At 50.2% G+C, this 69,693-nt stretch overlaps 3 protein-coding genes across 4 annotated transcripts; 2 read left to right on the top strand and 1 right to left on the bottom strand.

The window, feature by feature from the left end:
* The first annotated feature begins 9,721 nt into the window (after positions 1-9,721).
* LOC117087675 (cardiotrophin-2) lies at positions 9,722-16,383 on the top strand. Its single transcript, XM_033218164.1, has 3 exons — positions 9,722-9,737; positions 12,491-12,627; positions 15,820-16,383. The coding sequence occupies exons 1-3, from the start codon at positions 9,722-9,724 to the stop codon at positions 16,276-16,278; spliced, it is 612 nt and encodes a 203-aa protein (XP_033074055.1). The 3' UTR covers positions 16,279-16,383.
* Positions 16,384-17,059: 676 nt separating this feature from the next.
* CTF1 (cardiotrophin 1) lies at positions 17,060-25,649 on the bottom strand. 2 transcript variants are annotated; one of them, XM_033218162.1, is made up of 3 exons: positions 25,549-25,649; positions 21,379-21,497; positions 17,060-18,539 (listed from the first exon to the last, which is right to left on the bottom strand). In XM_033218162.1, exons 1-3 carry the CDS (start codon positions 25,595-25,597, stop codon positions 18,078-18,080), a joined length of 630 nt encoding a protein of 209 aa, XP_033074053.1. In that variant the 5' UTR covers positions 25,598-25,649; the 3' UTR covers positions 17,060-18,077. The 2 variants fall into 2 exon arrangements, with proteins under 2 accessions (XP_033074053.1, XP_033074054.1); XM_033218163.1 differs by lacking the exon at positions 25,549-25,649 and adding an exon at positions 24,834-24,909.
* Positions 25,650-27,184: 1,535 nt separating this feature from the next.
* BCL7C (BAF chromatin remodeling complex subunit BCL7C) lies at positions 27,185-34,957 on the top strand. The gene is made up of 6 exons (XM_033218161.1): positions 27,185-27,651; positions 28,214-28,292; positions 28,558-28,666; positions 28,759-28,920; positions 33,806-33,891; positions 34,762-34,957. The coding sequence occupies exons 1-6, from the start codon at positions 27,560-27,562 to the stop codon at positions 34,885-34,887; spliced, it is 654 nt and encodes a 217-aa protein (XP_033074052.1). The 5' UTR covers positions 27,185-27,559; the 3' UTR covers positions 34,888-34,957.
* The last annotated feature ends 34,736 nt before the right edge of the window (positions 34,958-69,693 follow it).

Below are 69,693 nucleotides of genomic sequence, written 5' to 3'. Positions count from 1 at the left end.
CGCTTGGGTTGGAGTGTAGTAGCAGGACCAGTTTGCTGCAGCCTCGACCTCCTGGGCTTAAGCGAGCCTCCTGCCTCAGCCTTGTGAATACCTGGGACTTCAGGCACGCGCCACCACACCCAGCTAATTTTTAAACTATATATTTTTTTTGTTCAGACGAAATCTTGATATGTTGCCCAGGCTGGTCTTGAACTCCTGGCCACAAGTGTTCCTCCCGCCTTGGCCTCCCTAAGTGTTGGGATTATAGGGTGAGCCAGCAGCCATAACCCCCTTCTCAATCTTCCTCCTCCCCTGGAAAACCTGCTCACTTCTGACCCCAAGACAGCCCTCTCCCCTTCCCTCTTTCTCCTGTGTTTGGCAGACCAGCCCCAGCAAGGACTTGATGGTTGTGGTTTTTCTATCAGGGATGTCAATGACTGGCCAGTGTCCTGTGAAGTCTCAACTTGGCAGAGACGCCCAAGGCTGGATGGGAGGCTCCTTTGCATCTCAGGCTGTATCAGTCAGGAAATCCCTCGCCCTCCCTAGAGGATTGGCTGTCCCCTCTATCCTCACTGCTTGAATTTGGTGTTGCATGATTGATTTCTACCCTGTTCCCTCTGCTTGAGGGCTATCCTCCCCACGCCCATCTCACTTCTCCACCCAGTTCACTATTCATCCTTCAGGTCTCTATTTATGTATTTATTATTTATTGTTCTACTCTCTCACCTTTCTAAAAGGTCTCTATTTAAATGCCACTGTCAATCCCAGCACTTTGGGAGGCCTAGGTGGGCGGATCATGAGGTCAGGAGTTTGAGATCAGGAATGGCCAGTATGGTGAAACCCTGTCTCTCCTAAAAGTACAAAAATTAGCCGGGCATGGTGGCATGTGCCTGTAATCCCAACTACTTAAGAGGCTGAGGCAGGAGAATTGCTTGAACCTGGGAGGCGGAGGTTGCAGTGAGCTGAGATTGTGCCACTGCACTCCATCATGGGCGACAGAGCAAGATTCTGTCTCAAATAAATAAATAAATAAATAAATAAGTAAGTAAGTCACTGTCCTGGCCAGTTGCAGTGGCTCACACCTATAATCCCAACACTTCGGGAGGCCAAGGTGAGAGGATAACTTGAGACTAGGAGTTGAAGACCAGCCAAGGCAACATAGCGAGGCCCCATCTTTACAAAAATACAAAAATTAGCTGGACGTGTATAGTCCCAGCAACTTGGGAGGCTGAGGGGCAAGGATTGCTTGAGGCCAGGAGATTGAGCCTGCAGTGAGCTATCGACAGCGAGACTCCATCTCAAAAAAAAAAAAAAAACAAATCTTATGAGGTTGAATTCCATTTTAGAGAAGAGGAAACTGGGACCCTCAACTGTGCAGAACGGATGAGTGGTACCGCCAGAATTCAAACCCCAGACTCCGGAACTCATGCTCAGAACTACTACAACATTCACAAATGGAGCAAATCCAGTCTTGTGTGCATGTAGTTTGGCATAGCAACAATACTATATTTCTCAGGCAAAATGGATTTCCAGCTTCTCTTGAAAAATCCTGAAATCTAGTTCAGGACCGTGGATAGTATTTAAAAAAGGAAAATGAAAATGAAGAAAAGGCCGGGCATGGTGGCTCACACCTGTAATCCCAACACTTTGGGAGGCCAAGGTGGGTGGATCACTTGAGGCCAGGAGTTCAAGACCAGCCTGGCCAACATGGTGAAACCCCGTCTCTACTAAAAATACAAAAATTAGCCGAGCGTGGTGGCGTGCACCTGTAGTCCCAGCTACTCAGGAGGCTGAGGCGCGAGAATTGCTTGAACCTGGGAGGCAGAGACTGCAGTGAGTCGAGACAATGCCACTACACTCCAGCCTGGACAACAGAGCGAGACTTGGTCTTGACTTGGTCTCAAAAAAGAAAAAGGGGGGGCGGGTGCGGTGGCTCACACCTGTAATCCTAGCACTTTGGGAGGCCAAGGTGGGCAGATTACCTGGGGTCGGGAGTTTGAGACCAGCCTGACCAACATGGAGAAACCCCGTCTCTACTAAAAATACAAAATTAGTCAGGCATGGTGGCGCATGCCTGTAATTCCAGCTACTCGGGAAGCTGAGGCAGGAGAATCACTTGAACTGGGAAGGCAGAGGTTGCAGTGAGCCAAAATCACGCCACTGCGCTCTGGCCTGGGCAACAAGAGTGAAACTCCGTCTCAATAAAACAAAAAAGAAGAAGAAAAAGAAGGCTTTTATAGCTTCTGCCTAGAAGTGACACATGTCAATTCAGCTCATATTTTATTGACCAGTCAAACAGCTAACCCTGGCCAGGCAAGGTGGCTCACGCACATAATCCCAACACTTTGGGAGGCCGAGTTGGGCAAACCCAGGAGCCCAAGGCCAGCGTGGGCAACTTGGCAAGGCTCTGTCTCTGTAAAAGAATACAAAAATTAGCCGGGGTTGTGGCACACATCTGTAGTCCTAGCTACTCGGGAGGCTGAGGTGGGAGGATCACTTGAGCCCACGAGGTCCGGGCTGCAGTGAACCATGATCGAGCCACTGCACTCCAGCCTGGGCGACAGAGCGAGACCCTGTCTAAAAATAATACAGAGATAGCCGTAACTAATTAAAGGGGTTAGAGAAGCCGACTCTTGCCACATGCTTGGAAGGAGAAGAACTGGAAAACTTGTGGACAGCCTTTATCACAAGCACAGCTTCCTGTGGTTCCCAGGGGAAGTTAGTGCCGCCGGATGGAGGCTTTTTATGGGATACCACCCACTGCAAGGCACCCAATAATTGAACTCTTGTTACGTGGGATGGCAACATCCATATAGAACAGAGGAGTCTGATTGACACTGACCAAGGTGGGCGAGTGAATGGAAAATGCCTCTGTGAGAAGCTCAGGGTCAGCCTTGGGATCAACAATCACTAAAAGCCAAGCTCCCCAAGTTGCAATGGATCTGGTTACTGAAAACCCCAGAAGTGAAGTGTCCAGCTGTGTTTATGGCTTCAGGTGGCCGAGGAACATGTTAGCAGACCTCACTGGCCAGTGATCCTGGGGGAATGGATGGCATTGATGGCTGGGTTTGGGTTTATTTTCTTTTTTTAGACAGGGTCTTGCTCTCTTGCCTAGGCTGGTGTGAAGTGGTGCAGTCATAGTTCAATGCAGCCTCAACCTCCTGGGCTCAAGTGATCTTCAGCCTCTGGAAGTGCTGGGATTATAGGCATGAGCCACCACAGGAGGCCAATAGCTGGGTTTCTGCTGGCAAAATTTAGAAAAAAATTCAATCAGGTAGGGTGGTGCCTGCCTGTAGTACCAGCTACTCCGGAGGCTGGGGTGGGAGATTGAGCCTGGAAGGTCAAAGCTGCAGTGAGCCACGACTGAGCCACTGCATTCCAGCCTAGGGAACAGAAAGAGACCTCATCTCTAAACATAAAATATATAAATAAATAAATATTGAATGGTAGTTGGCTACCATTGAAAATATTTAAATATCCATTTAAGATTAAATACTTTAAAAAGTCAGAGGTACAGAATGGAATATACTATACATGTTATGAATACTAGTAAATTAAAAGTAGAATATAATGAAGAAAATCTGGGTGTAGGGAAAAATGAAGAATGAATCTGGGTAGAAAAATGATAATGAAGAAAAATCTGGGTGTAGGGAAAGAGTGAAGAAAATGTTAAAAATTAATAGCGACTGGGCTGGGCATGGTGGCTCACACCTGTAATCTCAGCACTTTGGGAGCTCAAGGCAGGCGGGTCACTTAAGCCCAGGAGTTCCAGACTAGCCTGGCCAAGATGGTGAAACCTGGTCTCTACTAAAAATGTAGAAATTAGCCGGGCGTGTTCTCTCATGCCTGTAATCCCCACTACTCGGGAGGTTGAGGCATGAGAATCTCTTGAACCTGGGAGGCAGAGCTTGCAGCGAGCTGAGATCACGCCACTGCACTCCAGCCTGAGCGACAGTGAGACTCCTTCTGAAAAAAAAAAATGAACAAAGGCAGGACTTGAACGGAAGCCCACTGCCTCCTAAATTGCTGGGATTCCCAAGAATTCAGCTTCTAGTGTGACCAAAACAAAGATAGAGACAAGTCGGCCTGCAGGGTGGGACACAATGGGGGTAGAGGGGGGCGAGCTGCTGACCTCTGACTTCTGTCTAGACAGATGCCTTGGACAACAGAGCTGGGCCTGGGGTGAGGCTAATTCCTCCAGATGTGAAGAAACACCTTAGAGGGGCCGGGCGCGGTGGCTCACACCTGTAACCCCAACACTTTGGGAGGCCGAGGCAGCTGGATCACCTGAGGTTAGGAGTCTGTGACCAGCCTGGCCAACATGGTGAAACCCTCTACTAAAAATACAAAAATTAGCCGGGCGTGGTGGTGGGCGCCTGTAATCCCAGCTACTCGGGAGGCTGAGGCAGGAGAATCACTTGAACCTGGGAGGTGGAGGTTGCATTGAGCCAAACTGTGCCACTGCACTGCAGCCTGGGAAACAGAGCGAGACTCTGTCTCAAAAAACTAAACTAAACTAAATAAATAATGAGCTTATCCCTCATGGTTTTCAAATCTTTCTTTTTAAACTTGGAAGAATCTTACAGGAAATATTATTTATAGTGAAGAAACATTTATCTCAAGATCCACAGTTCTTTCAGTTAAACTTCTATTTCTATTTCTTCTGTTAAATTCAAATAAAGTTAAATGTAATTTTAAAAATATGGTATCTAGTATTAATTGATTGTCATAAAATCTTTTTCTGTTTATCTGATCAGATTTTGGAATGATGCTCACTAAATGTTAACACAGTCATAGTTATTTCCGGGTGGTGAAATAGGCAGGTTTGTTGGTTTCGTCTTTATTCGTTTATGATCTGCTTCAAGTTTTCAAATGAACAGGTATTTTAACAATAATGATAAAGTTATTAATCTTTTTCTTTTTTTTTTTTTCTTTTTTGAGACAGAGCGTCCCTCTGTCGCCCAGGCTGGAGTACAGTGGTGCCATCTTGGCTCACTGCAACCTCTGCCTCCCAGGTTCAAGCAATTCTTGTGCCTTAGCTTCCTGAGTAGCTGGGATTACAGGTGTGTGCCACCAGGCCTGGCTAATTTTTTGTATTTTTAGTAGAGACGGGATTTTGCCATGTTGGTCAAGCTGGTCTTGAACTCCTGGCCTCAAGCAGTCTGCCCGCCTCAGCCTCCCAAAGTGCTGGGATTACAGGCATGAGCCACTGCACCCAGCCCTTACCTTTGTTCATCACTAGCTTGGACAAGTTCCTTAGCTTCTCTGAGCCTCAGTTTGCTCCCTTATCTGGAAACTGGGATAATAATTCCCACTCACAGGTTCTCACTGATTCCACCCATCAAGTGCCCTGACGCCTACTATGAGGCCCCTCCTGGACCTGTCAAGGGTTGCCCCAGTAACACATAATGCCCCCAACCAATGGCAAAGGCTCAATGTCCCACAAGCCTGTGCCTGGAGCCCAGCCCTATGCCCTGGCTACACATGTGCTCCCAAGAGATCTGGGACCTTTGCTCAAGCATGACCCAGTGTTGTCCAGAAAACCACAGTGGGGCCCATTCAGAACAGAGGCAAGCGTGCTGGGCACAGTGGCTCACACCTGTAATCTCAGCACTTTGGGAGGCTAAGGCGAGGGGATCGCTTGAGGCCAGGAGTTCAAGACCAGCCTGGGCAACATAACGAGACTCCTGTCTCTACAAAAAATACAAAAATTAGCCAGGCAAAGTGGTGTGCACCTGTAGTTCCAGCTACGCAGGAGGCTGAGATGGGAGGATTGCTTGAGCCTGGGAGGTCAAGGTTTCAGTGAGATGTGATCACACCACTGTACTCCAGCCTGGGTGACAGAGTGAGATCCTGTATTAAAAAAAAAAAAAAAAAAAAAAAGGCCGGATACGGTGGCTCACACGTGTAATCCCAGCACTTTGAGAGGCTGAGGCAGGTGGATCACAAGGTCAGGAGTTCAAAACCAGCCTGGCCAACATGGTGAAACCCCATGGTGAAACACCCAGCCTGGGTGACAGAGTAAGACTCTGTCTCAAAAAAAAAAAAAAAAAGAAGATGAACAAAGGCAGGTCTTGAACCAAAGCCCACTGCCTCCTAAACTGCTGGGATTCCCAAGGTATCAGCTTCTGGTATGACCAAAACAGAGATGGAGACAAGTTGGCCTGCAGGGTGGGGCACAATGGGGGTAGAGGGGGCAAAGCTGCTGACCTCTGACCTCTGCCGAGACAGATGCCTTGGACAACAGAGCTGGGCCTGGGGTAAAGATAATTCCTCCAGACGTGAAGAACACCTTGAGGGGGCTGGGCACGGTGGCTCACGCTTGTAATCCCAGCACTTTTGGAGGCCAAGGCAGGAGGACCACTTGAGGTCAGGAGTTTGTGACCGGCCTGGCCAACATGGCGAAACCCCGTCTCTACAAAAAAATACAAAAATTAGCCAGGTATGGTGGCATGTGCCTGTAATCCCAGCTACTCGGGAGGCTGAGGCAGGAGAATCGCTTGAACCCAGGAGGCGGAGGTTGCAGTGAGCTGAAATCATGCCACTGCACTCTAGCCTGGGTGACAGAGCAAGATTCCATCTCAAAAAAAAAAAGGTTGGCTCAAGTTTGTAATCCCAGCACTTTGGGAGGCCGAGGCGGGCAGATCATGAGGTCAGGAGATTGAGACCATCCTGGCTAACACGGTGAAACCCTGTCTCTATTAAAAATACAAAAAATTAGCCAGACGTGGTGGCGGGCACCTGTATTCCCAGCTACTCAGGAGGCTGAGGCAGGAGAATGGTGTGAACCCAGGAGTTTGCAGTGAGCCAAGACCGCCCCACTGCACTCCCGCCTGGGCAACAGAACAAGACTCCGTCTCAAAAATAAAAACAAAAAACAAAAAAACACCTGGGGTGGGGGGCAGAGACAGAGAAAGGGAGGGAAGCCCCAGAGAGAGGCGAGTGGTGGTGGGCTCTGGCAGGATTAGCCTACCCTCCCAGTTGAGGCCTGCCCCATGTACACCGTTCACCTGTGAATAGTACCAGATCAAGTATCCGCCTCACTCTCCCCTCCTCTCCCTCCTCTTCCACCTGCTCCACTACCATGGCACAGCCCACGCCTCGGTGCACCCACTCAATGGGCCTCCTATAATCCCTTGACATCACCAACTGCCTGGCACAGGCCCTGCCGGCCAGCCCTGGCAGCCCCCAACCTTGGAGAGCTTGTTTAAGACCCCTCACCTCAGAATCCATCTTTTCCTTCAACCTCCTCCCTCCTTCAGCTCACAGTTCAGTTCTGGAACCCCACAGCCAGCCCCAAGCTGGGCACAGGAATCTAGCCTCTGTTGTGTGACTCCAGGTAAGTAGCTGCCCCTTTCTGGGCCTCAGGCTCCTTAACTAAGTCTTCCCAATATCCAGCTCATCACATCAACCTGTCTGGGCTTCTTCTCAGCAAGATGTCACTTTAGGAAACCTTGCTGTTTGTTAATTCACATGTTTCGTGCTGGTCTCCCCCACTGGACTGTGTGCCCATGAGGCAGGGACCTTACCTGCCTTACTATTCACCCTGGTGCTGGCACACAGTAGGTGCTCTGTTAATACCTACTGGGGTCAGGTGCAGTGGCTCACACCTGTAATTCTAACATTTTGAAAGGCCAAGGTGGGAGGATCACTTGAGCCTGGGAGGTGGAGGCTACAGTGAGTTATGATGGTGCCACTGCACTCCAGCCTGGGGAACAGAGCAAGACCCTGTCTCTCTCTCTCTCTCTCTCTTTTATTTATTTATTTATTTATTTATTTTTTTGAGATGTAGTCTCGCTCTGTCACCCAGGCTGGAGTACAGTGGTGCGATCTCAGCTCACTGCAATCTCTGCCTCCCAGGTTCAAGCAATTCTCCTGCCTCAGCCTCCCTAGTAGCTGGGATTACAGGTCTGTGCCACCACACTCGGCTAATATTTTTGTATTTTTAGTAGAGACAGGGTTTCACCATGTCGGCCAGGCTGGTCTCAAACTCCTGACCTCAAGTGATCCACCCGCTTCAGCCTCCCAAATTTCTGAGATTACAGGTGTGAGCCACCACGCCCGGCCGACCCTGTCTCTTAGAAAAACACCTGTTGGCCAGGCACAGTGACTCATGTCTGTAATCCTAGCACTTTGGGAGCCTGAGGCGGGCGGATCATGAGGTCAGGAGTTCGAGACCAGCCTGACCAACATGGCAAAACCCCATCTCTACTAAAAATATACAAGTTAGCTGGGCATGGTGGCACTTGCCTGTAATCCCAGCTACTCAGGAGGCTGAGGCAGGAGAATCGCTTGAACCTGGGAGGCGAAGCAGAGGTTGCAGTGAGCTGAGATCATGCCACTGCACTCCAGCCTGGGCGACAGAGTGAGACTCTGTCTCAAAAATAAAAAAATAGAAAAATAAAAATAAAACACCTCTTGAGTGACCGTGTGGGCCCCTCTGCCTCCAGGTCACCACCTGACCAGGAAAACTAGGGTGGAGCAGGATTACAGCCTGCTAGGGTGGGAGTCTGACCGATCACTGCCTGACTCAGGGGGTGGGCAGGGGATGAGAACTGAACATTGGCTCCACGATGGAGAGATTGTGGAAGCACTGGAGAAAGACCAGAACCCAGCGTCTGCCTCTCTGACCCTGCCCCTCTGCTGCAAGGCTTCCCCAAGGGACAGGGTCTCAGGTGTGTGTGTGTGTAAGTCCAAATGTGTTGTGCCTGGGCAAAGGGATGAGATCTCCTAGTGTATCAGAGGCTGAGATGTGGCCAGGTCCCATGATCCCTGGTCCCCACCTCTGCGTGCATCTGTGGGCATGAGGTGTGTGCCCCACGTCCGCTCTGTGCAGGTGCCTCTGGCTGGGCCCCCAGGGATGCAGTATGGGCTCTCCTGTGTGCACGCATGTGTCTGGCACTGTGTGTGTGATGTGTGTAGGCCTGGCATGATCCCACATATAAGTGGCCATGCCTACTAAAGTGTCAGTTCCACGAGGGCAGGGATTTTTGTTTGTCTTGTTCCATGCTCCGTCCCCAGCACTTAAAACAGGGACTGGTATATAAACAGGGCCCATAAGCCCTGAATGAATGAGCGCATGAAAGTGTATGCCCATGCCTGTGTGTGCCCACATGCCAATGCGTGTGTAGACGTGTGGCTGTTCCTGTGCCTAAGGGTGCACCTGGGTGTGGATGATGATGTTGCTCACACACCACCCCGCTGTCCTTTTTCCAAACTCCTTGGGAGCCCGGGTTGAGCGCCTGGGTCCCTGTGGGGCGGAGCAGGGGGAGGCCTCCTCTGGGAAACTGGATCCCAGGACGTGCAGAACAGCAGGGAGTGGGGTGGCCCCTTTGTCCCTGGATAATCCTCATCACGCCCTTGCCCCCTCCCCCCTAGCCACCAGGGTTTAGGGTCGAGTTTGGGACCTGGAGGGGCCTGGGGGTCCCATCTGTGTCCCCTTTCCTACCCGTTTCCTGCCTCTGGGGCTTCTGTGGCCTAGTCCCAGGCCTCACCGTGTGGAACGTATGTACCCCTTCTGGGTTCTCCCACCCGCTCCCTGTCCTGACTAGTGGCCAGGTCTGTCTGTCATTCTTTGCCAGGGACCTGCCTGCTCCTGCCCCTCTCCCTAGGTTGTGACTTCCTCCCTCCCTCTTGGGCCGCCCTGGGGCTCAGCCCCAGGTATAAAGACACCTGAGGGGCAGAAGGACAGGTGTCCTGAAAGACCCAGAGGCTACAAAGAGGAGGAAGCCGAGGAGAGAGCATGAGCTGTCCACTGGGTGAGTGAGGGGCAGGGGCGCCAGGCCCCAGAGACACAGGAGCGGGGGACCCACAGAGCCCCTCCTCTTTCTGACTCAGGTGTCCAGCTCTCTTTGCACCTGCTAATCCTCCCTCCAAATCCTCCCATATCAAGGCTTCCTTCATCATTAATTTGACAAATATTTATTGAATGCCTCTCATGTGCTAGGTACTGTTTGAAGCATCTGGTGAGACAGCAGTGAACAAACACAAAAATCCATGGCCTCATGGAAATTTCATTCTGCAGACACACAATACATGTGTCTTATTAGTAATAAGAAAACTGTAAAGATAGTGTGACAGAAAGTGGTGCAGTGATCTAACTGTGACTTTTTTTGTTGGTTTGTTTGTTTTTTCAGACAGGGTCTTGCTCTGTGGCCCAGGCTGGAGTGCAGTGGCAGAATCTTTGCTCATTGTAGCCTTAAACTCCAGGGCTCAAGCAATCCTCCTGCCTCAGTCTCCTGAATAGCTGGGACCACAGGTGCATAACACCAGGTTATGCTAATTCTTTTTTTTTTTTTTGAGATGGAGTTTTTGTTCCATTGCCCAGGCTGGTGTGCAGTGGCACGATCTCGGCTCACTGCAACCTCCGCCTCCTGGGTTCAAGTGATTCTCCTGCCTCAGCCTCCCGAGTAGGTGGGATTACAGGTGCCCGCCACCAAAGCTGGCTAATTTTTCTTTTGGTAGTAGAGACAGGGTTTCACCATGTTGGCCAGGCTGATCTCGAACTCCTGACCTCAAGTGATCCACCTGCCTCAGCCTCCCAAAGTGCTGGGATTGCAGGTGTGAACCGCTGCAAGCCTGAAGTTCGTCAAATGAATGAGTGAAATGGTCTTCCCTCTCAGGCTTCTCTGAGTTGCTCCTGAACTCTGGGAACTCAGGAATGTGGAAACGGGGATGAAGGAGGCTGCCCTGGGTTTGTCTCTCATCTCCGTTGCTCCTGGGTGGTGACCTTAGGTTATTCTTCTCCTCTCTGAGCCTCACACTGTTGGTGGGAACATAGACTGGACCAGATCTTTTTTTTATTTTTTTGAGACGAAGTCTCACTCTACTGCCCAGGCTGGAGTGCAGTGGTACGATCTCAGATTACTGCAACCTCTGCCTCCTGGGTTCAAGCGATTCTCCTGCCTCAGCATCCTGGGTAGCTGGGATTACAGGCGTACACCATCACGCCCAGCTAATTTTGCATTTCAAAGTAGAGATGGGGTTTCACCATATGGGCAAGGCTAGTCTCGAACTCCTGACCTCGTGATCTGCCTGCCTTGGCCTCCCAAAGTGCTGGGATTACAGGCATAAGCCACCGTCCCCTGCCTTTTTTTTTTTTGAGACGGAGTCTCGCTGTGTTGCCCAGGCTGGAGTGCAGTGGCTTGATCTCAGCTCACTGCAACCTCTGCCTCCCAGGTTCAAGCAATTCTCCTGCCTCAGCCTTCCAAGTAGCTGAGATTACAGGCACCTGCCACCACGCCCAGCTAATTTTTTTGTATTTTTAGTAGAGACAGGGTTTCACCATATTGGCCAGGCTGGTCTCAAACTCCTGACCTTGTGGTCCGCCCACCTCGGCCTCTCAAAGTATTGGGATTATAGGCATGAGCTACTGCACTCGGCTTGGACCTGATCTTTGAAAGGACAATTTGGCAGCATCTATTTACATTTAAGATAAGCATGCAGCCAGGTGGAGTGGCTCACACCTGTAATCCCAGCACTCTGGGAGGCCGAGGCAGGAGGATTGCTTGAGGCCGGGAGTTGGAGACCAGTCTGGGCAACATAGCGAGATCCTGTCTCTACATAAAATTTAAAAAATTAACTGAGTGTGGTGGTGTGGGTCTGTAGTCCCAACTACTTGGGAGGCTAAGGTGGGAGGATCACCTGCTCCCAGGAATTCGAGGCTGCAGTGAGTTATGATGACACCCCTGTATTCCAGCCTGGGTGACAGGGCAAGACACCATCTCTGAAAGAAGGAAAAAAGTCACACTTGCGTTGGCTGCCTTTAAAGCACAGAGCTGCCAGGCGCGGTGGCTCAAGCCTGTAATCCCAGCACTTTGGGAGTCCGAGACGGGCAGATCACGAGGTCAGGAGATCGAGACCATCCTGGCTAACACGGTGAAACCCCGTCTCTACTAAAAAATACAAAAAACTAGCCGGGCGACGTGGTGGCGCCTGTAGTCCCAGCTACCCGGGAGGCTGAGACAGGAGAATGGCGTGAACCCGGGAGGCGGAGCTTGCAGTGAGCTGAGATCTGGCCACAGCACTCCAGCCTGGGTGACAGAGTGAGACTCCGTCTCAAAAAAAAAAAAAAAAAAAAAAAAAAAGCACAGAGCTAGCAGGATTTCCTGTGGGATTGGGTGTGCAGAGTAAGAAAAAAATGAAGCATCAAAGAGCACACCATGACTTTGGCCTGAACAATTGGAAGAATGGAAATGCCTTTACCTGAGACAGGGAAGCCTGGGAGAGGAGGGGCTTGGGGGGAATATTCAAGAATTAAATCCTGGATATTTTGGGTTTGAGATGCTTACTAATATTCAAGTGAAAATGTCAAGTAGCTGAATCAATGAGCCTGGAGTTCAGAGTGTTCTGGGCCGGGATAATCTACCTGCAGGAGGGTTTGTCACTGACTTGGATATGCAAGATCGCTGTAGCCCACAAGGGATGGGACCTTTTCCTGAGTTGTGGAGATGAATGAATGAATCAGAGGCAGGGTCGGGGCCACAGTGCTGACCTCTGCTTCCTCTGCCAGCCCACCTCTGCTTGCTGACCCTGCTGTTGCCACCCCTCAGCTCAGCAGCCCCCATCTCCCCGGCTGAGTCCATCAGTCAAGCCTATAGCCTGGCCCTCTACATGCAGAAGAACACATCAATGCTGCTGCAGACTTACGTGAGTGACAAGGGGCATGAGCAGGGGATAAGGGGAGAGGGATGCTGCCTCCTTGGCCCTACCATGGGTAGGGTGAGCAGAACAAGTCCAGAAGAAGACTCCTCCATGGCCCAAGGGGACAGGGATGCCTGTAACACTCTAGTGTTCACTAGAGCCACACACACTCTTGCCACTCATGTCACTAGTGCCTGGGTGACCTTAGGCAAGTCATTCTTCCTCTCTTGGTCTCAGCTTCCTCATCTGTAAAATGAGATGCTGAGCGTGCCTTTGCTGACCTCCCAGGACTGTGACAGGGTTCAAAGGACACATCGAGAGAGAAGGGCTTTACACAGCCACATTTAATTCCCCACCATTCATGCTGTGTGATTACCTGGGCGCATGCCTGCTTGGAACTCTATCCGCAATGTCTGTCACCCAGGCTGGAGTGCAGTGGTGTGATCTCGGCTCACTGCAACGTCCACATCCCGGGTTCAAGTGATTCCTGTCCCTCAGCCTCCTGAGTAGCTAGGATTACAGGTGCATGTCACCATGCCTGGCTAATTTTTGTATTTTCAGTAGAGACAGGGTTTCACCATGTTGGCCAGGCTGGTCTTGAACTCCCGGCCTCAATTGATCCACCTGCCTCAGCCTCCCAATGTGCTGGGATTACAGACATGAGCCACTGTGCCTGTCCTTTACCCCCATTTTCTTACTGACTTTTCAAACAGTTCTAGGAGGTGGAATTATAATCCATTTTACAGATGAAGAAACTGAGTCTTAGAGGGGGGTAATAATTTGCTCGAGGTCACAGAGCTAATAACTGGCAGTGCCAGGATCTGAAACCAGGTCTGTGGAATTTCCTCCCCCTTCCATGGCCTCCCACACTGTCTGGAAGTTAAAGCTGGAAGCCTGCTGTCTGAATCTGACCCACAGCTGTTTTTTTGTTTGGCCCATACATCTCCTGTTCAAAGCTTGAATATGAGTGGAATGCCTCTCCGTAGCAGGCACAGGGATACTGTTGGTCAAAACTCCCACCTGGCATCGTAGTCCTGCCTTCTTCACAACTTACATGATCTGCATGGCCCTGGAGCCCCTGACATCTGGAGCTCTTTCTCTGGGCTAGATTTCTGGCCCCTGTGAAGTTACTGAACCTTTTGACCTAGTTTCTGGTCCCACAGCTGTCACTATTCCCTGGACAGCCTTGGGCACCCTGAGCCTCAGTTTTTCCACTTGTAAAATGGGGGTGTGGGACCAGGCAATCTGCCAGTTAGGACATCTATCAGTGTGCACTAAGGTCCCAGGGCCAGGGGCTGTGGTTCACACCTATAATCCCAGCACTTTGGAAGGCTGAGGTGGGAAGATCACCTGAGGTCAGTAGTTCGAGACCAGCCTGGCCAACATGGCAAAACCCCCTCTCCACTAAAAATACAAAAATTAGCCAGGTGTGATGGCACATGCCTTTAGTTCCAGCTACTCAAGAGGCTGAGGCAAAAGAATCTCTTGAACCTGAGAGGCAGAGGTTGCAGTGAGGCCAGAACGCACCACTGCATTCCAGCCGGGGTGACAGAGTGAGACCCTGTCCCAGAGGGAAAAAAAAAAAAGATTCTGGTGATCTTACTTTGTGGAAATAAAAACTTTGATGGGGAAGGTTCTCAATTAAATGTAATAATATTAACAAGTATTTATTAATGATTGTAATAAAATTAACAGGCCAGGCACGGTGGCTTACACCTATAATCCCAGCAATTTGGGAGGCTGAGGAGGGTGGACCACTTGAGGTAAGGAGTTCGAGACCAGCCTGGCCAACATGGTGAAACTCCATCTCTACTAAAAATATAAAAATTAGCCAGGCGTGGTGGCGCACACCTGTAATCCCAGCAACTCAGGAGGCTGAGGCAGGAGAATTGCTTGAACCCGGGAGGCGGAGGTTGTGGTGAGCCAAGATCACACCATTGCACTCCAGCCTGGGTGAGAGAGCAAGACTCCATCTTGGGAAACAAAATAAAATAAAATAAAATAAAATAAAATAAAATAAAATAAAATAAAATAAAATAAAATAAAATAAAATAAAATAAAATAAACAAACATAACTAAATGCCATAAATAAAAAAGATTACCAGGCTGTAACTACATTGTTGATAATATACTTGCTTTAAAATATTACAGTAGGCAGGGCATGGTGGCTCGTGCCTGTAATCCCAGCACTTTGGGAGGCTGAAACAGGTGTGTCACCTGAGGTCAGGAGTTTGAGACCAGCCTGACCAACATAGTAAAACCCGGTCTCTACTAAAAATACAAAATTAGCCAGGTGTGGTGTGGCGTGTGCCTGTAATCACAGCCACTTGGGGGGCTGAGGCAGGAGAATCGTTTGAACTTGGGAGGCAGAGGTTGTGGTAAGCCAAGGTCGCACCATTGCATTCCAGCCTGGGCAACAAGAGTAAAACTCTGTGTCAAAATAAATAAATAAATAAATAAATAAATAAATAAATAAATAATAGAAAAGAAAATATTACAGTAAATAATGTAATCATAGTGTTCATTGATTGATATTAATATGAATATATTATTAATTAATGATGGCTTATCATACCCTTATTGTATATCAGATACTGTATTGTATAGACTGTGCTAAGTGCTTTTTTTCTTTTAGAGTTTCACTCCGTCGTCCAGGCTGGAGTGCAGTGGTACAATATCAGCTCACTGCAACCTCTGCCTCCTGGGTTCAAGCGATTCTCGTGCCTCAGCCTCCCGAGTAGCTGGCCCAGCAGGCATGCACCGCCACAGCTGGCTAATTTTTGTATTTTTAGTAAAGACAGGGTTTTGGCATGTTAACCAGGCTGGTCTCGAACTCCTGAGCTGAAGTGATCTGCCCACCTCGGCCTCCCAAAGTGCCGGGATTACAGCTGTGAGCCACTGTGCCCGGCCTGCTAAGGGCTTTATATATATTATTTCCTATAATCTTCATATTAACACTGCCAGGTGGGAATTTCTGAAGCTTGTGACTCCACGTTGCACAGCTAGCATGCAGAGGATGCACACCTGAGCCTCCTAGGGCCCTTGCCCTGTGTCAGGACATCCCAGTAGCTCCCTGAGACGCAGCAAATGACGACTCCTGGGAAGAAGCCAGTCTCAGTGGGCAGGCGTGAATTCAGTCTCAGTGGGCAGGCACCGCTCTGGTCCCCTCACTCCTGTCTCTCTCTGTCCCTCCTGCAGCTCCAGTACCAGGGTAGCCCCTTTAGTGACCCTGGCTTCTCAGCCCCTGAGCTCCAGCTCAGCAGCCTGCCTCCTGCCACTGCCTTCTTCAAGACCTGGCGCACCCTAGATGATGGGGAAAGGCTGAGCCTTGCCCAGGGGGCCTTCCTGGCCTTGACCCAGCACCTCCAGCTCGTGAGGGACGACCAGAGTGACCTGAACCCTGGCAGTCCCATCCTCCTGGCTCAGCTCGGGACTGCAAGACTCAGGGCCCAAGGCCTGCTGGGCAACATGGCCACCATCATGACAGCCCTGGGGCTGCCAATGCCCCCAGAAGAGGATACTCTAGGGCTTGTCACCTTTGGGGCCTCGGCCTTCGAGAGGAAATGTCGAGGCTACGTGGTGACCCGGGAATATGGCCACTGGACAGACCGAGCTGTGAGGGACTTGGCTTTGCTCAAGGCCAAGTACCCAGCATAGAGGGGTAGGACTTCCTGTTAGAGGCTGCAGCACTTCCTCTTTCACAATGTCCTCTTTTCTGCCTTGCTTGTGGGCTAGAAAAAGAGATAAACCTTGTCTAGCAGATGGGGCTTGGGTGCCATGTCTGGGAATATTTCCTGGGAGCCAGGCCTCAATTCCTTATTTCAGGGCCTTCTGGCCCAGGTCCTCTGGCCTGCCTTCCAGGTCTGGGTCAGTCTCCGTGAATACCATTCCATGGGTTACCCATCTAGTGGTACTGGGTGTCCACTTCCTGGTTGGAAAGATGCACCTCTCCAAAGAGGCTTCACCTGTCACTCTATAGGGAGGGGACAGTTGGTCCCCTTCCTAGGCTTTCCCCAAGACCTTCTCCTTTTTGTAATTTTGGATGGCGGGGGCTGCCTTCCTGTCTCTACCTCATTCCCTGTATGAAGATCCTGCCTTTCTAAGCAGACAGGCTTCCTTCTTCCTGCTGAAGCTCATTGGCTCCCCTCGTTGGCCTGTCTGTCTGGGGCTACTCTTCCACTTCTCGTCCTCAGTGGCTTCACTTCCTGATCCATGGAAGCCCAATTCTTGAAGAACTAAGGACTGCATCACATCTGTTTCCTGTTAGGACACATCCACTTCCTGTTCTGGGCTGGCAGAGGGCACCACTGGCCGGGGGCTGTCAGCCTCCTATTTATACTGCTGTGCTTCTTGGGCATGTCTGGGTGACCAGGCTGCACCCCAATGGTCCTTTTCTCCCTAAAGCTATCTCCCCATTTTCAACAACTATATATACAGGTAACTTTAGTTTCATTTTTATTTTTAAACATTTTATTTACAAAAATTAATTTATTTTCAGAAATAAAACCCTCTTAAGGTGTTGCTTGTTTTGTCTCCCCACATCTGGTAGGAGGCAGTGGAGGTGTGCAGGGACAGGGCAGAGGGGCTGAAGGAAAGGAAGACATCAAAGGGACAAGGCTGAGGCCTGAAGGGATGGGGTGTGGGAGACTGGGGATGTGGGTGGAGTGAGCCTGAGGAAGGTGGCTGAGATGCGGAGTAGCCTTCCCCCAACAGGACAAGCAGGCACGCCCCTGGCCAGGAAAGCACAGAGAGACAGCCAGACAGGGACAGGGAGACAAGGTGTCACCTCCTTGAGTTGAGGCTGAGATGTACACATGAGCTCACAGGGGGCCACGGGGAGGCAGGAAGTGGGGATGGAGAAAAACAGAGACCTCCCAAGAGCTGGGTAAAGGGGACGGCCAAAGGGAACTGAGGCAGGCCCAAGGAAGGAGGGAGAGCAAGAAAACGGTAGACCCAGACGGAGTTACCATGCAGACGAGGAGGGCCCAAGAGTTAAGAGAAGGGAACAGGCAAAGCAAAGAGAGGCCGGGACAGTGGCTCATGCCTGCAATCCAAGCACTTAGGGAGGCTGAAGCGGGAGGATCGCTTGAGCCCAGGGGTTCAAGACCAGCCTGGGCAACATGGCAAAACCTCGTTTCTACAAAAAATAAAATAAAAAATGAGCCGGCTGTGGTGGCGTGTGCCTGTATGTAGTACCAGCTGCTGGGGAGGCTGAGGCGAGAGGATGGCTTGAGCCCAGGAGAACAGTGCTGGGATCGTGCCACTGCACTCAGCCTGGGCGAGAGACTGAGACCCTCTGCCCGTCCCCTCCCTTCTCCCCCCAAAAAAGCAAAGAAGGCCAAGGCAACCGAGACAGTTAAGAGCAGACAGACACCGAAAGCGGCAGAGAAAGACAAATAAGCAGAGAGAGAAACGGAGCCCAGAGGAGGGAGGCTGCGCGAGCTGCCCCGCCGCGCTCAGGCCGGGCCCCCGGGCAGCAGCTGGCCCAGGTCGCCCTCGGTGCGGCTCAGCCACTCGCGGTAGAGGCCGCACACGCGGAGTCCCAGCACTTTGGCGGGGAAGACCCCGGCGGCGGAGGCGGCAGAGGCGGTGGCGGCGGGGGGCTCGGCCCGGGGCCCGCGATTGGCTGCGCCCAACGCGGCCAGCAAGGCCTCCACGGCGGCGCCCAGGGCCCGGGCCTGGCGCGCCGCGTCCTCTAGGCGGCGCAGCAGGCGCGGCGCGCGCGGGTTCAACTCGGCCTGGCGGCGGCGCACTACTTCCAGCAGCGGGGGCAGCGCGGCCAGCGCCGCCGCGTCCAGCCGCAGCCGCTCGTGCACCGGCAGCCCGGCGTGGCTCGGAGCCGGGGCGCTCAGGCCGGCCACCGGCAGCCGCGGCGGCGAGAAGCTGGGCAGCCCGAAGGGGTCTCCCTGGAGCTGCACCTGCGGAGACACGGCCGGCGGGTCAGCGGGCCCCCGGAGCACGGGCTGGGGGCTGTTAACTGGGTTCTCCAACCCGCTCTCTGGGGGCCTTAGTTTCCTCATCATGCAGATGATAATTCCTCCTAACAGAGCTGCTCTGTTTAAGGCAAAACAAAGTGGCATGCGCTTGACACCAATACCTGTTTCTTCCTCCCTAAACTGGACCCAGGCTGAGCCAGTTTAGGTCAGCTCTTTGGGAGGCCAAGGTGGGAGAATCACTTGAGCCCAGGGGTTCGAGAGCAGCCTAGGCAAAATAGCAAGACCCCAGCTCTAAATAAATAAATAAATAAAATAAAACAGAAATAGCGGGTGTGGTGGCACATGTCTGTAGTCCCAGCTATTCCAGAGGCTGAGGCTGAGGTGGGAGGATTGCTTGAGCCCAGGAGGTCAAGGCTTCAGTGAGCTATGATGGCACCACCGCCCTCCAGCCTGGGTGAGAGTCAGACCCTGTCTCAATAAATAAATAAACAGGACCTAATAACAGCAGCAACGTCATAAGGCAGTTATGACCATGTCAAGTCTTCAAGACAGGGCCTGGCCTCAGGAAGAGTTCAATAAAAATATCAGCTCTTTTGTTAAAGTTACCTTACAGACCAGAGGTCCAATCCAATCTTCACCACTTACTAGCTGTGCAGTTTGGGGCAAAACCACTTCCCTTCTCTGAGCCTCAGTCTTCTCATCTGTACAATGAATGAGGGAGCTTCCTGTCCTGTCTTCATGGAAATCATATAAGATAGTCCAGGAGCCAAGGGGGCTTCATTCCCTTCCCTATCCTCCTCAACCTCTGTACCTGCATTGAGCAGGGGTTCAATGAATCAACATCATATGAATGAACAAATGAAAGATAAAGGTGGGGCTGGGCATGGTGACTCACGCCTGTGATCCAGGCACTTTGGGAGGCCGACGCGGGCAGATCACCCGAAGTCAGGAGTTCAAGACCCACCTGGCCAACATGGTGACACCCCATCTCTAAAAATACAAAAATTAGCCAGATGTGGTGGTGGGTGACTAATCCCAGCTACTCGGGAGGCTGAGGCAGAAGAATCCCTTGAACCTGGGGGGAGGAGGTTGCAGTGAACCGAGATATCACCATTGCACTCCAACCTGGGCCACAAGAGCGAAACTCCGTTTCAAAAAAAGAAAAGAAAAGAAAAGTCGGGCTGGACATACAGTGACTACAGTGACTTACCCTAGGAAGTGGCAGAGCTGGAATTTGAACCAAAGTTCATAGCAGTACAAAGTTAGTTTTGTTTGTTTTAAATAGATGGGGTCTCACACTGTCGTCAAGGGTGGAGAGCGATGGTTTGATCACACAGCCTCCAGGGCTCAAGCAATCCTCCCCACTCAGCCTCCTGAGTAGATGGAACCACAGGCATGCACCACCATGCCTGGCTATTTTTTTCTTTTTCTTTTCTTTTCTGTCTGTCTTTTTTTTTTTTTTTTTTAAGAGATGAGGGCTCACTGTGTTACCCAGGCTGGTCTCAAACTCCTGAGCTCAAGCAATCCTCCTGCCTCAGCCTCCTAAAGCACTGGGATTACAGGCATGAGCCAATGCACCCAGCCCAAAGCTAGTTCTATTATGCCACTATCCTCCCACTATCCGCTGTCATAGTTGTTACATTATTATTATTATTATTATTATTATTATTATTATTTTGTTTTGTTTTTTGAGACAGAGTCTCGCTCTGCCCCCAGGCTGGAGTGCAGTGGCGCGATCTCAGCTCACTGCAAGCTCCGCCTCCTGGGTTCACGCCATTCTCCTGCCTCAGCCTCCCATGTAGCTGGGACTACAGGCGCCCGCCACCTTGCCCTGCTAATTTTTTGTATTTTTAGTAGAGACGGGGTTTCACCGTGTTAGCCAGGATGGTTTCGATCTCCTGACCTCGTGATCCGCCAGTCTCAGCCTCCCAAAGTGCTGGGATTACAGGCTTGAGCCACCACGCCCGGCCTACATTATTATTTTTAATGTTATTGTTATGCCCAAGCTCACAGTTAACAAGTTGGCAGACCTACAGTCTGATTCAAAGCTATACCCTCCCTTCACTACACGAGGGTAATTCAGGGAATTATCTTCTTTCCTTGGGCAGGGTCCTCTGTCCAACTAAAGATGTCAGCAGATCCCTGTCTTCTGTAAAAGTGCCCTCTTGGGATAATTGTTGCTCCAGATTGGAACCTCTTCTTGGCTTCCCTGAATATCCCAGATGGGAGAGTTCACAGTTAATCTTGTTTAGCTGCCTCCTTTTACTGTTGGGGAGAGTCCAAGGCCCTGGAGGGAAGGTGTCAAGGTCACACAGAGCCTAGAACCTCGGTTTTCTAAGATACAGATCAGAGTTCTCCTCACTGCCCCAGGCTACCTGGCTACCTCTGACTTAAAGCACCAAGGTCACTTGAGCCCAGGAGTTCAAGACCAGCCTGGGCAATATAGCAAGACCCTGCCTCTACAAAATAATGCAAAAGTTACCCAGGCATGGTGGGGATTGCTTGAGCCCAGGAGGTTGAGGCTACAGTGAGCCATAATGGCACCACTGCACTCCAGCCTGGGCAACAGAGTGAGGCCTCGTCTCAAAAACAAAGCACTGAGGAGGGTGCCTCCAAGCTGGAGAGGACAGAGTGGCATCTGGGTCACAGACAGGGTCCTCTTCCAATTTGCTGTGTGGCCAGGGGCAAGTTGCTGTCCCTCTCAGAAGCCCTGATTTCCACAGCTGGAAAATGAGGTTGAGAGAATGGGTGATCAAGGACCTCTGTGATGTCTGCTCCCATTCCCCCGGCCCCCGGCACCCCGACCCCCATTGCCACTCACATATTCCTGGAGCAGCTGCTCAGCGTATTTGGTGAGGAGGTGCGCAAGGCTGTGTGTCTGACGGATCTTGGCCTCCAAGTGGGGAAGAAGTGAGACTGAGGAATCAGCCTGGGGGTCTTCTGGTGGGAAAGGGGGAAGGAATGAGGATGGCCCAAACTCCTGCTCATTGATCACCTCTCCCAGGCTGGCTCTTCATTCCTGACCCCATCAGGGTCTGTCCCATTCCAACTGAGGGAAAATGAGGCACCAGATCTTTGTCAAGCAAGTGGTCTACCTGAAATGTATTGCCTGTCCCCAAATCACTGTTGAAATCCTATTAAAGCCAAATTCAAAGACAGTCATGCCTTGCTTAACAATGGGGATACATTCTGAGAAATGCATCCTTAGGCGATTTCATCGTGGTGCAAACATCATAGAGTGTGTTTACACAAACCTAGGTGGTACAGCCTGCTACACGCCCAGGCTATGTGGTGTTAGTCGATTGCTTCTAGGCTGCAGACCTGGACAGCATGTTACGGTACAGCAGGCAACTGGAACACAGTGGTATTTGTGTATTTTAACATAGAAAAGGGCCAGATGAGATTGCTGATGTCTGTAATCTCAGCACTTTGGGAGGTCAAGGCAGGCGGATTGTTTGAGCCCAGGAGTTTGGGACCAGCCTGGGCGATATGGTGAAACTCCATCTTTACAAAAAATACAAAAATAAGCCAGGCATAGTGGCACATGCGGGTAGTCCCAGCTACTTGATAGGCTGAGATGAGAGGATCACTTGAACCCCGGGAGGTTGAGGCTGCAGTGAACTGTGAGTGTGCCACTGCACTCCAGCCTGGGCAACAAAGTAAGACTCTATCTGTAAATAAATAAATAAATAAATACATAGAAAAGCTACAGTTAAAATAAATACATATGTATGTATTTTATTATATATAATATATATCGGTTGGGCGGGGTGATTCACGCTTGTAATCCCAGCACTTTGGGAGGCCAAGGTGGGCAGATCACTTGAGGTCAGGAGTTCGAGACGAGCCTGGCCAACATGGTGAAACCCTGTTTCTACTAAAATACAAAAATTAGCCAGGCATTGGGCTCAGTGGCTCACACCTGTAATCCCAGCACTTTGGGAGGATGAGGTGGGCAGATCACTCGAAGTCAGGAGTTTGAGACCATGTAGTGAAACCTTGTCTCTACTAAAAATACAAAAATTAGTCAGGCATGGTGGCGGGTGCCTGTAATCCCAGCTACCGGGGAGGCTGAGGCATGAGAATTGCTTGGACCTAGGAGGCGGAGGTTGCAGTGAGCTGAGATCGGGTCACTGCACTCCAGCCTGGGTGACAGACTGAGACTTCGTCTCAAAAAAAGAAGAAAAAAGAAAAAAAATGGCTGGGTGCAGTGGTTCACGCCTGTAATCCCAGCACTTTGGGAGGCTGAGGCAGGCGGATCACGAGGTCAAGAGATCAAGACCAACCTGGCCAACATGGTGAAACCCCATCTCTACTAAAGATACAAAAAAAAGGCCGGGCGCGGTGGCTCAAGCCTGTAATCCCAGCACTTTGGGAGGCCGAGACGGGCGGATCACGAGGTCAGGAGATCGTGTCCATCCTGGCTAACACGGTGAAACCCCGTCTCTACTAAAAATACAAAAACTAGCCGGGCGAGGTGGCGGGCGCCTGTAGTCCCAGCTACTCGGGAGGCTGAGGCAGGAGAATGGCGTAAACCCGGGAGGCGAAGCTTGCAGTGAGCTGAGATCTGGCCACTGCACTCCAGTCCGGGCGACAGAGCGAGACTCCGCCTCAAAAACAACAACAACAACAACAACAACAACGACAACAAAATTAGCTGGACTTGGTGGCACGTGCCTGTAGTCCCAGCTACTTCAGAGGCTGAGGCAGGAGACTCGCTTGAACCCAGGAGGCAGAGGTTGCAGTGAGCCGAGGCCACTGCACTCCAGCCTGGACAGAGCAAGACTCCATTTCAAAAAAAAAAAAATTAGCTAGACATGGTGGCATGCACCTGTAATTCCAGGTACTCAGGAGGCTGAGGCAGGAGAAGTGCTTGAACCCGGGAGGTGGAGGTTGTAGTGAGCTGAGGGTGCGCCACTGCACTCCAGCCTGGGCAACAGAGCTAGACTTCATCTCAAAACAAACGAACAAATACATACATACACACACACACACACACATATAAATATATATAATTATATATTATATATAGAAAATTATATATATACATACATAAATATATATATATATATACACACACACACACACAGAGACGGAGTCTCGCTCTTTCACCCAGGATGGGGTGCAGTGGTGCAATCTTGGCTCACTGCAGCCTCGACCTCCTGGGCTCAAGCGATCCCCCTCCTCAGTCTCCTGTGTAGCTGGGACTATAGGCATGTGCCACCACGCCCAGTTAATTTTTGTATTTTTTGTAGAGACAGGGTTTCACCATGTTGCCCAGGCTAAAAGTGCATATAATCTTATGGGACCTCCATTGTCTGTGCGGTCCACCTGTTGACCAAATGTTGTTATGCAGTGCATGACTGTACTGCCTCCGCAGTGTAGCCTCCAGAATCACTCCGCCTTTGTAAACGAACTCCTTCCTTTGACTTAAGGCCATTTGCATGAGTTCCAGGGTAGCTCTTTTAATGGCTTTTTTCTGTGTATATCTGCCTTAGCCTGAGAGCCCTCTGAGGACAGGGCTTACATATTTCTAACTCAGTGACTGCTAGTGGACTTCGACATTATCGAAGCACAGAACTTCACATCGGAAGGTGCCTTGAAGGCCTGTTTTACAGATAGGGAGACTGACGTCCATTTCCATTTCTCACCCTGATGCCCCTTCCGTGCGAGGCGCTGGCCTGGCTAGTCAGCGAATCAAGGTCCGCAAGAGCCAGTGTCTGGCGCCCCGGGAGGGACTCCATTTCCCGAAATGCACAGCGCGCTCCAGATGCGCTCTGGGGAATGTAGTGACCCGGTGCCCCGCCCCGCCCCCACCCCGCGCCAGAGTTTCCCAGCACCAGTCGCGATCCTCAGCAGCCCAGACTTTCGTCTCCTGTTGTCACTTACTACTTCCTGTGACTCCAAGACTGCCTTTCCTTACTCTACCCCTTCCTCCAGTCCCCCAGCTCTGATTCTTTCCCGAGACTCAGTGGACGCAGGGTTCCTGCCCCAGCCCCGACCCCAGTCCTCCCCAAGAGTGTACTCGAACCGTTGATCTAAGTCCTGAGCCCAAGTCCCTGAAACCTCAGCCCCAGGCCTCCTCTAAACCCTAGCGCCTGTCGTTTCTCACAACTCACCCGCTCGCTCGTTACCTGACACCGGAGCCCTGCTCTTCCCCGCCAAGGCCGCTCCCCTCCCGGCCCTGGGGGTGGCGGAGACCCAGACCCCCAGCTCCCAACCCCTCTGACTCCTGCGGCCCTCAGCGACCCGGCGTCCGGTCCCTCAGCCCCTTACCCAGACTTCCCTCCCTCCGGCTCATGCTGGCCCCTGGCTGATCCCGGCTCCCTCCACGCCCCCCTTTGGAAGGGGGAGAAAGGGGAAAGGGCTGGGGGCGTGGCCCGGGCGCAGCCAATCAGAGCCCAGACCCCAAACATTTCACCCTACCCCCCCTTTTCAGACAGGATTCCTTGGCCCTGAGCTCAGTTCCTCGCCCGTGGGGCCTAGTAGGGGAAGGGGCCCGAGCTGGGAGGCAAGTTGTCCGCCGGGTGGACAGGTCCTCAGGGCTGGGGGTGTCAGCGCCTGGAAGGCAGCCCAGTGTCCTGCCGTGGGCTCAGGCTTGGACTTGAGGCAGGGGCTGCTTTGGAGGGAAAGGTGAGGAGACAGGAGAGGGAACAGCCGGACTGGCAGGACAGGAATGTGCAGGCCCTCTCTCTAGTCCGGGGCGCGGCCTGCGAGAGAGGCCACGGTGGGGGCCGTCAGGCTCGGGACATGCTTGTCCAGACATACATCTCGTGGCATATCTTAGATGGCTTCCAATCTCATTGTCACAACCACCAGAAGGGAGACAGATATACTGCTGTCCTCCCCTTAGCAGGCCTAGTAACAGAATCACAGACACACGCCCCCCAGAAGAACAAGCTTCAGAGACCTGGACAGGAAGTCACACCCACGCATCAACCCCATTAACCTGGTGTAGACTGAAAGGAAGGCACATAAGGATGATCCATACTTGGTTTCTGGCCCCCCCGAGGGGCTCGCGGTCTGTCGGGGAAGCCCATAGACAACAGCAGCTAACGCGGTTTATGAGTGAAGACTGGGAGGAGGCCTGTGTGTGTGCATGTGCGTGCGTGTGTCTGCGTGCGTGTGTCTGCGTGCGTGCATGCGTGCGGATGTGTGGGCGTATGAGCGTGCGTGTGTGCGAGTGGATGTGTGTGGTGTGAGGGTGCAGGTGTGCGCGTGTGCATGCATGTGCGCGTGCCTGTGTGTGTGTGCGCACGTGTGTGCGTGTGAGTGGGTGTGTGTGTTGCCGTGAGCAGACAATCCTGGAATAAAGGAAGAAAGAGTTTAACTGGAGAGGGCACAGCAGATGGAATTGAGCCAGACGATTAGTAGGGCCCACAATCACATGTGCATTAACCGTAAATATTTACTGGGCATTTACCATGTGCTGGGAACTGTTCTAAGAGCTATACACACATTAACTAACTCCTATGTTATAGATGCGGAATAGAGAGAAGTGACTTGTCCAGGGTAACACAGTTGGGTGTGGCGCAGCTGGGATTTTACCTAAGCAGCTTGGCTCAAAAAATGCTATCCTAACCATGCTCCTAACCCCTTATACCCTTAACCGCGGGACATGGTCACGCCCAAACTCACAGACACAACAGGCACATCTTGAAACACACACACACACACACACAGCAGCACAAATTTTGACATGGTCTTATCTGCTGACAAGCCAGCCTCAAATAAAGTCGACCAAGACATACTCACTTTCTTTAAGTAATGCACATTTTATTTAAGTCATGTGATGGATTTTCACAGAGTACATATGCCCAGGGAACCAGCACCGGATCACACAACAGAACTGGATCAGCTCCCAGAAGCTCTCCCCTCATCCCCTCCCAATCCTAAGGGCGACCACTATCTTGACTTTGGTGCACTTTAAATTAGTTTTGTCTGGTTCTGGACGGAATACACCTGGAACCATCTAGTATGTACTGTTGTATTTGGCTTCTCTCACTCAAGATTTCGTCATGCGACTTGTCTATGTTGCTGGGTGTGGCCGGGCATGTCACTCCCGTTGCTGTGTCTATGTGCATGGTAATGAGTAGGGCATCATTTATTTTCCATTCTGTTGATGGGTTATTTCCAGTTTGGGGCTGTTATGAAAGGGCTCTGAACATTCCCATGCACCCTCTTGGTGCTCACACCTACACGTTTCTGTTGGGTGTTGACAGCCTAGGAGTGGAATTGCTGGATCACAGAGGTAGCATATGTTCGGCTTCACTAGAAAACTGCCAGTTTTCCAAAATGTCTCTACCAATTTACACTCCCCCAGAAATACAAGAGAGGTTCAGTCGCTCTACTTTCTCGCCTCCACATGGTGTGGTCTTTTTCACTTTAGCCATTCTGGTGGGTAGAGACCCACTCGTATTCGCAGCGCCTGGCGCGTAATTGGCGCTCAGTTAACAGGACGGTTGAATGAATGGATGAATGATTGTTGGGCGGTGTAGACCGAGAGCCTGGCGAGGACGGACACACGCACGCACTCCACACACAGCGTTTCGCGGACACCCACCGCGGCGCACGCACCCCAGGACACAGACCCTCTCGAGCACCCCGCGCCCACGTGGTCTGAACGCACGACCTCGGCCCTGCCTCGCGCGTCCGGCCGCGGAGCAGTACCCAACTCCCGTTCTCGACGGCGGGCAGGGGGCGCTGCGCGTCCAGGCGCTCCGAGGGGGCGGGCCCGGGTCGGGGCGGGGCCGGCCGGGCTTCCAGGCCTGGGCTCTGGCCGCCCGCGCCACCCGGCCGCTCCGGGGACGGGCTGGGGCGGGGCGCGGCGGCAGGAAACGGGGCGGGGACTCGCGGAGGCGTTGGGGACGAGAGAGGGCGCGGCCAACTCCCGGGGGGACGGCAGGCCGAGAGCGCGGCGCCCGGGCCTGGCGCCGAGCCTGAGCCCGCCGGACGGGAGGCGGCCCCGCCGCGGGCTCGGCTCCGGCCCCAGCCCCGCCAGCATGGCCGGCCGGACCGTACGGGCCGAGACCCGGAGCCGGGCCAAGGATGACATCAAGAAGGTGATGGCGACCATCGAGAAGGTCCGGAGATGGTGAGCGCTGCCCGGGGGCCAGGGACGGGACACGGCGGGACCACCACCACCTAAGGCGTCTAAGCTGCCCTCGCCAGCTCTGGGCCCCGGTGTTCGCTGTATCCCCGCCCACTAGCTTTGCCCTGGATCCACAGGGCTCTGTCCCCGTTCCTCTGGCTACTCCTGAGGGTCTACAAAGCGTGGTCCCCAGTCGTGCCCTCCCAGAGCGGGAGCCCCCGTTTGTGCCCCGCCCCCTAAAGCTTTGACACCCCTCCTGCAAGTGCGCCCCGAGATCTGCAGGTCTCTGATCCCGGGTCAGGCCCATAGCCACGCCCCCCCATGTGTGCCCCAGGGGTCCGCAGAGCCAGGGCCCCAAATCATATCCTCTCTCTAGAGGCACCCACCGCCTGTGCCCTGAGGTTTGCAGGGCTCTCTTTCTCCATGTAACTATGCCCCATTAGCAAAACTGTTGCTACCCTCCTGTGCCTCCCCAACCTCTGCAGGTACCCCCAGATGTGTCCAGCTCCTAGGGGGGTGGGTCTCCCCTCAGGCCTCTCTGACCCAGTCCCCCACCCTCCCACAGGGAGAAGCGATGGGTGACTGTGGGCGACACTTCCCTTCGTATCTTCAAGTGGGTGCCAGTGGTGGACCCCCAGGAGGAGGTGAGCAACCCCCATTCCCACAAGGCCCTGCATCTGTGCAACCTCAGGCAAGCTCCTCCCCACCCTGACCTCTACCTCCAGCTCCCAGAGACCTCAGATGCACCAGAACAGGCAGATGGGAACCATCATTAGCAGCTCCTCTCCTTTTTCCCTCTTTTCTGTTCCACACCCTAAGTTTGAGCCCTTTTGCTTCTCAGTGCCTCAGTTTCCTTAGGTGTATGGTGGGGCTTTCCAAGAGCTCTGACCCTAATCCTCTAACCCCCAGGAGCGAAGGCGGGCAGGTGGCGGGGCAGAGAGATCCCGTGGCCGGGAACGTCGGGGCAGGGGCGCCAGTCCCCGAGGGGGTGGCCCTCTCATCCTGCTGGATCTCAATGGTAGGTAGGGATCCTGGAATGCGGTGGGCTGTGGGGACTGAAGGAGTGTATTAGGGATCTCAGGCCAACCATCTCGGCTCTTGCTCCCACAGATGAGAACAGCAACCAGAGTTTCCATTCGGAAGGTTCCCTGCAAAAGGGCACAGAGCCCAGTCCTGGGGGCACCCCCCAGCCCAGCCGCCCCGTGTCACCTGCTGGACCCCAAGAAGGGGTCCCTGAGGAGGCTCAGCCCCCACGGCTGGGCCAAGAGAGAGGTAGGACCAGGTACCTCCCAGGAGCCCTCTCCTCTAAGTCCTGTCTTCTCCAGAGTCTAACCTACCAGCTTATACCTATACCTGCTCCCCATCTTGTGCACCTTCCTCAAGGTGCCTTCCGACTCCTGCAGAATCTCCCTGTAGCTGCTGTCTCATTCCTCTGGTCTCTTAGGATCTATAGATGACATATCACTGTCTGAGACTTTCATGTAAATTAATTTTTTACTAGTTTATCTTTCTCCTCACTCTCATGTCAGTTTCCTGAATGTTGGGCCCATATTAATCCTTTTTTTTTCTTTTTTTTGAGACAGGGTCTCACTGTGTCACCTAGGCTGGAGTGGTGCAGTGGTGTGATCATAGCTCACTGCAGCCTTGAACTTCCTGGGCTCAAGCGATCCTCCCGCCTCAGCCTCCCAAGTAGCTGGGACCACAGGCATATGCCATTTGTATTTTTTGTAGAGGCAAGGTTTCACCATGTTGCCCAGGCTGGTCTCAAACTCACTGACTCAAGCGATCCTCCATCTTCAGCCTCCCAAAGTGCTGGGATTACAGGTGTGAGCCATCACAACCATACCCGGCCCCCCCCACCTTTCTTTTTTTAGAGACAAGTTCTCTGTCACCCAGGCTAGAGTGCACTGGTGCAATCATAGCTCACTGCAGCCTCAAACTCCTGGGCTCAAGGGATCCTCTGGCCCCAGTCTCCCAAGTAGCTGGGGACTACAGGTGTGTGCCACCACACCCAGCTAACTCTTAAATTTTTTGTAAAGATAGGGTCTCGCTATGTTGCGAAGGCTGGTTTCGAACTCCTGGCCTGAAATGATCCTCCTGTCTCAGCCTCCCAAGGTGCTGGGATTATAGGCATGAGTCACTGTGCTTGGCCCTATGTGATCTTGTTCACTACTGTATTCTCAGAATAATATGGGACACATAGTAGGTGCTCAGTAAATATCTGTTGAGTGAATAAATAATAGTGATAGTCATAGGGGTGATTAATAATAATAGGAATAACAACAGTATTTATTGAGCTCTTACTGTGTGCCAGGCGCCCTGGTAAACACTTTACATGATTGGGTTTTTTTCTTTTCTTTTCTTTTCTTTTTTTCCTTTGAGAGAGTTTCACTCTTGCCCAGGCTAGAGTGCAATGGCACAATCTTGGCTCACTGCAACCTTCACCTCCCAGGTTCAGGCAGTTCTCCTGCCTCAGCCTCCTGGGTAGCTGGGAATATAGGCATGAACCACCATGCTCGGCTAGTTTTGTATTTTTAGTAGAGATGGGGTTTCGCCATGTTTTGCCAGCCTCGAACTCCTGACCTCAGGTGGTCTGCCCACCTCGGCCTCCCAAAGTGCTGGGACTACAGGCATGAGCCACCATGCCCAGCCTTTTTTTGTTGTTGTTGTTGAGATGGAGTCTTGCTCTGTTGCCCAGGCTGGACTGCAGTGGTGTGATATCGGCTCACTGCAACCTCTGCCTCCCAGGTTCAAGCGATTCTTCTGCCTCAGCCTCCCAAGTAGCTGGGATTACAGGCATGCCCCCACACCCAGCTAATTTTTTTTGTTTTTTTTGTTTTTGTTTTTTTTTGTTTTTGTTTTGAGACGGAGTCTCGCTCTGTCACCCAGACTGGAGTGCAATGGCCGGATCTCAGCTCACTGCAAGCTCCGCCTCCCGGGTTCACGCCATTCTCCTGCCTCAGCCTCCCGAGTAGCTGGGGACTACAGGCGCCCACCACCTTGCCCATCTAGTTTTTTGTATTTTTTTTAGTAGAGATGGGGTTTCACCGTGTTAGCCAGGATGGTCTCGATCTCCTGACCTTGTGATCCGCCCGTCTCGGCCTCCCAAGTGCTGGGATTACAGGCTTGAGCCACCGCGCCCGGCCTGTTTTTGTTTGTTTTTGAGATGGAGTTTCATTCTTGTTGCCAGGCTGGAGTGCAATGGCACAATCTCAGCTCACCACAACCTCTACCTCCGGGTTCAAGCGATTCTCCTGCCTCAGCCTCCCGAGTAGCTGAGATTACAGGCATGTGCCACCATGCCCCGCTAATTTTGTATTTTTAGTAGAGATGGGGTTTTTCCATGTTGGCCAGGCTGGTCTTGAACTCCTGACTTCAGGTGATCTGCCTGCCTCAGCCTTCCAAAGTGCTGGGATTACAGGCGTGAGCCACCATGCTGGCCTAATTTTTGTATTTTTAGTAGAGATGGGGTTTCGCCATGTTTTGCCAGCCTCGAACTCCTGACCTCAGGTGGTCTGCCCACCTCGGCCTCCCAAAGTGCTGGGACTACAGGCATGAGCCACCATGCCCAGCCTTTTTTTGTTGTTGTTGTTGAGATGGAGTCTTGCTCTGTTGCCCAGGCTGGACTGCAGTGGTGTGATATCGGCTCACTGCAACCTCTGCCTCCCAGGTTCAAGCGATTCTTCTGCCTCAGCCTCCCAAGTAGCTGGGATTACAGGCATGCCCCCACACCCAGCTAATTTTTTTTGTTTTTTTTGTTTTTGTTTTTGTTTTTGTTTTTGTTTTGAGACGGAGTCTCGCTCTGTCACCCAGACTGGAGTGCAATGGCCGGATCTCAGCTCACTGCAAGCTCCGCCTCCCGGGTTCACGCCATTCTCCTGCCTCAGCCTCCCGAGTAGCTGGGACTACAGGCGCCCACCACCTTGCCCATCTAGTTTTTTGTATTTTTTTTAGTAGAGATGGGGTTTCACCGTGTTAGCCAGGATGGTCTCGATCTCCTGACCTTGTGATCCGCCCGTCTCGGCCTCCCAAAGTGCTGGGATTACAGGCTTGAGCCACCGCGCCCGGCCTGTTTTTGTTTGTTTTTGAGATGGAGTTTCATTCTTGTTGCCCAGGCTGGAGTGCAATGGCACAATCTCAGCTCACCACAACCTCTACCTCCCGGGTTCAAGCGATTCTCCTGCCTCAGCCTCCCGAGTAGCTGAGATTACAGGCATGTGCCACCATGCCCCGCTAATTTTGTATTTTTAGTAGAGATGGGGTTTTTCCATGTTGGCCAGGCTGGTCTTGAACTCCTGACTTCAGGTGATCTGCCTGCCTCAGCCTTCCAAAGTGCTGGGATTACAGGCGTGAGCCACCATGCCTGGCCTAATTTTTGTATTTTTAGTAAAGATGGAGTTTCACCATGTTGGCCTGGCTAGTCTCGAACTTCTGACCTCAGGTAATCCACCCGCCTCTGCCTCCCAAAGTGCTAGGATTACAGGTGTGAGCCACCGTGCCCAGCCAACACTTTATGTGTTTTTTTCGCATCTAATTTTCACTACAACCTTATAAGGGTGATGATCTTGTTATGATCCCTATTTATAGATGAGGAAACCGAGACCCAGCGAAGTAACTCAGCCAGTGAGCCAGCATCTTGGGCCTGGGTCCTCCTCAGCTCTGCATTTTTTCTTTTCCCCCTTTGAGACAGAGTCTCACTCTGTCGCCCAGGCTGGAGTGCAGTGGCACGATCTCACTCACTGCAACCTCCGCCTCCCAAGTTCAAGCAATTCTCCTGCCTCAGCCTCCTGAGTAGCTGGGATTACAGGTGGACATCACCACACCTGGCTAATTTTTGTATTTTTAGTAGAGATGGGGTTTCACCATGTTGGACAGGCTGGTCTTGAACTCCTGACCTCGTGATCTACCTGCCTTGGCCTCCCAAAATGCTGACATTACAGGTTTGAGCCACTGTGCCCAGCCAGCTCTGCTTTCTTCCATGCAGTCAAACCCGTCTGGTTGGCACCTCTTCCTCCCAGGCCCTGCCCTGTCCCTGGCCTTCCCATCTCTCACCCGTTTTTGGTTCCAGCTGGTCTCTTCTAGTCACTCCGACACAGCTGCCAGAACAACTTTTTCCTTAATATTTTTTAAGCTTTGCTTTTTTGTTTTGGAGACAAGGTCTCACTCTGTCACTCAGGCTGGAAGGCAGTGGCGTGATCATGGCTCACTGCAGCCTTGGATTCCTGGGCTCAGTCAGCCTCCTGAGTAGCTGGGACTACAGGCATGCATCACCATGCTCAGCTAATTAGTGTTGTTATTTTTTATAGAGATAGAGTCTTACTATGTTGCCCAGGCTGGTCTCAAACTCCTGGGCTCAAGTGATCCTCCTCCCTCAGCCTCCCAGAATGTGAAACCCTGTCTGTACTAAAAATACAAAAAATTAGCCAGACATGGTGGCACACACCTGTAATCCCATCTATTAGGGAGGCTGAGGCAGGAGAATTGCTTGTCCTGCTTGAACCTAGGAGGCGGAGGCTGCAGTGAGCCGAGATTGCGCCACTGCACTCCAGCCTGGGTAACACAGTGAGACTCCATCTCAAAAACAAAAACAAACAAACAAACAAACAAAAGGAACATCCTGATGTGGGACCGTGGGCTGGGTCTGGGTCTAGATAGTGCCAAGCCCTTATATACCTTTGCTAATATAAAAACGGTAGCAAGCATTTATTGAGCACTTACTGTGTGCCAACCAGAGTGCTTTACCTGCATCCACTCATCTGACCCTCACAACAGCCACATGAGGTAATTACTATCATTATCCCCATTTTACAGATGGGGAAACTGAGGCCCGTGGAAATTAAGTAGCTGGCCCAAGGTCAGGATTTGAACCGAGGCAGTCCAAGCCCAGAATCTGTGGCAACTTAGCACACATTCCCTCTGCCTCACATGTCGTACTTTCCTGTCTGTCCACCGCATCAAGCCCCACTCACCCTCGAGCTCCCACGTCAGTGTTCCCTCCTCTGCTTCCTGGGGCACAGCCAGGTTCCTGCTCTGTCCTTTCTGCTCCCGTGGCCCTCTGCCTTCTGTGACTGGGGCCTGTGACCATCTGTTTCCCCCACTGTCTGTGCTGCTGGCACAGAGTGGCTGTTCAGGGATGTTTGTTACCTTGACGTTCCAGATCCCGGGGGCATAACTGCTGGCAGCACCGACGAACCCCCAATGCTGACCAAGGAGGAACCTGTTCCAGAACTGCTGGAAGCTGAGGTGAGAGAGGCCAGAAGGCTAGACTCCTGGTTCTTGGAGGGAATGGGGGATCTGAGGCAGCCGAAGGCTTGGAGCCTGCATCCTGAGGCCCTGGAGGAGAGGCAGACCTGGGACCGAGCTGAAGGCTTAGGGGCTGGGTTCTTGGGACTGAAAAAGAAAGGGTGTTTCAGAGACAAAGTGCTAAGGGCTGGATCAGGGCTGATTTGAGACCATTAAAAGCCTGACAAAGCCGGGCATGGTGGCTCATGCCTGTAATCCCAGCACTTTGGGAGGCCGAGGCGGGTGGATCATGAGGTCAGGAGATCGAGACCATCCTGGCTAACACGGTGAAACCCCGTCTCTACTAAAAACACAAAAAATTAGCCGGGCGTGGTGGCACGTGCCTGTAGTCCCAGCTACTCGGGAGGCTGAGGCAGGAGAATTGCTTGAACCCGGGAGGTGGAGGCTGCAGTGAGCCGAGATCGCGCCACTGCACTCCAGCCTGGGTGACAGTGAGACTCCTTCTCAAAAATAAATAAATAAATAAAGCCTGACAAAATCATCGTGCTCCTCCATGCATTTTCAAAAAATATCAAAAAAATCTTAACTGTAAAATTAGCGTAAGAAAATCCCTCATAAACCTCTGACGTTTCTCACGAAGCTACCTCGATGCATTTTCAGAAATATCAAGTATCAGGTTCGTTCCTCCACACAGTGTCACTGTCGTTGTTGTTTTTGGTGCCTGCTTCCTCTGCATCCTGGGCATCTGGCCCTGGGCTTGCCTCCTGGGCCCAGGAGGGGAGGGGAGTAGAGGCTTTGGAGAAGGTAGAGGCTCGGAGGCTGGACGCCTGGGTTCGGTGGAGCTCACGCCTGTCCACCCTTCCTCTCCAGGCCCCCGAAGCTTACCCCGTCTTTGAGCCAGTGCCACCTGTCCCTGAGGCAGCCCAGGGTGACACAGAGGACTCGGAGGGCGCCCCCCCACTCAAGCGCATCTGCCCAAATGCCCCCGACCCCTGAGAAGCCGGCCTGCCTGTCCTGTTGCCCCAGGGGCCCCTTTGGCTTTTTACAAATAAAGACCCTTTTGTAATTTTGTGTCATGTCATTTCCCCGTCAGGGCTGGGGAGGGTCTTTGGAGACAGTTTTGTCTCATGCTCCATTGCTCAGATGGGGTCACTGAGGCTCTGAGAGGACCTTCCTGTAGTCACACCGCAAGGCAGTTGTGCTGGGGGCTTGAGCCAGGACCTTGCCTCCCAGTACTTCCCGGGTCTGCCCTATCTCCCAACCTTCACCTCTTCCTCTGAGAGGAGGCCCAGGACCTCTCTTCTTGCTCAGCCCTCACCTGGGCCTAACAGTTATCAAAACTCTGGGTAGCTAGGCCATGATTCTTTTTTTTTTTTTTTTTTTTTGAGACACAGACTTGCTCTGTTGCCCAGGCAGGAGTGCAGTAGTGCAATCATGGCTCACTGCAGCCTTGACGTCCCACCTCAGCCTCCCAAGTAGCCGGGACCACAGGTGCATGCCACCACACCCAGCTAATTTTATTTATTTATTTAATTATCACTATTTTTCTTTAGAGAGTTTTGCTCTTGTTGCCTAGGCTGGAGTGCAATGGCATAATCTCAGCTCACTGCAAACTCTGCCTCCTGGGTTCAAGCAAGTCTCCTGCCTCAGCCTCCTGAGTAGCTGTGATTAGAGGCACCTGCCACCACGCCCAGCTAATTTTTGTATTTTTAGTAGAGACTGGGTTTTGCCATGTAGGCCAGGCTGGTCTCAAACTCCTGACCACAGGTGATTTGCCTGCCTTGGCCTTCCGAAGTGCTGTGATTACAGGCATGAGCCACCACGCCCAGCCCGCTGATTTTATTTTTTGTAGACATGGGATCTCGCTACATTGCCCAGGCTGGTCTTAAACTCCTGGGCTCAAGTGTTCCTCCTGCCTTGGCCTCCTAAAGTGTTTGGATTACAGGTGCAAGCCATTGCGCCCAGCCTATTCACATTTCATACATAATAACACAGAGGACCAGAGGGACTTGGGGGCCTGGGATGACCAACCCATTCCCTGCCCTGAGGAAGCCACTCCTCCACCCGGGATGCCTGTCCACACTTCTGGTTGGGTCTAACTTATCCCCATCTCAATCACCATCTCTGACAAGCCTTCCCTGACTCCAGGCTCAGTGAGTTTCCCCTTTTTTGAGCTTTAGCAACCTCTTGGGCTTTGTTCTCCTTGTTTCAGCATTTATCAGGCTGTTCTGGGACCCGTGGTTTGTGTGTGCGTCTTGTCTACGAGGCTGTGGGCTCCTGAGGGGGCCCCCACACAACACTGGGAACAGCGCAGTCCCAGCAGCTGCTTCATGAATACATGAATGGCCTGGGGTTTTCCAGGCAGGCTTCTCTGAGGAGGTGGCATGTGAGCTGGGCTCTGAGACATGAACCCCTGTGCTAGAACTCAAGTCAGAAGCCCTGGTTCAAGTCCTGGCTCTGTTACTCCCTGAGTGGCTCTAGGCAGGCTGTTTCTACTCTCAGCATTAGTTTGTTCATCTGAGCAATAGGAACAATAACTAGGCCTCATCTGCCCCAAGAGTTTGTGGGAACCTTCAAGTAATATAAGGCCCTCTCACTCTGTGCCTGTAGGGTCATGTATACTGGCCCTATTTTTATTTTTAACGAAGAAAGATACTGAGGTTCAGAGAGGACCAAACTGAAACTTTAAAGAGGCTTTGGCCGGGCGCGGTGGCTCAAGCCTGTAATCCCAGCACTTTGGGAGGCCGAGACGGGCGGAGCACGAGGTCAGGAGATCGAGACCATCCTGGCTAATACGGTGAAACCCCGTCTCTACTAAAAAAATACAAAAAACTAGCCGGGCGCGTTGGCGGGCGCCTGTAGTCCCAGCTACTTGGGAGGCTGAGGCAGGAGAATGGCGGGAACCTGGGAGGCGGAGCTTGCAGTGAGCTGAGATCTGGCCACTGCACTCCAGCCTGGGCGACAGAGCGAGACTCCGTCTCAAAAAATAAATAAATAAATAAAGAGGCTTTAAAAACTGTAGGCTAGGTGTGGTGGCTCACACCTGTAATCCCAGGCCTTTGGGAGGCACAGGTGGGAGGACTGCTTGAGGCCAGGAGTTTGAGACCAGCTTGAGCAACATAGCGAGACAAAAAAATGAAAAAATTAGCCAGGCATACTGGTGTGCGCCTGTAGTCCAAGCTTCTCGGGAGGCTGAGGTGGGAAGATTGCGTGAGCCCTGGAAGTCAAGGCTGCAGTGAATGATGATTGCACCACTGCGCTCCACTCTGGGCAACAAAGCAAGACCCTGTCTAAACAAAGGAAATGTAAGGATGCTTCCCACAGCAGCTGCAGTGGTGATGGTGGAGCCAGCACTGTCCAAGGAAGCCAGGCTTGCTGCAATGTAGTGTAACTGTTTCTTATCGCTGCTGTTAACAAATTGCCACACATATAGGGGCTTAAAGCCACAGACATTAGCCAGGCATGGTGGCTCATGCCTATAATCCCAGCACCTTGGGAGGCCGAGGTGGGTGGATCACCTGAGGTCAAGAGTTTGAGACCAGCCTGACCAACAAGGTGAAACCCATCTCTACTAAAAATACAAAAATTAGCTGGGCGTGGTGGCGGGCACCTGTAATCCCTGTTACTCGGAAAGCTGAGACAGGAGAATTGCTTGAATTCGGGAGGTTGCAGTGAGCCGAGATTGCGCCACTGCACTCCAGCCTGGGTGATGGAGCAAGACTCCATCTCAAAAAAAAAAGAAAAAAAAGGCACAGACATTGACTCTCTTATAGTTCTGGAGAAGTCCAAAGTTAGTCTCACTGGGTTAAAGTCAAGGTTTCAGCAGTAGTTCCCTCCAGAGGAGGATCTCTTTCTTTGCTTTTCTGGCTTCTGGAGGCCACCTGCATTCCTTGGCTTGTGGCCCCTCCCTCATCTCAAATCAGTGTAGCATCTTCCAATCTCTCTCTATCGTCACATCTTCTCTAACTCTCCTGCCTCCCTCCTCCAAGGATCCTGTGAGGACACTGGACCCACTTGAATAATCTAGAACACTCTTCCTATCTCAAGATCCTTAGTTTCATCACACCTACAAAAGCCCATGTGCCGTATAAAGCAACACATGCACAGATTCTGGGGATTCGGATGTGGACTTCTTTGGAGGGCCATTCTTCATGGTAATGTCGGCTGTTTGCTGCGTGTGTGGCCACCTCATGACTCCCCTCAACCACTCCCAAGGGAGGAGAATGTTCTGTAGATAGGAAAGTCCCTTGTGTGGGTTAGTGGTACAGTGTTAAAGCTCAAAATTCAGGTTCCGGGTTTGAATCTCAGCATCTGCATTCATTTGTTGTATGACCTTGAGCAAGTGACTGAACCTTTCTGTGCCACTGTTTTCTCATCTATAAAATGGAGATAAAAAGCCGGGCACGGTGGCTCACACCTGTAATCCCAGCACTTTGGAAGGCCGAGGTGGTTGGATTACTGAGGTCAGGAGTTCAAAACCGGCCTAATCAACATGGTGAAACCCCGTCACCACTAAAAATAGAAAAATTACTTGGGCGTGTTTGTGGGCGCCTGTAATCTCAGCTACTCAGGAGACTTAGGCAGGAGAATCTCTTGAACCCGGGAGGAGGAGGTTGCAGTGAGCCAAGATCGTGCCATTGCACTCCAGCCTGGGCAACAGAGGGACACTCCGTCTCAAAAAAAAAAAAAAAAAAAGGCAGATAACAGTGACATCAGCCTGGTGAGAGTATTCTGAGAGTTAATTAGGCCACACATGGAGAGAGAGCCCTTGGCCTGGGACGTAATAAGTGCTCAACAAATGGCAGGTTTTGTCCTATTGCCCCATTTTACAGATGAGGATACCAGAGACTCTCCTGCCCCTGAGGCTGGGGACAGAAGCCTGGTCCCGGATGGGGTGTCCATTTCTGAGCAGCCTTGAGAAGCTAACATTTGAGTCTCCCCTATTCTTGTCCCTCTCCTGGTCACGGGGTCTAGGAAACTGTCCTGAGCCCAGGCATGCCCCCACCCTCTCGGTGACCCATTCTTTGACCTGGTTTAAAAGCCAGTTTGGGCTTGGCGTGGTGGCTCATGCTTGTAATCCCAGCACTTTGGGAAGCCGAGGCAGGTGGATCACTTGAGGTCAGGAGTTCGAGACCAGCCTGGCTAACATGGTGAAACCCTGTCTCTACTAAAAATACAAAAATTAGCCAGCCATGGTGGTGTGTGCCTGTAGTCCCAGCTACTCGGGAGGTTGAGGCAGGAGAATCACTTGAACCTGGGAGGCAGAGGTTGCCTGGGCAACAGAGCGAGAGTCCATCTCAACCAAAAAAAAAAAAAAGCCAGTTTGGCTGGATATGGTGGCTCACACCTGGAATCCCAGCACTTTGGGAGGCTGAGGCGGGAGTTTCACTTGAGCCCAGGAGGTTGAGGCTGCAGTAAGATATGATTGTATCACTGCACTCCAGCTTGCATGACTGTATCTTAACAAAAATAGTGAACATGGTAAATTTAAAAAGCTATCTCTTCCAGAGCCACAGCCCTTATTTATCACCTTGCTGTCCCCTTCCCACCTCCTCCCCAAGTCCACACTCTCTTTGTGGAAATGCTTCTACTCCTGGCTCTCAGGCCCCACCTCTGGGGCTCACTGACTCCTCCCCTCTGAGCCCTCATCTGTCCTTGGCCACTCCCCTCTTCCTGGTCTGGGAACTGTCTCTTGCCCTGGCCTTGCTTCTCTTTGTGCACACTCTCCCTGCTAGGTCCCACCTGCCCTTTGAATCAACAGTTCCTCATTCTCTGACTCTAAGTTCCGCCCCCACCTCCAGACTCCAGGAGCCAAATGGCTGCATCATCACATCTCCATTGGGATATCCCAGAGACCCAAGCTTTATCCTCCCCGCAACCTATTCCTACCATCCCAGGAGTCAGCCAAAATGGTGACACCAGGAGTCAGAGTCACCTTCCAGGAACCACCACATCCTGCAGGGTCTCTGTCTTAAGTAATTTTCCAGTTAGCCCCTTTCTTCAGGGCAACGCTGCTTTACTAGGTGCCAACAAAACTAACAGCCTCCTGGTGGGCTTCCCTGCCTCCCTCTTGCCCACCTCCAATCCATGCTTCACCCAGTAGCTCGGCAATCTTCCAGAAACCCAAATCTGTCTGTGCCACTGCCCCCAGTTAGAACCTTCCTGTCCCCACTACCTGCAGAATGGAGCTCACAGCCTGCTGCGTACCCACACCTGCAACCACTCTCTGAACTGCTCACAGCCCCCAGATGCCTGCTGCTGTCTCTCACCCCTTGGGTTTTGCTCACACTGGCTGCCCCACCAGGAAAGCCCCTCCCATCCCCTCTTCACCTGGCAGATGCCAACGCAGTTTTCAAGCCTCAGCTTCTGGAGTGTCTCTTCTGCCTTCCCTCAGCCCCTCACCCATCCTCTGCTGCGTCATGGAGTGGTGGCTGTTGCTTTGTAATGGTCCGTGTCTGCTTGGGTCTTCAGCACCAGCCTGGAAGCCCCAGGAGGGCAGAGGATTCCCTTTATTCATAGCAATAGGTACTTATTGTGCGCTTACTGTTTGCTGGGCACTGTTCTAGAACCTGAGGATGCAGCATAAAGAGCACAGAATAAATGGCCAGGCATGGTGGCTAGCACTTTTGGAGGCCGAGCACTTTGGGAGGCTGAGCACTCTGGGAGGCTGAGGTGAGCGGATCACCTGAGGTCAGGAGTCCAAAACCAGTCGGGCCAACATGGTGAAACCCTGCGTCTGCTAAAAATACAATAAAATTAGCCAGGTGTGGTAGTGGGCGCCTATCATCCCAGCTACTCAGGGAGGCTGAGATGGGAGAATCACTTGAACCCAGGAGGCGGAGGTTGCAGTGAGCCTAGACCGTACCACTGCACTCCAGCCTCGGTGAGTGAGATTCTGTCTCAAAAAAAAAAGAACACAGAAAAAAAAAAAAAAATCCCTGCCCTCATGGCATCTGCCTTCAGGCAGTTATATCCTAAGCAGGAAGTTAGAGTGCTCTGGAAAAAGAAAGCACAGCAAGGGAGATGAGGAAAGAGCAGGGTGTGATTTTAAGCTGGGTCAAGGCGGGGGCCTCACTGAGGCAAAGGCTGAATAAAAGATGGAAGGAGGTGAGGGAGAGAGCCTTGCAAGTATCTGGGGAAGAGCATTCCAGGCAGAGGGAATGGCCAGGGTGAAGGAGAGCCAGTGTGGCTGGAGCGGAGGGAGGGAGGGGCCGGGGAGTGAGTTCAGGTCGGCTGGGCCTGGCAGGCAGGGCAAGCAAGCCCTTAATCTATCCTTCACACTGGGAGAGTGAAAACAAGGGCAGTACTAATCACGCCCTTCAGAAGACAGGCAGAAGCTGGGCCAGCAGAACTTATGGTCACCCTGCTCGGAGGCCAGTGTCAGGACTTGGCTTTTCCTCTGGGTATCATGGAGGGTTCTGAGCAGAAAAGCATAATCAGATTTAGGTTTTGTTCTCGTTTTTTTTTGTTGTTGTTGTTTTTTGTTTTTTTTTGGTGACAGAGTCTCACTCTGTCGCCCAGGGTGGAGTGCAGAGGCGCAATCTCTGCTCACTGCAACCAGTGCCTCCCGGGTTCAAGTGATTTTCCTGCCTCAGCCTCCCAAGTAGCTGGGATTATAGGCACTCGCCACCACACCCAGCTAATTTTGTATTTTTAGTAGAGACAGTGTTTCACCATGTTGGTCAGGCTGGTCTCAAACTCCTGACCTCAGGTGATCCACCTGCATGGGCCTTGCAAAGTGCTGGAATTATAGGTATGAGCCACTGTGCCCGGCCTGCATGCACATTGTTAACTAGAGCCCAGTATTCATTCATAGTTTTTCCCCCCTCTTTGATGTAAAATATCCATATAGTAAAATGCATAGGTGTTAACTGCATGATTCAGTGAATTTTAACAAAAGCGTAGTGCCAGGTGTGGTGGCTCACTAAGAGGCCAAGGCAGGAAGATCATTTGAGTCCAGAAGTTTAAGACCATCGTGGGCAACATAGTGAGACCTCATCTCTACAAAAACTTGAAACGTTGCAGTGAGTTATTGCCCCCTTCTCATCTCCAACTCCCCAGAGTCAACCACTATTCTGACTTTTTTATAAGACAGGGCCTTGATCTGCTGTCCAGTATCGGAGTACAGTGGCATATTCACAGCTCACTAATTTTTTTTTTTTTTTGTATGTTTTGCAGAGACGGGGGTCTCACCATATTGCCCAGGCTGGTCTTGAACTCCTGGGCTCAAGCGATCCACCTGCCTCTGCCTCCCAAAGTGCTAGGATTACAGGCGTGAGCCACCACACCTGGCCTGATTGTTTTAAAATAACAGATTGGGTCAACCTGTTCTGGAACTTCATGTAAATAGAATTAAGCAGTATGTAACTCTTATGCATCTGTTTTCTTTTACTCAGGCTAACATTCTTGAGGGTTGTCTAGATTCTTGTGTGGATCAGTAGTTTGTTCCTTTTTACTGCTAAATTATATTCCATAGGCCAGGATCACTCTGCTGGGTGAAGAAGAGATGGGCCCTGCCAGGGCGCAGAGACTCAGGTGAATGTACCCCAGGGAGATGGACAGCCTTTTCTTAGGAATTTCTAGAATGGGGAGTCTGTGGCATTAGTCTCCCCAGAAATCTGGGAAAACAGAACTACATCAGGAGAATCTAGCGTGACCAAGCATCCCTGTTTGCCCAGGACTTTCCTGGTTTTAGCACTGCAGATTCTGTGTCCCAGGAGACACCCCAGTCTTGAGCAAACTGGGATGGTGGATCACTGTCACCCTAGCAGGATCCTGCCACTGCCCTTGGGGCTTCCGGACCCTTTTCACACAAGATTACATTCTGTTCTCCTAAGGACTGATTTTCCTTAAACTCCAAACTAGGCTCCTTTTCTGTTCTAAAACTTCCCATGGCTTCCCATGGCTGTGCCTGGCAACTGAAAGGATATAGTCACTGGTAGTGGTTCTGAAACTGCTGCATACTGGAATCACGTGAGGAACATTTAAATATTCTGATGGCTGCCTTCCACCCCAGACTTTTTTTTTTTTTTTTTTTTGAGATGGAGTCTCGCTCTGTCACCCAGTCTGCAGTGCAGTGGCACAATCTTGGTTCACTGCAATCTCCGCCTCCCGGGTTCAAGCGAGTCTCCTGCCTCAGCCTCCTGAGTAGCTGGGACTACAGGCGCGTGCCACCACACCTGGCTAATTTTTGTATTTTTAGTAGAGACGGGGTTTCACCATGTTGGTCAGGCTGGTCTCAAGCACCTAACCTCGTGATCTGCCCACCTTGGCCTCCCAGAGTGGTAGGATTACAGGCATGAGCCACCGCACCCAGCCACCCCAGACATTTTTTTTTTTTTTTTGAGACGGAGTCTCGCTCTGTCGCCCAGGCTGGAGTGCAGTGGCACAATCTCAGCTTATTGCAACCTCTGCCTCCCAGGTTCCAGCTATTCTCCTGCCTCAGCCTCCCGAGTAGCTGGAACTATAGGCACGTGCCACGGCTAATTTTTTTTTTTCTTTTTTTTTTTTTCAGTAGAGACGAGGTTGCACCATGTTAGCCAGGATGGTCTCAATCTCCTGACCTTGTGATCCGTCTGCCTTGGCCTCCCAAAGTGCTGGGATTACAGGCGTGAGCCACCGCACCCGGCCCCACCCCCGACCTTTTAAATTGGTATTATGTGCAACCTGGGCCCTGGAATTTTTTGTTTTGTTTTGTTTTGTTGAGTCTTGAGTTTAGCTCTGTCGCCCAGGCTGGAGTGCAGTGGCATGCTCTTGGGTCACTGCAACCTCCACCTCCCAGGTTCAAGCCATTCTCGTGCCTCAGCCTCCCAAGTAGCTGGGATCACAGGTGATCGCCACCATGCCTGGCTAATTTTTTTATTTCTAGTAGAGACAGGATTTCACCACGTTGTCCAGGCTGGTCTCGAACTCCTGACCTCAGGTGATCCACCCACCGTGGCCTCACAAACTGCTGAGATTACAGGCATGAGTCACCGCGCCCGGCCAAGGGCCCTGGGATTTTTAAAATCTCCTCAGGTGACGCTAACATGCTGCAAAGCTTAGAGATGCCAGCCTGTGAATGTGATTTGTTTGGCTTACGTGGTGTTGAACATGTTGGCAACATTAAAATCAAGTGATTTCATATAAAAATCTGGACTCAGGCCGGGTGCCGTGGCTCACACTGTAATCCCAGCACTTTGGGAGGCTGAGGCAGGAGGACTGCTTGAGCCCAGGAGTTGAGAATACAGTGAGCTATGTGTTGCTACCCTTCAACCTGGGCAGCAGAGTGAGATCCTGTCTCCATCAAAAATAAAAAAAAGAATCTGGACTCCAGCTACCCTTGAAAGCAGATGTTCTGAGATACTGAGTTTGCCTCCTGGGGTGGTCATGGGGTGAGGGTTGGGGGGTGGGGTAGGTGGGTGGGGGGTGCAGAACACTGACTGCCCTGGGGGCGGAGTCTCTGCCCTCCAGTTCTGGCAATCCCTACAGCTCCCTGGTGTCCCACTCTCCTTCTTGCTGTTCACTTGTGTGGCTTCCAGGGGAATGACTGAGTTTTGCAGCCAGGCATTCCAGGCCTCCCAGCTTCGGCTTCTGATCACCTTCTCCACCTCCTCACTCCCTGCTCTAGTCATCTTCATCTCATGTCCTGCCCTCCAGCCACATGGGCTGCTTGGTCCCTTCCACAGCTGTTTTTGGCCATGAAGTTCTCCCACCAAGTTCCTTATGGTAGACAAGCCCCTGCTGGATTTGGTCCCTGCCCACCTCTCCTGCCCCTTTCCCCAAGCTCTCCTCCAACTCATGCATAGAACATCTACCACAAGGAAGCTGGCCAGGCTGTTAGCACTCCTGTTCCCTCTGTCTGTGAAGCCCTTTCCTTCCCTCCACCCTCCCCTTCTCTCTCTTATCTCAGGCTTTGGGTTTGATTTCACCTCCTCCAAGGTTCCCTGACCTTCAGACTAGGTCAGGTCCCTGGTTAGTCACTGTACTTCCTCTTTTTCACCCCCTTCATCTCACTTCCCCTGCCAGAATAAGGCCACATCTGTCTCATAATCTCTGTCTTCCTAGGGCCTAGTATGGTGTCTGGCATACAGTAGGTGCTCATTAATGATAAATGAATGAAAGCAAGCACATCTCCCTTTCTCTACTGGCAAAATCCTAATCCTTTTCTGGTTACATTTCTCCTATAGCATCCAATTCTGTTCTCAAGACCCAAAGATCTCTTGAGATCCAGTGATCAATGGAGTTTTAGCTCAGGTCCATTTCACAGTGGACACAGTGGATCCCCAAATTTATCCTGTGGTTATTTCCCCAGGCCCAGAGTGAGTACACTGGTGGCACAGGCATACCCAGCAAGTGGCAGAATCCCCCCATCAGTTAACTAGGTGTCACTGTACATGGCTGTGAAGGCAGGGATGACCCCAGGACCCCACCGGGGACAGCACAAGGGCAGAGCCCAAGAACTTACTTTCCGTCCTCTTGCATTTGCCTGTGGATTTGCAGTTGGTAATGGTGTTCTTGCCCGGCCCTCCTTTGTTCATCAGGGCAGCCAGGCAGCCGTGGCGTAGTGAAAGGGCAGGATGCGGGATAGGAATGGAGCTATTCCTGATTCAGACTGATTTGCTCTGTGATTTGGGACAAGTCCCTTCCCCTGTCTAGACCTTAGTTGCCTCATCTAAAAAATGGAGCCAATAATCTTTTCCTCGTCTTTGGGGTCATCCATCTTTGAACCACATCAAGAGCAGTGGGAACCAAGTGCAGAGGATGGCCTTAAAAGCGGTATGGGAACCAAATTTTTGTAAAGTAAATATTTTCAACCTTTATATTTTGGAATCACCAGTGGTATTTATTACGTGCACTCTAGGAAATGGAGGCAATGCAATGCCAAAAACAGAAAGTAAAACTCTATTATCCTGTGCCGCGGCCCGGTGGAGGTTTTAATGTCTGTAATCTTAAGATCTGGTGAGGGCACGGGTAGGTGCGGCTGGACCGAATGAAACCAGCCCCGTTGGGCGCGTAGGCTCTGGCTCAGGGTTGTGCTCACAGTGGAGGTGTCTGCAGCTCAGCACCCACAGGCGCCGCTGCCCTTCCAGCCTTTGTGGCGCTCGGAGGAGACAAAGGCGGGCTGCGCGGCCGTGGGAAGGGTTAAGGCCACCGACGCAGCCCTGGCGCGTGCTAGAGCGGCCAGTGGCGGACTTCCGGTTGGGGCGCGGGCGCGCGCCGCGTGTTCCCGACCCGCAGCTGCAGAGCCCTCGGGCGACCCAGCTGTGCACAGTGCTACGCTGTCTCAGTCTGCGGTCTGCAGTACGCGGGTAGGGGATGTGTTGCTCGGCCTCGCCTGCGCCGCGGCGGGACACTCGCATCTAGGCCAGACCCTCCCGCAGGGTCCGCACCCGCGATCTGGGCCGTGGGCAGCTTCGTGGCCCCTCCGGGCCTTGGTTTCCCCGGCTGTCATAGGGGCGTGAGGATCCCAGGCGAGTTGGGGGCAGGCAGCTTCTTCGGCTCCCTTGTGCCATGGAACCCACTATATGCCCGTTATGCAGTCAGGAAAGCTGAGGCCGGGAAGGAGGGCGTTACGCTGCAATCGTGGAAACCAGCGCTCCCTCGCGTTGCCGCAGTCGGCAGAGGCGTGGCCAGAGCCATCCGCGGTCTCCAGTGCGGCTGCAAGGGCGGACGCCCGAGGGCGTTCTGCTCCAGGCCTCCACCCGCTAGCTGACCGTGTCAGGCGCGCCACACACGGCGCTTCTCATTCTCACTGCACCTCGCGAGGCAGGAGCTGCCGTTCCCGTGTCACAGACAGAAAAATAGGCTGGGATGATTTCTCCGGAGTCAAGACTCAGGTCTGTGGCTCAGTCGGGAAGGATAGAAACCCAAGCTTCCTCAGACTGGTTCAGAGACCCGGCCAAATTAAATAATAATGGCCCTGGCTCAGGGGTCTTTAAGTCTTCCCCCCTCCCTCCCCTTTTGTTTTTGTTTTGTTTTGAGACTGTCCCCCAGGCTGGAGTGCAGCGGTGCACTGCAGCTTCGACCTACCGAGGGCTCGGGTGATCCTCCCACCTCAGCCTCACGAGTGGCTGGGACTACAGACACGCGCCACCACGTCCGGCTAATTTTTCTATTTTTTTGTAGAGTTAGGATCTCGCTATGTTGTCCAGGCTGGTCTGGAACTCCTGGGCTCAAGCAATCCTCCTGCCTCCGCCTCTCAAAGTGCTGGAATTACAGGCATGAGCCACCGCGTCCGGCTACCCTTTAGTTATCTCAAGGAGTTTAATAATTGAATTTAGGCTGGTCTCAGTGGCTCACGCCTGTAATCCCAGCACGTTGAGAGGCTGCCGCAGGCAGATCGCTTGAGGTCAGGAGTTCAAGACCAGCCTGGCCAACATGGTGAAACCCCGCTTTACTAAAAATACAAAAATTAGACGGATGTGGTGCCACGCACCTGTAATCCCAGCTACTCAGGAGACTGAGGAAGGAGAATCGCTTGAATCTGGGAGGTGGAGGTTGCAATGAGCCAAGATCGCACTACTGCACTCTAGCCTGGGCCACAGAGTGAGAATCTGTCTCATAAAAAAAAAAAAGATTTGACACCTATACCTTCCTGCATGTGTGCGTGTGTGTGTGTGTGTGTGTGGAGGAGGAAAAATTATATATATATATATATATATAAATATAAAAATATATATATATAATTTTTTTGAGACAGTCGAGCTGTATTGCCCAGGATGGAGTGCAGGGGCTCAATCTCAGCTCACTGCAACCTCTGCCTCCTGGATTCAAGCGATTCTCCTGCCTCAGCCTCCTGAGTAGCTGGGATTACAGGCGCCCGCTAACACGCCTGGCTAATTTTTGTATTTTTAGTAGAGACAGGGTTTCGCCATGTTGCCCAGGCTGGTCTGGAACTCCTGAACTCAAAATTATCTGCCCGCCCCAGCCTCCCCAAATGCTGGAATTACAAGTGTGAGCCATCACACTAGGCCCATATATACATATTTTAAAATAACACCTTTACTGAGAGAGATGACTCACACGCCGTACAACTTACCCATTTAAAGTGTACAGTTCAATATTTCTTAGTATTGTCACAGTTTTGCAACTATCACTACAGTCAATTTTAGAACATTTTCATTACCCCTAAAAGAAACCATACCCATTAACAGTAACTCCCAAGCCTTCCTCCCCCTACAGCTCTAGACTACTGCAAATCTACTTTCTGTCTCTATAGAATTGCTTAGTTTGGACATCTTATATTAGGGCTTTATGTGGCCTTTTTTGACTGACATAACCTTTCTGTTGTTGTTTTCAACAAAATCAGCTACTTGAGCTCAGAGCCCTGGCCTGTAATCATAGCCAGCTAGAACTGAACAGCATTGTTTTGGTTTTGTTGTGTCTAGTTTTACCACTCTTGGGTGAATGATAGGAATTTCTTATTTATGGCAGTGGTTAAAGTTTCCTTTTTGAATACACCTATTTCCATCAAAACGTGAGTTGATAATTTTTAAAGGACAAGATTAAGTAAACAGTAGTAGAGGTGGTCCACAAATCTGTCAGAGGTTGGGAAGATGGGATGTGAATGAAGTTTGGCAAACATTGGATTGTCTGATTTAAGGTTCTCCAGGTCATCATTTGAAAACCACCCTCACCTTATTCTTACATTGCACTTTCCTGACAACTCCTGTAAAGAAGTGCATGATTTTAGTGATGAAGAAACAGGTTCAGAGAAGTCAGGTACAATAACTTGTCTAGGGTCACACAGCTAGTGACAGAAGCTAGGCTTAACCAAGTCTGTCTGATTGCCAAAACTATCTACTTACCAAGTCTGGAAGTAGGATAGGGGGTGGGGAATGGACTAGCAGGCTTGAGAGGGGACTCTGGCCACTACCCAAAACATGCGGGCACCAGGCTGGCTGAGTTATTTTGGGTACATATTCTGATAAATATTCAAATATTTCTATGAAACAGTTTATGACTCTAAACAGAAATCCCATCTCATTTGCCATTGGGGCTTTCACCCTCTCTCAAGGGCACGCCGCAGTTCAGGAAGTGCTGCCTACCTAGAGAATGAGGGTGTGTGTGCATGCACGTGCTGGTGGTGAGGAGAGTCTGATCTCTAGTTCATCTTGGTTGCTACTGGCATCACTTTCCAAGCCCACAGGGGTCCCGTACACTGCATGACTTCTGCCCTGTTCCACCTGTGGGCAACAGCGTCTCTAGGCTGGCTGGGATTTCCTGCATATAGTGTACCATGTTTCTGGAACGTCAGGCCGCCACCTGCCCTCAGCACTGACCACTTTCCTAGAGCACAGCCAGAGGGCATTCACCAGGACTCCCTCTCTCCCCTTCCTGGCCAAGGACTTCCCCATCTCTTGCCATCATCTTCATCAGAACTCTGCCTCCTCCCTCAGACCCTATTCCTCGTCTTATTCTTTCCCTGTGGGCTTTTACAGACTATTAAATTCAGAGACTATTCCAATAACACTAATATCCTTTTCCAGAGAGAGCTTAATTTTTACACGGTAATTTTTGAAATTGTAGCATACAGAAGATAAGCAAAACAACCAGGTCCTGCTATGCTCTTGTTCAACACTGATTTAACTCAGTCCACTTCTCTCACAGCTGTGCAATTCGACTTCACCCAAACTTGAAGCTAAGCACCTCCAGAAAGGGTGATTAGGGTCCATCTGGTCTCACTCAACTTGGGTGAGAATCTCAACCCTAACTCCAAGCAATTATCTGAGTAATTTTGGACCCTATAAAACAAAATAGCAGCAGCTGGGTGTGATGGCGCACACCTGAAATCCCAGCACTTTGGGAGGCCAAGGTGGGCAGATCACCTGAGGTCAGGAGTTTAAGACCAGCCCGGCCAACATGATGAAACCCTGTCTCTACTAAAAATACAAAAATAAGCCAGGCGTGGTGGTGCATGCCTGTAGTCCCAGCTACTCAGGAGGCTGAGGCAGGAGAATCACTTGAACCCGGCAGGTGAAGGTTGCAGTGAGCTGAGATTGTACCACTGCACTCCAGCCTGGGTGACAGAGTGAGACTCAGTCTAAAAAAAAAAAAAAAAGCTAACATTGAGCTAGGTGAATATTCTCAGAGCACTACATGCATAATCTTACAAAATCGTTTCAACAACTTAGTGAGGTAAGTACTCTTATTATTTCCACTTGACAGATGAGAAAAGTAAGGCACAGAGAAGTGAAGTCACTTGTCCCATCGTATATAGTAGAGGCAGATTTGAATCCATATCATCTGACTTCAGAGTGTGTACTCAAAGCCAGAGTTCAGATGAGGCTAACTCCAGCCATCATTTACAGCGGCCTTTCAGTGTTCCCTGTACACTGCCCCCCTCTTAGGTCAGTTTCTAGCTACTTGGGAAGCAGAGTTGGGGATTCCCCTTCCCAGAGATCCAGAGTCCGAGCACCCCAAGACCTGGATCTCCCACTCAGGACACCTTTCCCCCTGTCCAGTTCTGGCACCTCTGGCAATGAGTTAATGACTGTTCCCCTGGCCTGCAACTGCCACTGAGTTACTATGTGTCAGCACTGGGCTGGGTACATTTGCAATTTATCTGGTCCTCGCTACTTCCCAGCAAGGCGCTATTCTCCCAGTTTTACAGATAAGTAAACTGAGGTCTAGGACAGTGAAGTGACTTGCCCAGGGGCGCACAGCTAGTGAGTAGAGCAACAAGGATTGGAACCCAGATGCCCATCCCTGAGTCCACTGCTCTGGCCACTTCTTAGTGACATTCTGGAGTTGAGAGTCACGTAAGGGAGGGAGGTGATGCTTGGTTGTGGTACCCCAGCAAGTCTCTTACCCTCTCTGGCTCTACTTATCTATAAAATCTCTTTCCCCAGTTTTTTTTTTTTTTTTTTTTTTTGGTTGAGGGACAAGATCCTGCTCTGTCACCCGGACTGGAGTACAGCTCACTGCAGCCTCCAGCTCCTGAGCTCAAGCAATCATCCTGCTTGATCCTCCTGAGTAGCTGGGATTACAGGCATGAGCCACCACGTCCAGCCCACCCAGCTAATTTTTTTTTTTTTTTTAAAAGATGGGGTCTCACTATGTTGGCCACGCTGGTCTCAAACTCCTGGGCTCAAGTGATCCTTCCACCTTGGCCAAGAAGGCAGGTGTGCTGGGATTACAGGTGTGAGCCACTGCACCTGGCCTCTTTTCCCAATTTTTCTAATCAAGGCAGGCTTCTTCTTCTTCTTCTTCTTTGTTTTTTGTTTTTTTTCTTTTTAGCAACTTCAAAATAAAACTTAAAAGACCACTCTGAAAAGGGTGTTCTTACAAAAAAGTCCCACTCCTTCGGCAGGCCGGGAGCCGTAAGGCCTGGTCTAAGGAACCATTTTCTGCCTAGGCTTCTAGAGCAGCAACTGGGCTAAGGGACTTGGAGTTTGGGGAAAAGGAGATGAGAATCCTTGAGCCTCCCTGGAGAACAGGAATGTGATGGTAACAATGGCTCCCATTTACTGGATCTTCCTAAGGTGGCAGGCCCTGGGCTAAGTGATTGAGATACAGGTGAGATATATAGATATGAGAGATAGATGGATAGATGCATGGATTCATACACATGCATTCTAGGCTTGAAGCCACTGCCCTACTCTATTTTTTCTAGAATTTTAGAGAAGACTTTTCTTAGAGATCACCTCATTCTATCTTCTAATTTAAGGGCAAGGAATAATTTGTTTACTCATTCAACAATCACGGAGGTGACATTCTATGCTAGGTCCATGCTGAACTCAGAAAAGACAGAAAAAAGGCCAGGCACCATGGCTCATGCCTGTAACTCCAGCACTTTGGGAGGCCAGTGTGGGAGGATTACTTGAGGCTAAGAGTTGGAGACCAGGTTGGGCACCATAGTGAGACCCCATCTCTACAAAAAAATATAAAAAATTAGCCGAGCATGATTGTCCTCACCTGTAGTCCCAGCTATACTGCAGGCTAAGGCAGGAGGATGCCTTGAGCCCAGGAGTTTCAAGGCTACAGTAGCTATGATCATGACACTGCACTCCAGCCTGGGCAACAGAGCGAGACCCTGTCTCTTTAAAAAAAAGAAAAAAAAAAAGAGAGCCAGGCATGCTGGCTCACACCTGTAATCCCAGCACTTTGGGAGGCCGAGGTGAAAGGATTGCTTGAGACCAGCCTGGTCAACACAGCAAGACCCCCATCTCTTAAAAAAGAAAAAAAGGCCGGGCGCGGTGGCTCAAGCCTGTAATCCCAGCACTTTGGGAGGCCGAGACAGGCGGATCACGAGAGGAGATCGAGACCATCCTGGCTAACATGGTGAAACCCATCTCTACTAAAAAAAATACAAAAAAACTAGCCGGGCGAGGTGGTGGGCGCCTGTAGTCCCAGCTACTCGGGAGGCTGAGGCAGGAGAATGGCGTGAACCCGGGAGGCGGAGCTTGCAGTGAGCTGAGATCTGGCCACTGCACTCCAGCCCAGGCGACAGAGTGAGACTCTGTCTCAAAAAAAAAAAAGAAAAAAAAAGTAAAAAATAAAAACAAAAAAAGAAAAGTTAGAAAAGACCCATTCAAGGTGTTGGCAGTGGGACTCTCTAGGTGTAGGTATAGAGTTACTCTCATTTCTGCTACTCTATATTTCCTAACTTTCTACCATGCACATACGTGGCTTTCATAACAAAATGAAAAGCAGTTCCCTGCCCTCCAAGTATGCTTCTATTTGTGTTGTACTCTTACTCTAATTTTCTTTTCTTTCTTTTTTTGGAGACGGAGTCTCACTCTGTCGCCCAGGCTGGAGTGCAGTGGCAGGATCTCAGCTCACTGCAAGCTCTGCCTCCCAGGTTCACGCCATTCTCCTGCCTCAGCCTCCCTAGTAGCTGGGACTACAGGCGCCCACCACCACGCCCGGCTAATTTTTTGTATTTTTAGTAGAGATGGGGTTTCACTGTGTTAGCCAGGATGGTCTCGATCTCCTATCCACCCACCTTGGCCTCCCAAAGTTCTGGGACTATAGGCGTGAGCCACTGTGCCCCGCCTTGGTTTTTTTTTTTTTTTTTTTGAGTTGGAGTCTTGCTCTGTCACCCAGGCTGGAGTACAGTGGCGTGATCTCAGCTCATTGCAACCTCCATCTCCCAGGTTCAAGCAATTCTCGTGCCTCAGTCTCCCGAGTAGCTGGGATTACAGGTGCGCGCCACCACACCCAGCTAATTTTTGTATTTTTAGTAGAGATGGGTTTTGCCATGTTGGCCAGGCTGGTCACAAACTCCTAACCTCAAGTGATCCACCCACTTCGGCCTCCCAAAGTACTGAGATTACAGGTGTGAGCCACTGTGCCTGGCCTCTTTCTCCAATTTAAATGATTATGCGCCTCAAAGTCCCCAGGGTAGGAGAAATCCCAGTTCAGGAAGTCAAGGCCTTGTACTAGAGAGGCGTCCTCCTAATTCAGGTGGCAGCCACGTCTACAGTCCCTTTTTTTTTGAGATGGAGTCTTGCTCTGTCGCCAGGCTGGAGTGCAATGGTGTGATCTCGGCTCACTGCAACCTCCGACTTCCTGGTTCAAGAGATTCTCCTGCCTCAGCCTCCCAAGTAGCTGGGATTACAGACACATGCCACTACGCCCAGCTAATTTTTGAATTTTTAGTAGAGACGGGGTTTCATCATGTTGGCCAGGATGGTCTCGATCTCTTGACCTCGTGATCCGCCCAAAGTGCTGGGATTACAGGCGTGAGCCATCGTGCCTGGCTGCAGTGCCTTCTGAGTGAAGGGACCGAATGTTATGATACCCCACTTTCTCCTCTCAGATCCCTGACTGGCCTGTGCATTGGGATCTGAACCCCACTGTCCCTAACAGTGATTCAAACTAGGCCTGAGTATTAGGAAGGGATGGAGGAAGATTTGATTGTCACAATTGCTGAGGATGCCACCGGTATGTCATTGGCAAGCCCAGGGCTGCTGATCACCTATAATTCACCAAGCACCCACCCAACAAACGTCCTGCCCAGATGCCAGTGGACTGCTGTAGGTTGGCTCGGTGGCCTCTGAGGTGTGTGGGCCTAGAAGTGCTGCCTTACTGGATCACGCCTACCTGGCTGATCAGATCCAGTCTCTTGGGAAGTTTGAAAACCAGACCCAGAAAAAGTGAATGGAAACAGTGGGCACTAGAAGAGGCCACGTCAGGAGTCTGGTAGATCCATGGTATGAGGAGGTACCTACAACACTTCTGAGTAGCAGTGACAGGCCAGGGTCCCTGTGGCTTCCATGGGTCTTAAAGGGCATGACCAATGTCCCAGGTGTCTGTGAGGCTCCATCATGACCACTCATCAGCTAGAGGGCAGAGAGTGATATATTAGCTCATGAAAAATCCTATAAATGTTTTTCTTTTTACTAAAAGTCATTGAATAGACAATAAATGACATTTTCAATAATTTAAAACTACTTACTGTATCAACAGGCATTCAACATACCCTTCTTTATTTCCTTGAAACATTTCAGCGTTCATACTTTCAGTGGGTTACTTTGGGACAGGTTGCTTGCCCTCTAAGAGGGATATTCTCCTGTGGGATATTTGCTGCCTGTTTAATTTTATAGCTCGAAGTCCTTAGGTCATGACAAGGAATGACTTGAGATTTATATGTGTTGGATCTGAAATTCTTACATTGCCTAAAAGTTGAATAGAAAGAAGTAGATTCTATACTGTATTTAAGAATTTTATATAAGTAGAATTTGTGATTTGGGGAGGGTTATACTCCCGTACAGTATCTAGTTAAATATTTTGTTCAATTTATAATTGGGTATTAAAATAATTAAGGGGCTGGGCATGGTGGCTCACTCCTGTAATCCCAGCACTTTGTGACGCAGAGGCAGGAGGTCCACTAGAGCTTAGGACCAGCCTGGGCAACATAGTGAGACCTCATCTCTACAAAAAGTAAAAAAATGAGCTGGGCATGGTGGCAGGCGCCTGTAGTCCCAGCTACTCAGGAGGCTGAAGCGGGAGGATTGCTGGAACCTGGGAGGTCGAGGCTGCAGTGAGCCATGTTCGTGCCACTGAACTCCAGCCTGGGCGACAGAGTGAGACCCTGTCTCAAAAAACAAAATAAAACAATGAAGGCTATAGGCTCAGAGAGGGAAAGCGGTAGGCTCCAAGTGACACAGCAAAGCTGGAACTACGACTCTTGCCCCTAATCTTCAAGTTCAGCACTCTTTCTACTTTGTCTTTCCCATAACTGTCGACTCACAAAGCCATGGCCATGAGAAAATTACAGATTCATGGCTGGGCATGGTGGCTGACGCCTGTAATCCCAACATTTTGGGAGGCCGAGGCAGGTGGATCATCTGAGGTCAGGGGTTCAAATTCATTTTCATTTTAAAATTCAGATTCAGATTAAAATTCAAATTCAGATTCATTTTAAAAGTGTAATGTGGAAACTGAGAAGGGAGGTAACGCAGAGGCTTAACAGTAAGGCCAATTTTTAAAATCTTTTTTTTGCTGTTGTATTATTTTTCTTTTCTTTCCTGTTTTTCTGTTGTCGTTTTTTTATTTTATTTTCAGACCGAGTTTTGCTCTTGTCGCCCAGGCTGGAATGCAGTGGTGCGATCTCTGCTCACTGCAACCTCCACCTCCCAGGATCAAGAGATTCTCCTGCCTCAGCCTCCCGAGTAGCTGGAATTACAGGCATGCACCACCACACCTGGCTAATTTTGTATTTTTAGTAGAGATGGGGTTTCTCCATGTTGATCAGACTGGTCTCGAACTCCTGACCTCTGGTGATCTGCCCGCAGCGGCCTCCCAAAGTGCTGGGATTACAGGAGTGAGCCACCGCACCTGGCCTATTGTATTGTTTTCTATGGCTGTAACAAATTACAGCAAATTTAGTGGCTTGAAACAACACAGATTTGGCTGGGTGCAGTGACTCACACCTGTAATCCCAGCACTTTAGGAGGCCAAGGCAGGTGGATCACGAGGTCAGGAGATGGCGACCATCCTGGTTAACATGGTGAAACTCTGTCTCTACTTTTAGTATTTAAAAAAAAAAAAAATTAGCCGTATGTGGTGGTACATGCCTGTAGTCCCAGGTACTAGGGAGGCTAAGGCAGGAGAATTGCTTGAACCCGGGAGGCGGAGGTTGCAGTGAGCTGAGATTGCACCACTGCACTCCAGCCTGGGTGACAGAGCAAGACTCCATCTCAAAAAAAAAAAAAAAAAACCCACAGATTTATCATATTACAATTCCATAGGTCTGAAGTCTGACATGAGTCTCAATGGGCTAAAATCAAGGTGTTTCTATTGGACAAGAGATTGTTGTAAAACAACAACAAAAAATAATAAATAAATGAAATCAAATCAGGATGTCCTCAGGGCTGTGTTCCCTCCTGGAGGCTCTAGGAGACAGTCTGTTTCACTCTCTTTTGCAGCTTCCAGAGGCCCCTCCCTCAATCTTCAGAGTCGGTCACACTGCATTTCTGACCATTCTTCCACAATCACATCTCCCTGTGATCAAAATCAGAAATAAGTCTCTGATTTTATTTTTATTTTCTTCTTTTTGAGATGGAGTCTTGCTCTGTTGCCCAGGCTGGAGTGCAGTGGTGTGATCTTGGCTCACTGCAACCTCTACCTCCCGGGTTCAAGCGATTCTCCTGTCTCAGCCTCCTGAGTAGCTGGGATTACAGGCATGTGCCACCACACCTGGCTAATTTGTGCATATTTAATAGAGTTGGGGGTTTCACCATGTTGGCCAGGCTGGTCTCGAACTCCTGACCTCAGGTGATCCGCCTGCCTCGGCTTCCCAAAGTGCTGGGATGGCCGAGTCTCTGATTTTAAAGACCAACATGATTACATTGTGCCCCTCTGGATAATCCAAGACAACCCCCACCTCAAAGTCCTTAATCACACCAGCAAAATCCCTTCACCATGTAAAATAAGACATTCACATGCTCCAGGGATTAGGGTGTGGGCATTTTAGGACATCAGAATAATGGCCATTATTCTGCCTACCACAGTTATGAAACATCCACATACATAAATATTCGTAGAAAAATAGACACTCTAAGATAGTATTACAAAACAAAATATCCTTTATAATCACCACTCAAACCAAGAAATAAACATGATTAGAATCTCAATGATACCCACCCCCCTCAATCATGTTTTTTTGGCCTGGAATTTTTTTGTCCATCTATTTTCAACATTTTTGTCACTTTGTTTTATGTACATTTCCTATACATTGCATATGGCTAGATTTTAAAAGTAATTTGGTTTGACAAGCTCTGACTGTTGTTTGTTTTTGAGACAGGATATCTCCCTGTCACCCAGGATGGAGTGTAGTAGCACAATTATAGCTCACTGTAGCCTCAAACTCCAGGGCTCAAGTGATCCTCCAGCCTCTGCCTCCTAAATAGTTGGGACTACAGGTGTGCACCACCATGCTCAGCTGATTTTTAATTTTTTTGTAGAGAAGGTACCTCACTGTGTTGCCCAGACTGGTCGTGAACTCTTGGCCTTACATGATCCTCCCACTTCAGCCTCCCAAAGTGCTGGCATTATAGGCATGAGATAGCATGTCCAGCCAACCTCTGACTTATAATAGGTTAATTCAGCCTGTTCATTTTTATTTCGATAAGCAATATACTTTCTTTCTGCCTTATTCTATATTTACTATTTACATTTCATTAATGTTTTTCTCTGTGCCTTTTTTTTCTTTAACTTTTGTGGGTTTCATCAAATTCCTGTTAATTCCCCCTTTTTTTTTTCAGACAGAGTCTCACTGTGTCACCCAGGCTAGAGTGCAGTGGCATGATCTCGGCTCACTGCAACCTCTGCCTCCTGGGTTCAAGCAATTCTCCTGCCTCAGCCCCCCGAGTAGCTGGGACTACAGGTGCATGCCACCATGCCTGGCTAATTTTTGTATTTTTAGTAGAGATGGGGTTTCACCATGTTGGCCAGGCTGGTCTCAAACTCCTGACCTCAAGTGATCTACCCATCTCGGCCTCCCAAAGTGCTGGAATTACAGGCGTGAACCACCACACCCAGCCTTCCCTCTGCTAACCTGCTAGTGTTTATCTTGTTTCCTAACAATCATATCCTTAAATTGCTCTATGGATACGTGGTAAATAATCCTCCTCCATCAAAATGTTATGCTTGCCCACTCCATCACTTCCTGAAAGATGCTGCCTTTAGCATGCTTCTAACTCTTCCACTCTCCCCAGTCCTTGAGTTTTACTGAGATAGTTTACTATTTTTGTTCTAATCTATTATGAGGATTTTGTTGTTGTTGTTGTTATAAAAGCCATATGGCTGAGTGTGGTGGCTCATGCCTATAATACCAGCACTTTGGGAGGCTGAGGCGGGTGGATTGCCTGAGGTCAGGAGTTTGAGACCAGCCCAGCCAATGTAGTGAAACCCTGTCTCTACTAAAAATACAAAAAAAAAAAAAAAAAAAAAAAAATTAGGGCATGGTGGTGGGTGCCTGTAATCACAGGTACTAGGGAGGCTGAGGCAGAAGAATCACTTGAACCTGGGAGGCAGAGGTTGCACTGAGCTGTGATCATGCCATTGCACTCCAGCCTGGGCAGCAAGAGTGAAACTCTGTCTCAAAAAAAGAAAAAAGAAAAAACTGTGAGTAACATTATTCCTGCCACCTAGAGTCCTACTGCCAGTACCTTGAATTGGTCTTTTCTTTTAGTTTTATTCATTTATTTTTTAAAGATACAAGATCTCATTCTGTCACCTGGGCTGGAGTGCAGTGGCATAATCATAGTTTACTGCAACCTCAAACTCCTAAGCTCAAGGGATCCTCCTGCCTCAGCTACCCAAGTAGCTGGGAATACAAAGGCATATCACTAGGCTAGGCTAATTTTCAATTTTTTTTTTTGGTAGAGACTGTCACACGCGTCAGTGTGAAGAGACCACCAAACAGGCTTTGTGTGAGCAACAGGCTGTTTATTTCACCTGGGTGCGGGTGGACTGAGTCTGAAAAAGGAGTCAGCAGAGGGTGATAGGATTATCATTAGTTCTTATGGGTTTGGAATAGGCTTACAAAGTACATTCTCAAGGGCAGGAAAATATTACAAAGTACCTTTTTTTTTTTTTTTTTTTTGAGACGGAGTCTCGCTCTGTCACCCGGGGTTGGATGGACTGCAGTGGTGTGATCTCGGCTCACTGCAAGCTCTGCCTCCCGGATTCAAGTGATTCTCCTGCCTCAGCCTCCTGAGTAGCTGGGACTACAGTTGCCCACCACCACGCCCAGCTAATTTTTTGTATTTTTGGTAGAGATGGGGTTTCACCATGTTAGCCAGGATAGTCTCGATCTGCTGACCTTGTGATCTGCCCGTCTTGGCCTCCAAAAGTGCTGGGATTACAGACAAAATACCTTCTTAAGGGCACAGGAGACTATTACAAAGTACATTCTTAAGGGCAGGGGGTGGGAGAAGAATATATCATATCAGTTAGGGTGGGGCAGGAACAAATCACGATGGTGGAATGTCATCAGTTAAGGCTATTTTCACTTGTTTTGTGGATCTTCAGTTGCTTCAGGCCATCTGGATGTACACATGCAGGTCACAGGGGATATGATGGCTTAGCTTGGGCTCGGAGGCCTGACATTCCTGTCTTATATTAATAAGAAAAACAAAACAAAATAGTGGTGAAGTGTTGGGGTGGCGAAAATTTTGGGGGGTGGTATGGAGAGATAATGGGCGATGTTTCTAGGGCTGCTTCGAGCAGGATTGGGGTGGTGTGGGAACCTACAGTGGGAGAGATTAAACTGAAGAAAGATTTTGGGGTAAGGAGTGATACTGTGGGGTTGTTAGAAGGAGCATTTGTTGTATAGAATTATTGATGATGACCTAGATGCAGTTTTGTATGAATTGAGAAACTAAATGGAAGACACAAGGTCTGAATAAAAGAAGGAGAAAAATAGGTATTAAAGGACTAAGAATTGGGAGTACTCAGGACGTCCAATTAGAGTGTCCAAGGGGGTTCAGCATAATTATTTGCTTGGTTGGTGAGTTTTTGGGCTCTATCCTTGAGTTTTTTTATGTTGTCATATACCAGGCCAGATTGATTTAGGAAAAAACAACACTCTTCATTTAAAAATATACAGAGTCCTCCTTTTTCAGCAGTGAGTAAATCAGGGCCTCGGTGATTTTGGAGGAAAGAGAAATGCAAAACCGGCAATTGTTTGTTAAAGAAGGATTAGAAACGGCTAGGAGAGTGAGTGAGATTGATAGTGTGGTGGAGATAGCTGGGGAGAGGTAGAGGGTGGCATAAGAAGGGGAACAAAAATAAGAGTGAGTATAAAAGTAAAGAATAGGACTTCATCAGGGTGAAAGTATTGGAGTGTGCCCTGTCAGCAAAGATCATGAAAATGAAATGATGACAGATCATGGTTATGAAATGATGACAGAATAGAATGGGCCTGTGAGGCTGGAAGGAGATATTTTCCTTGGTCCAAGAATCATTTGCCTTGTGTGGGAAGAGATTGATAGGTGGAAGTTTCAGTGGGAGAGTAGGTGGGAGTGACCGATGAGAAGGAGAAAAACTGGCCATGTGGGATATAGTTGGAATGCTAGCTGCTTCTTTGGCTACCTTATCACTGTAAGCGTTGCCCTGACCGATGGGATCTGATGCCTTTTGATGGCCCTTGAAGTGACTGACTCCAGCTTCCTTTGTAATTAAAAGGGCCTTGAGAAGAGTTTTTATTAAAGAGGCATTAATGATGGAGAACCCTTGTGTAGTGATGAAACCTCTTTCAGCCCGTATAACAGCATGGTGGTGCAGGATATGGAAGGCATATTTAGAGTCAGTATAAATTTTGACCCGTAGTCCCCTTGCAAGAGTGAGGGCCTGTGTTAAGGCAATGAGTTTGGCTTGAGTTTGGCTTGAGAGGTAGTGGAAGGGAGCAGAGCAGTAGCCTTAATGATAGATGTGCCAGATACTGTAGCATAGCCTGCCTTTGCTGGTGAGTGGCGATTAGGCCTGGAGGAACTGCCATCAATAAACCGAGTGTGATCAGGGTGAAGAACAGGAAAGAAGGAAATATGGAGAAATGGAGTGAATGCCAGGTGGATCAGAGAGATACAGTCATGGGGGTCAGGTGTGGTATCAGGAATAATGTGGGGGCCAGCCTAAAACAGTAAGGTCATGTTGTTTGGACAGAAAGGCTACAGGGTGCAGTCCTGGCTCTTGTGTAAGAATTCCGACTGCACAGCCCTGCACTTCGGCTGTGTGTAATGAAAAGGGGTTGGGATGAGTTAGGGAAAGCTAGTGTGGGAGCAGCTTTTAGGGCTGTTTTTAAGGAACGGAAAGAGGAATGGGGAAAGGATTTAGGATTTATGAGGTCAGCTAGGTTTCCTTTTGTGAGTTTATATAATGATCTAGTTAGGACTGCAAAACCAGGTATCCAAAGGCGAAAGTACCTAACCATGCCTAGGAGGGAAAGGAGTTGTTGCTTTGAATAAGGGGTTGGGGTTTGGGAGATTATCCGGACATGAGAGCACGTGTGTTTTTATGAAGAGTTATGCCGAGACAGGTAATGAATGAGGAAGAAATTTGGGCTTTGGAGGGGGATACGAGATATCCCTTTGAGAATAGATGTTGGAGGAACAGGAGGGTGTCCTTTTGGGAGGATTTGTAGGGGAGACTACAAAGTAGAAAGTCATTAAAATATTGAATAAGGTGAGAAGCAGATGGATGGAAGTAAAGTGAATAATGAGAAAGGGCTTGACTGAAGTAATGGGGGCTGTCCCTGCAGCCTTGCGGCAGTACAGCCCAGGTAAGTTGCTGAGCCTGATGGGTGTCAGTGTCAGTCCAAGAGAAAGCGAAGACAGGCTGGGATGAAGGGTGCAAAGGAATAGTAAAGGAAGCATGTCTGAGATCCATAACAGAATAATGGGTTGTGGAGGGAGGTATTGAGGTGTGGCTGTAGCACAGGAATAGTCAGGGAAGCAAATAATTTGGTTAAAATGTCTCAACCTAATAAGGGAACTGGGCAGGTGGGGATAACTAAAAAGGAGTGCATAAAAGAATATTGTCCAAGTTGACACTAGAGTTGGGGAGTTTTAAGAGGTTTAGAAGCCTGTCCGTCAATATCCACAACAGTTATGGAGGCAAGGGATACAGGCCCTTGGAAAGAAGGTAATGTGGAGTGGGTAGCCTCTGTATTGATTAAGAGGAGGATGGAGTTACCTTCCACTGTAAGAGTTACCCAAAGCATCTGTGATGGTCCAGGAGGCTTCCGAGGCGATCGGGCAGCGTCAGTCTTCAGCCGCTAAGCTGAGAAGATCTGGGAAGGAGTCAGTCCGAGAGCCTTGGGCCGGAGTTCCAGGGGCTCTGGCAGTGGCTGCTTGGGCAAGTTGGACAGTCCAGTTTCCAGTGGGATCCCACACAGATGGGACACGGCTTAGGAGGAATCCCGGGCTTTGTGTATTCCTTGGCCCAGTGGCCAGATTTCTGGCACTTGAAGCAAGATACTGGGGGAAGAGGTCCTGGAGGAACGCCTGGCCACTGAGGTTCAGGCATTTTGAAGTTCTTTCGTGCTGGAGATGTGGCTGGGGTTTATCTTACAGTGGAGGCAAGTAATTGCAACTCAGAAATATGTTGCTACTTGGCTGCCTCTACTCTATTATTGTACACCTTGAAGGCGAGGTTAATTCAGTCCTGTTGTGGGGTTTGAGGGCCAGAGTCTAATTTTTGGAGCTTTTTCTAATGTTGGGTAAAGGGCGGTAAAGCATCTAAGGGTTATTGCCAAATGGGCCATGGACTGGGTTGGGTTTTTATATTTAATGAAAAAGCCTAAATGCTAACTGATTTGGGAGAGGTCGGTAAAGAAAAAGGAGCATTACCCTTGACTGTGCCTTCAGCTCCAGCCACCTCTCTAAGAGGAAATTGTTGGGCAGATGGGGGACGGCTAGTCGCGGAAAAAAACTGTAAGCTGGACTGGGTGTGAGGAGGGGAGGTGATAGAAGGATTATAGCTGGGCGCGGTGGCTCAAGCCTGTAATCCCAGCACTTTAGGAGGCCGAGACGGGCGGATCACGAGGTCAGGAGATCGAGACCATCCTGGCTAACACGGTGAAACCCCGTCTCTACTAAAAAATACAAAAAACTAGCCGGGCGAGGTGGCGGGCGCCTGTAGTCCCAGCTACTGGGGAGGCTGAGACAGGAGAATGGCAGGAATCCGGGAGGCGGAGATTGCAGTGAGCTGAGATCCGGCCACTGCACTCCAGCCTGGGCAACAGAGCAAGACTCCATTTCAAAAAAAAAAAGAAGGATTATAGGGTGGGTGAGCGGAGGCTGAGGGAGAATTGGGACCTGGCTTGGCCTGGCAAGGAGCAGCCTGGGGAGGAGGGGAGAGGTCAGATGGGTTCGTAGAAAAGGAGGATTCAAATTCAAGCTTGGGGTGGAGACTGAAGGAATAGATGGGAGAGAAAGAAGAAAGATTTGGGACGAGTCGCATTGGGAGCAGAGACTAGGGAGGGACTGATATGTAAAAGAATGCCTGGATGTCAGGCACCTCAGACCATTTGCCCATTTTACAAGAAGCATTATCTAGATCTTTTAGGATGGAGAAATCAAAAGTGCCATTTTCTGGCTATTTGGAACCATTGTCGAGTTTGTATTGGGGTCAAGCCATATTGCAGAAGAAAATAAGGCATTTAGGTTTCAGGTCAGGTGTGAGTTGAAGAGGTTTTAAGTTTTTGAGAACACAGGGAGCTGAACTCTTTTAACTCGTTTAAGCTTAACTCTCCCTATTGCATAATTCATTGCTCCCTTCTCTAAGGGAGAAGAAGGGGGAATTGAGGGCAGAATGTTGCCCATAGTGAAGGAGGTGAGTTTAAAGAGAAAGGTAGAGACACGGAGAAGGGGGTGGTGAGCAGCCCTGGGCTGCAATGTGGGTGAGCAGCCAAAGCAGGTGTCCCCACAATTGACTTGCCACCAAGGGAATGTGGGTGAGTGACCAAGGCAGGAATCCCCGCAGTGATCAGACACCAGTGAAACGTGGGTGAATAATCAGGCAGGTGTCCCCGCAGTGATTAAACACCAAGGGAAGATTGTCTTCCCGAGTCCGTGACTGGCACTGGAGTTTTGGGTCCACGGATAAAATGTGTCTCTCTTGTCTCTACTAGAGAAGAAAAAGAGCTAGAATTGGAAGGACAGGGAGATTGAAGGGTAGCGAGAGGGGGGATTGAAGGGTAGCAAGAGAGGCTGGAGAAGAGAGTGAAAAGACTGCTTACCCGATTTGAAATTGGTGAGATGTTCCTTGGACTGGTAGGTCTGAGGACCCAGGGTCATAGGTGGATCTCCTCAGAGTGAAGGGTGAGGACAAGGGGACTGGTCTCCCGAAGGAGTCCTCCTGTTCCAGGTTTTGGCACCAAATGTCACGCACGTCCATGTGAAGAGACCACCAAACAGGCTTTGTGTGAGCAACAAGGCTGTCTATTTCACCAGGGTGCAGGTGGGCTGAGTCTGAAAAGAGAGTCAGCAAAGGGTGGTGGGATTATCATGAGTTCTTATGGGTTTGGGATAGGCGTATGAAGTACATTCTCAAGGGTGGGGAGAATATTACAAAGTACCTTCTTAAGGGCAGGAGAGAATATATCATATCAGTTAGGGTGGGGCAGGAACAAATCACAATGGTGGGATGTCATCAGTTCAGGCTATTTTCACTTGTTTTGTGGATCTTCAGTTGCTTCAGGCCATCTGGATGTATACGTGCAGGTTACAGGGGATATGATGGCTTAGCTTGGGCTCCGAGGCCTGATAGAGACAGGGTCTCACTGTGTTGCCCAGGCTGATCTTGAACTGCTGGCCTCAAATGATCCTCCTAGCTCAGCATCCTAAAGCGCTGGGATTTCAGGTGTAAACCACCATGCTGGAACTATTATTAAGATTTTCATTAATCACTTCTGCAAAACAGTCTCTAAACACTTGATGCACACATTCCCAGTCTATCCTCCACCGTTTAAGCTGAACTCTCCCTATTTCGTAATTCATTGCTAACTCTGCTACCTTACCTCTTCATCTGTCATTATCGTAAATTTGTAACCACTACTGAGAGAATTTTCTTAAGGAAATCCCTCAGAGGGCATGTAGGTGATATATGCACTGAATCTTGTAAGCCAGAAATTGTCTTTTTTTTTTTTTTTGAGACGGAGTCTTGCTCTGTCGCCCGGGCTGGAGTGCAGTGGCTGGATCTCGGCTCACTGCAAGCTCCGCCTCCTGGGTTTACGCCATTCTCCTGCCTCAGCCTCCCAAGTAGCTGGGACTACAGGCGCCCACCAACTCGCCCGGCTAGTTTTTTGTATTTTTTAGTAGAGACGGGGTTTCACCATATTAGCCAGGATGGTCTCGATCTCCTGACCTCATGATCCGCCCGTCTTGGCCTCCCAAAGTGCTGGGATTACAGGCTTGAGCCACCGCGCCCAGCCGGAATTGTCTTTTTTTGCCTTGGTTAGGCAATGACACTGGTTGGTTTTGATTCTTTGGTCACATTCCTTTTCTCTTAGCAATCTGTATTCTACTATCTCCTGGCTTGTAGTATTGTAGATGGGCACCCTTAGAGGATTCTCGTTCCTTTATAAGGAACCTAATCTTGTTGTCTGGAAGCTTATAAGGTGTTTTTTTCTATTTCTGGGACTCGGGGATTTTATCAGGCTATGTCTAGATGCTTATCTTTATTCACGTGAGTCATTTTACTCTTCAGACTCAAATTTCCCACTCCACTGTTCCCGTTCTCTTCTTTTGGGACTCCTCTTGTTTGTGTGTTGGTCTTCTGAATCAGCCGTTCAGTTTCTAACTGCATGGCTCCTTCTCTTGAATTTCTGACATGTGATAGGATTTCTTCCAGTATCTCCGAGTGTCTCATTAATGACTATGCCAACTACCAAATATGTCTATTGTTGGTTTTTCCTGGCATTGAGGAAGTAACCACATGATGGGTCTGTGAACCACCAGGGCCCACTGAGGAGGCCTGGAATTAAGATTCCGTCTATCACCTGACCCCCTTAAACCCTTATTTTGAATGGAGGAGCACACTGGCGTTTTGGGTCCGTAGGAATAAGCCCATGTCTAGTAATCCCTAAGGAGCTTGGATATTGCCTCTCCCCAGGGCACAGACACCCTGGTGAGTGGTCATAGGTCCCTTGGGAAAGGCTTGAAGAAAGATTTATGGTGCAAGGACCTTCCTCCAGGGAACTGGTTACCTCCTTCAATCAAGGAGCTCTGGGTCTGCTAATGAATTAGGTCTGGAAAGGAATGAGAGGCTGGGACTCTTCACTGTGCCAACTGAGTCAGGATCTTGGCTATCAGACCTAGGGTTTCTCCTAGTGTATGAAGGAAGCAGGAGAGAAATACTCTGCAATGGCAGAGTAAAGACTTCCAAAAATCCATTCCCCCATAAAAGCAATGAGAACACTGGCAAAAAATGCCCAAATCAGCTTTTTCAGAACTCTATAAATTAACCAAAGGCTGGCTATTACAATCCAAGGCATGGTTTATCTTGGCTCACTGCAACCTCCACCTCTTAGGTTCAAGCAATTCTCCTGCCTCAGCCTCCCAAGTAGCTAGGATTACAGGCGTGCACAACCACACCCAGCTAATTTTTGTATTATTAGTAGAGATGGGGTTTCATCATGTCCGACAGGCTGGTCTCTAACTCCTGACCTCAGGTGATCCACCCGCCTTGGCCTCCCAAAGTGCTGGGATGACAGACATAAACCAGGCCTCCAAGCCATGGTTTTTCAAGAAAAAACAGCTGAATCCTAGTAAGGAAAGTGAACTTTGTGGTGTTTTAACTTGCCTTGCTCCCGTTCTCCTCTCCCTCGGTCCATAGCAATCTTGAAAACCAAGAGCCTCACAACTAAGAGACCTGTAAGAACCAATAGCCTAGCAGCCATTGGAAGGGCAGAACAGGTTTGAAACTCAACAAAAGCCCTGTTTCCAGAGAAGTGTCATTATTTGACCTATCCGGTGACTCCTTGAAAAGCTGTGTTCTCAGGGTTTATCAGGGTTTATTGGTTTGTTGTTGTTGTTGTTGTTGTTGTTTGAGATGGAGTCTCGCTCTGTCACCCAGGCTGGAGTACAGTGGCACAATCTCGGCTCACTGCAACCTCTGCCTCCTGGGTTCCAGTGATTCTCAGCCTCCCAGGTAGCTGGGACTACAGGCATGCACCACCATGCCTAGTTAATTTTGTATTTTTAAGACAGATGGGGTTTCACCATGTTGGCCAGGCTGGTCTCGAACTCCTGACCTCATGTGATCCGCCCACCTTGGTCTCGCAAAGTGCTGGGATTACAGGCATGAGCCACCGTGCCTGGCTCTCACGGTTTACCTTTATTTGACCTGACTCAGGACTTTCCCTTTACTAACAGTCATATCCCTAGGGCATTTGTTGAAAACAAACAAAAACAGACAGTGACAACTGTTTCACATCACAAGTGCCTGGGGTGGTAATACCAGTTGGACATATAAGAGGCTGACAAAAAACCTTTAAAAGGAAAGAAAACCATGCCATATCCATAGAGAGCAAAGCTCTGACATATTCTTAGGAATTCCTAGGTCACCAGCATGTCTAGGGCTATGAACATACGGAGGAAAGACCTGAGAAGACCCTATGCTCTCACCTCTAGCTGACCTTGTGGCTCTGTGCCAGCAGGAAGGGAAAATTAGAGCAGTACTGTCAACTGCCTCTGGAACACTGACACACACACATAGAGCCCCTCGGAAAAGCTCAGAGACTCCTTCGTGAAAGGCATTTGAGAAAATCTCTGCCCAATCATTAGCTGACAACTAAGCTAACTGGGCTAACTGCTCGAACAGTAGACTTCAGTGGCCACACAACATAGAATACAAATGCGACTGAATTAGTCTAGGGAGTCACATAACAAACAGCAGCAGCAATGCACAGTGACAATAACAAAGCCTGGGGAGGGGCGGAATCTAATTTTCCGAGCTGCCATACTTTTTTTTTTTTTTTTTGAGACGGAGTCTCACTCTGTCGCCCAGGCTGGAGTGCAGTGGTGCAATCTCGGCTCACTGCAACCTGTGCCTCCCGGGTTCACGCCATTCTCCTGTCTCAGCCTTCCGAGTAGCTGGGACTACAAGCACCTGCCACCATGCCCGGCTAATTATTTTGTATTTTTAGTAGAGAAGGGGTTTCACCGTGTTAGCCAGGATGGTCTCGATCTCCTGACCTCATGATCCACCCACCTCGGCCTCCCAAAATGCTGGGATTAGAGGCAGGAGCCACCGCGCCCGGCTTTGGTTTTTAAAATGTCACTGTCAACCAACTGAGACATACAATAAATAAATAAATAAATAAAAATAGTTTTGTTTGCAAAACTTTTCTTCTTCTTTTTTTTTTTTTTTTTTTTTTTTAGATGGAGTCTTGCTTTGTCGTCCAAGCTGGAGTACAATGGTGCAATCTTGGCTCACTGCAACCCCCGCCTCCTGGGTTCAAGCGATTTTCCTGCCTTAGACTCCTGAGTAGCTCAGATTACAGGCGCCTGCACCACTACGCCTGGCTAATTTTGTATTTTTAGTAGAGACGGGATTTCTCCATGTTGGTCAGGCTGGTGAACTCCTGACCTCAGGTGATCCACCTGCCTCAGCCTCCCAAAGTGCTGGGATTACAGGTGTGAGCCACTGCACCCAGCCTTTTCTTTTCTTTTTAAATAGAGACAGGATCTTGCTATGTTGCCCAGGCTGGTCTCAAACTTCTGGGCTCAAGCGATCCTCCCGCCTCAGCCTCCTAAACTATTGGGATTACAGGCATGAGACACCATGTCCCACCCACAGCAATGATCTTAAAGAACAAGAACAAAGTGACAGAAGCTGTTAAAGGATCTGCTTCATTGAAGGCAATGAGACTCATAAAAATTTGAGAAGGGCGGGGCCAGGTGCAGTGGCTCACGCCTACAATCCCAGCACTTTGGGAGGCTGAGGTGGACAGATCACTGGAGGTCAGGAGTTCAAGACCAGCCTGGCCAATGTGGTGAAACGCCGTCTCTACTAAAAATACAAAAATTAGCTGGGTGTGGTGGTGACACATGCCTGTAATCCCAGCTACTCAGGAGGCTGAGGCAGATGAAGCGCTTGAACCCAGGAGGTGGGGCTTGCAGTGAGCTGAGATAGTGTCACTGCACTCCAGCCTGGGCAACAAAGCAAGACTCCATCTCAAAATAAATAAATAAATTTGAGAAGGGTGGTCTATGTCAGATGTGGAGAAACTTCTAATGACCTGGATTGAAGACTAGACACAGAAGCATAGCTCTCTCAGCACCATGATGATCTCAGCCAGAACAAAAAGTCTGTGTGCGACATTGAAAGAAATGGCTGGACCCAACTATTATGCTGAATTATTGCTAGCTCTCAGTGGTTTAAAGGATTAATTGTGTTGTTAATTACATAACGTAAAAGTAAGTGGTGAGGTTGGGCATGGTGGCTCTTGCCTGTAATCCCGGCACTTTGGAAGGCCAAGGCGGGCGGATCACTTGAGGTCAGGAATTCGTAACCAGCCTAACCAACATGGCAAAACCCTGTCTCTACTAAAAATACACTAGCCAGGCGTGTTGACACGTGCCTGTAATCCCAGGCACTCAGGAAGCTGAGGCAGGAGAATCGCTGCAGGAGGCGGAGGTTGCAGTGAGCTGTGATCATGCCACTGCACTCCAGCCTGGGTGACAGAGCGAGACTGTGTCTCAAAAAAAAAAAAAAAGCGAGTGGTGAGTCCGTGAATGCTGATGTGAAGGCAGCTGAAGAATTTTTGGAAACTATAGATAAGCTGATTGTGCAGGAAAATTACTTGCCAGAGAAAACCTTCAATGTGGATGAAACTTCCCTATTCTGAAAATGGATGCCTAAGAG

This window comes from Trachypithecus francoisi, unplaced genomic scaffold, assembly GCF_009764315.1.
Source record: "Trachypithecus francoisi isolate TF-2019V2 unplaced genomic scaffold, Tfra_2.0 Lachesis_group10, whole genome shotgun sequence".
NCBI lineage: Eukaryota > Metazoa > Chordata > Mammalia > Primates > Cercopithecidae > Trachypithecus > Trachypithecus francoisi.
The sequence above is the reverse complement of the archived record's forward strand: the minus strand, read 5'-3'. Positions and strand labels throughout refer to the sequence as shown.

Bases quoted from the DNA above. Each gene is read 5' to 3' on its own strand.
- LOC117087675 (XM_033218164.1), top strand. The intron at 12,628-15,819 runs GTGAGTGACAAG...TCCCTCCTGCAG, and splicing joins CAATGCTGCTGCAGACTTAC to CTCCAGTACCAGGGTAGCCC.
- CTF1 (XM_033218162.1), bottom strand. From the start codon at position 25,597: ATGGGCTTCCCCGACAGACCGCGAGCCCCTCGGGGGGGCCAGAAACCA. The intron at 21,498-25,548 runs GTATGGATCATC...CTTTCCCACCAG, and splicing joins TCGGGGGGGCCAGAAACCAA to AAGACCCCCAGGCTGATTCC. The intron at 18,540-21,378 runs GTGAGTGGCAAT...GTGTCTCCGCAG, and splicing joins AGCAGCTGCTCCAGGAATAT to GTGCAGCTCCAGGGAGACCC.
- BCL7C (XM_033218161.1), top strand. From the start codon at position 27,560: ATGGCCGGCCGGACCGTACGGGCCGAGACCCGGAGCCGGGCCAAGGAT. The intron at 28,293-28,557 runs GTGAGCAACCCC...TCTAACCCCCAG, and splicing joins TGGTGGACCCCCAGGAGGAG to GAGCGAAGGCGGGCAGGTGG. The intron at 28,667-28,758 runs GTAGGTAGGGAT...TTGCTCCCACAG, and splicing joins CATCCTGCTGGATCTCAATG to ATGAGAACAGCAACCAGAGT.